The sequence below is a fragment of the Nyctereutes procyonoides genome, unplaced genomic scaffold (genome assembly GCF_905146905.1).
Source record: "Nyctereutes procyonoides isolate TBG_1078 unplaced genomic scaffold, NYPRO_anot_genome, whole genome shotgun sequence".
NCBI classification, from domain to species: domain Eukaryota; kingdom Metazoa; phylum Chordata; class Mammalia; order Carnivora; family Canidae; genus Nyctereutes; species Nyctereutes procyonoides.
In genome coordinates, this window is record NW_026575126.1 from 18,520,110 (window position 1) to 18,573,298 (window position 53,189).

The 53,189-nt window shown below is 39.2% G+C and overlaps 1 protein-coding gene across 1 annotated transcript; it reads right to left on the bottom strand.

The window, feature by feature from the left end:
• Positions 1–2,240: 2,240 nt before the first annotated feature.
• On the bottom strand, positions 2,241–25,223 carry LOC129520239 (guanylate-binding protein 6-like). The gene is made up of 11 exons (XM_055341301.1): positions 25,098–25,223; positions 16,902–17,117; positions 15,930–16,057; positions 14,599–14,708; positions 14,201–14,397; positions 11,882–12,127; positions 10,783–11,063; positions 9,820–10,032; positions 8,262–8,364; positions 7,748–7,941; positions 2,241–6,260 (listed from the first exon to the last, which is right to left on the bottom strand). Exons 2-11 carry the CDS (start codon positions 17,089–17,091, stop codon positions 6,039–6,041), a joined length of 1,884 nt encoding a protein of 627 aa, XP_055197276.1. The 5' UTR covers positions 17,092–17,117; positions 25,098–25,223; the 3' UTR covers positions 2,241–6,038.
• Between the last annotated feature and the right edge of the window lie 27,966 nt (positions 25,224–53,189).

Genomic DNA, 53,189 nt, shown 5'->3' on the forward strand with positions numbered 1-53,189 from the left:
TAGATTTGGCAATGATTTCTTAGATATAACACCAAAGGTATAGTCAACAAATGATAAAATTGATAAATTAGATTTCATGAAAATTAAAAACTTTTGTGCATGAAAGGATACTATCAAGAGGGTAAAAGGCCACTCAGATTGAGAGAACATATTTTCAAATCATGTATTTGGTAAGAGATTAATATTTAGAATAAAAGAATTCCTATGATACAACAGCAACAAAAAACAGCACAATTCAAAAATGAGCAAGGACTTGAATAGCCTTCCTCCAAATAAACCATACAAATGACAAATAAAGCACATAAAAAGATGCTCAACATCATTAATGATTTGGGTAATGCAAATCAAAATCATAATGAAATACTTTTATACCCACTAAAATGGCTACTATTTAAAAACTCAGAAAACAAGTTTTGGTAAGGATGTGGAGAAATTGGAACTCTTGGACATTGCTGTGGGAATGTAAAATGGTACAGAGGCTGTGGAAAACAGTATGGCAGTTTCTCAGAACATTAAATACAAAATTACCATTTGATCTACCAAATCCACTTCCAGTTATATATCCAAAAGAATTGAAAGCAAGAACTTAAACATATACTTCTAGACCGATGTTCATTTCAACATTATTCACAATAGCCAAAAAGTGGAAACTATTCAGTTGTCCTCAACAGATAAATAAAAGATGGCATATATATCCATGGAATAATATTTGGCCTTAAAAGTAATGAAATTCTGACACATACCACAACATAGATGAACCTGAGGATGTTATGCTAAGTGAAATGAGCCGATCACAAAATGTCAAATGCTATATGATACCATATATGGGAGGTATCTAGAATAGTTAAATTCATAGAAGCCAAAAGTTAGCTAGTGATTACCAGGAGACTGGGAAGACAGAAATGTGAACTTGTTTAATGGATACAGTTTGAGTTTCATTTTGGGATGATGAAAAATTGCTAGAGATAGAGAGTGGTGGTTGCACAACAATGCGAATATGCTGAATTCTGCTGAGTTGTACACTTGAAAATAGTTAAAATTATATATTTTATGTTATGTATATTCTACTGTAATAAAAATATGTAAGTATTTCAAGTGGAAGGAAAATAGAATTGGATAGTTTCTGCATTTTATATATTAATGGACAGTCAGTCAATAGCGACAAAGAGATATTGGGGCCTCTCCTAGTCAGATTATTTCAAGGGTTTCCACTCATTCACATTTGATCAGACACTTCCCTGACTGATCAACTGGGTCAAGAGTGGGCACATACGCAGTCCAGCAGGGGACAAGTGGGCACAAAAAAAGTTGTCAGGGGATAAACTTATATTGCCTGAAATGAGAAGGATTCCACTCAAATAACAATGTTGAGTAGGGAAGCCACACTTCCAAGCAAAGTGATACTTGGAAGAACATTCCAGAGTTGATATATCAGTTATGGGACAGTCATGGAAACAGAAACCACTGAAGATATTTTTTAAGATTTATTTTTCTTTATTTGAGAGAGAGAGAGATGGTGGTGGGGAGGGGCAGAGGGAGAGAAGCAGACTCCCTGCTGAGCATGGAGCCTGACATGGGGCACAATCTCATGATCAGGGCTTGAGCTGAAACCAGGAGTCGGGTGCTCAACCAACTGTACCATCCATGCACCCCAGAAACTACTTTAGATTTTTAAACATAATCCATTTGTACTGGTGATAGAAGACCTGAGACCAAAAGCAGGGGCGCATGAAGGAACCCAGGGATAACTGCATGAAGCAGCATCTAAAGCAGGAGAAACAAATGATGGGAAGCCCAGAGGCCTGCGCCTCATTGCAGAAGATAATGCCACACAGGGCCTGTCCTATGAGATTTGGAAAAATTGGGGGTGGGAGGGAATGAGCAAACTTCCAGATACCACCTGAATCATACAAGAAGTGAGGGAAGCCCCACATTGTCCCTTCCCCACTCACATTTCTCATCTAGTGCCTCCTGTATTGACTAAACCCAGCGGAAAGCCAACAGAAGGGAGAAATGGTATATGGTGCTGCAGGTGCCATCTCCACTGCAGGAAAGAGCCCCAGGAGAAGGAATAGGACAGATCTCAGAGCAAACAGGAGAAGACCAGCATGATGTCCACCCCCAGAAATTGGTATTGGAGAGACAGAGAGAAATATCTATGAGAAAAAAAGGCTAAGAAAAACTCATGAGCTCATTTTTTCAAAAAAGATTTTATTTACTTATTTGTGAGAGAGAAACAAGCAAGAGAGGGGCAGAGAGGGAGAGGCAGACTTCCTGCTGAGCAGGGAGCCCAATGCGGGACTGGATCACAGGACCCTGGGATCATGACCTGAGCCAAAGGCTAACCAACTGAGCCACCCAAGCGCCCTTCATGAGCTCATTTTTAACAAGTGTATTCACTTCTGATAATCACTCAAATCTAAGATGGAAAGCCACTTTGAGTGATTAAGGCCAGAAAACTTATGCACGAGGGTCACTCTGGGATTCTGGATCTAGAGCTACAAAACCCAAGCCCTGCTTTGGAAGCATATTATGCTTGGCTTCTGTAACGCAGTTATCAGGAACCTTGCATCAGGCTATTAATGTAATCCTGCTACTTGGGAACCTGTTTGTGGTTTGATTTTATCAGCTCCAAGAACACATTTTCAGACTTAAGTGTTTACTTTTTTGACTAAGCATAATAGGAGAGATATTTATTACCCGTTGAAACAATAAACAGATGTTATCCGTATTTATTCATGCAACCATTCATCTCTGTATTTATTCTTTCAATCACCGTTCACCCTGGGTTTTACTGTGCTTTAACATTATTGATTTGGTCCTTAGGACTCAATAATATTTCCTGAAGAAACAAGCAATTATATTTTCAGGCAATATGAATTGGGTTGAAGCTAAACTTAAAGATAGAATATTGGTTTCTATTCTAATCACTATCCAGAAAATAAATATATATGTGTATATATGTGTGTGTATGTATATGTGTGTGTGTGTGTATATACATTCACAGCATGTGTTGCTAAGTAACTAAATAACATTATGCAAGGTTCCTATAGAGTGTAAGCTGCATGAGGACAAGATCTAATTTTCCTCCCTTCACAGAATCCAAAACAATGGCCAGTAGGGAGGGAATAGGCGTTTAGTAAACTGCAAATTATTAAAATTAAGTATTCTTTAATGAGTATTAGAATACATGTGTGAATAAATGGTTAACTACTGTTTCTTTATAAAATAAAGCCTTTTTCTTTATTTTTAAGTGATCAATGCATGGCTAATTTTTATTGAAAAGACACAAGAACAGTATTTCAAAGAGGTATATGAAGTCCCATATTAATTGCAGTCTTATTCACAATAGCCAAGATACAGAAACAACCTAAATGACTTCAGTGGATGAATAGATTTTAAAAAGACGTGGTATATATTCACAATGGAATATTAATCAGCCATGATAAAAGAGGATATCTTGTCATTTGCCACAACATGGATAGACCTTGAGCATATGATGCTAAGTGAGATAAGTCATACAGAGAAAGCCAAGTACTGTATGCTTTCACTTATATGGGGAATCTAAAAGAGCAAGCTTTCTTTAGTTTTGTTCTTCAGTTTAGAGTGTCTCTATACCCAAGTTGTCTCTGAGGCATTAGAACACCTGTTTGATTCAAGCTTTCAATGAGAACAGATATTTCTATAGAATAGTTTGCCTTTCCATGAAACCATACCATTTATCAGCCACATATTTGTTATTGTGTGTTTCTTTCTTTAAAAGGCGAAGCCATTCTTCCTTCTGAACATTTGAAGCCACAGCCTGATGGATCAGTTTAAAATCTCTAGTGGAGATGTGGTGATAGCCTCACAGAGACAAAGAGATTGTAATACACAAGGTCACAGAGTGGGAGACATCATGTGCTCCTATTTTCATAGGGAGACTGTAATGTCTTTCTGGTGTCTGGGCATCACTATGAACTTGCATCCTGACTATAAGAGTCCTCAAAATGTTTAAGCATTCCTATTTCCCCAGACATAGGTACCAAGAAAATGGCCAGAAATACTCCAGAAGGAGAAATGGGAAAGCCACAATCATCCATCCCTATCCTAGAGTTGCCTGATTTTTCACCTTGGAAGTCTGCCCTCCACTGGAGGGCAGATTTGATTTGTGGTCTGAAATTGGTTCAGATCAAGGCTAGGGATAGTGACATTGCTACCTCTCAGCCTTCTGTTAAACATCCTTGATTCCATTTGATTATTATCTCCCCATACATTTTGACTCTATAGATGTCCTGTTCTATTCACCTTCTTCAAAATTTTCTCTGATCATCCCCACCTGGCTGTCACTCCAACCATGTTATGGATTGAATGTTTGTGTTCTCCCAAAATTCACTTGATGAAATCCTAAGCCCCAATGTCCCAGTGTGAACATTTGAAGTAGAGCTTTTGGGAGGCAATTGGGTAATAAGGGTGGGGCTCTCCTGAAATCTGATTAGTGCCCTTCTAAACAAAGAGTCATGGGAGCACTCTCTCCTCTTCCATCATGTGAGGACACAGCATAAATGGAGCCATCTAAAAGCAGGAAGAGGGCCCTTACTAAGAACCCAACAATGTTGGCCTACTGATATTCAACCTACAGCCTCCAGAACTGTGAGAAATAAACATTTGTTGTCTAAGCCACCCTGCCTCTGATAATTTGTTATAGACCTGATCTAGGACAAACCATGATGCTTGTTACTATTTTATGTACTTAGTTTCTGATGTTTAAGTGCCAACACCTGGCCTCTATGCATCAGGGTTTATCTTCTCTAATACTATCAATGGCACATTGTCCCTTCTGCTCTTGCCTACAGCAAAGAGGCCACTGCGGCACTTTAAGAAATGATAGGGTCCCTCTCACCAGTGCATATTCTTAATGTTTGGTAATCTGCTTCTAACACCTTGAAAGGAAGGTGTAATTCAAATATAGGAAGTAGAGGCTACTCTAGCAGAGATTTAAAAGGGTAACATGAAAGTTTATACCTTAATTTTGAAGTAAATGTAAGATATTAAAAACCAAAGCCAGGGGCACCTGGGTGGCTCAATGGTTGAGCATCTACCTTTGGCTCGGTTTGGATCCCAGGACCCCGGGATCAAGTCCCACATCAAGCTCTTTGCACAGAGCCTGCTTCTCCCTCTGCCTACATCTCTGGCTCTCTATGTGTGTCTCTCATGAATAAATAAATCTTTAAAAAACAAACAAGGCCAAAATTAGAACAAGATTAAGATGTAAATGTTATGCATCCCTAGTACTCTGATCTTAGTCTTAGACCCCTCATTTAGCACGCTGATGTCGTTTCTAGAAATAGTGATTTTATCATCACATAGCCAATTTCACATTCCTTTTATGAATATTATTATATATTAGTATTATACTCTATATTTTCTGTTATTTTTTTATAAAATGGCAATTCAAGATTTCTTTATGAAAGTCAAAAGATAAGAGTATATAATGAAGGCCTGTGTTCCTTCCATCCCTGATGCTATTCAGTTCTTAGGAGGAACCAATGATACTAGTTTCTAACAAATTTTCCAGAGATATCCTAGTATACATAGGTATGCTTGCACGTAATAATTCATTTACAGTGAACACATTTTACACACTGCTTTATACTTTATTTCTTTACTCAAGATTTTTCTGTGTTTCTACAAATAGAGCTCCACTGCAGTTTATTTCCTGGCTACATAGTATTCCAGTGTAGGCACATGTTCAATTTATATTACCAATTTATATAGCTAGATATTTAAGTAATATAATTAAGCAATCTTTTGTCATTTAAAGTGATACCTCAGTGGATTTTATATATATTTACAATTTTGCACATGTATGTTTCCTTAACAACATGCTATATCAAAGTGTACATGCATTTATTCTATCTAATGTGGGCCAAGCATTGATATCCTTTTGTAGACACTTTTTATATTTAAAACTTTGCTGAATAAAAGTGAAAAGCATACACGCCAAAAATAGGCCAGAGTATATATATCTACATTTTTAAATTTCTTTAAAAGAAGAGTTAATTCTTTTTAAATAGTGAGCTCACACCTTTTATAATATTACCAATAATTCTACCAGGAGAAGTAAATATTGAAGCAATCTCACTACCAAATCTCTCCAAGACTTGTAAAAATAAGGGAGTATTTTCAGTAGTTTCAATCCTATATTTCAACTGCCTTATCTCCTCATTCATCTCTTCAGATTTCTTTCTAAATCCTTCATTGAGCAGATCTCGTTGGACCTAAAGAAAAAGTGAGAAATAAAAGTTTTTAAATTATCATTTTTTTCAAGAATTGCACTTCATATATAAAAACTTGGTCAAGCTGTTTTTGTTTTACTCTTAAAATTGTTCTTTCTTACTCCATCTAGAAAGGAGAATTTTGCAGTGAGGCATATCGCTTGGCTTGGACCTAAACACTGAAGGAAGCATAGTTTAAAGCCTTACTAAGGGCAGCCCTGGTGGCCCAGCGGTTTAGCACCACCTTCAGCCCAGGGTGTGATCCTAGAGACCTGGAAACCTGGAGACCTGGGATCAAGTCACACGTTGGGCTCCCTGCATGGAGCCTGCTTCTCCCTCTGCCTGTGTCTTTGCCTCTTTTTCTCTGTGTCTGTCATAAATAATTTAAAAATCTTAAAAAAAATAAAAATAAAAATAAAGCCTTACTAATATTCACACACCGTTAAGGTTTTTCTAGAATGCTAAGCCTGACATGAGGACAAATGTAACACTTTTCAGTGAAAATAAAAAATTAAAAATAAATGAAAGCCAGTTGGAAGATAGCTTTGGTCTGATCACACTCAGTCCCACTTGGGTTGGTACAGTCACCCAAATAGTAGAAATAATGGGAACTTATAAGCTCTTCCAGAAATCTGTTATAAACCTGTCTTGATGGACAATGAGGGAATTCCTTCCTATGCCATTTGATAACCTGAGTAAACTACCCACACCTGGAAACAAGATAGCACATTTAGGAACTGTCACTTCCTTGTGTTTTTGAGTCTCTACATTTCTGATAGTTTTATGTCAGCACAGATCAACTTCAGGGTGTTTGGGTAGCAGCAGGGTTTCTGATAATTGTCAGTGATCTTGGTAAAGCAAACCAGTTGCTGCTCATATTAAATACATATGGTTGGGATACCTGTTTAATCAAGCCTCATAAGATCATTTTAAAATCCCCAAAATAGGATCCCTGGGTGGCTCAGCGGTTTAGTGCCTGCCTTCAGCCCAGGGTGTGATGCTGGAGTCCCGGGATCGAGTCCCACGTTGGGCTCCCTGCATGGAGCCTGCTTCTCCCTCTGCCTGTGTCTCTGCCCCTCTCTTTCTCTATGTCTATAATGAATAAATGAAATATTTTTTAAAAAAATAAAATAAAATCCCCCAAATAGCAACTCAAATGGTATTTATATTCTCCAAGGGCTTAGAGGTGCCATACTCATCCTGAACACTCTAGAGTCTACATATAGAGTGGAATCCAAAGCCTTCTTTAGAAAAGGGGCAGAGAGGAGCAAGAAAAGGAAGAGGAAAAGGAGAGGAGGGAGAAGGGAAGAGGAAGAAGAAAAAGAAGGAGGAGGAGAATTAGAATTATTATTCAAAAGATTCAGGGTTTTAATAAATTACAGGCACGTAAGGTGCTTCCTTCCATGAGCTCACTGTAACCGTCACCCATCCTTTCCTGAGGTATCAGGAGAAGGACCATCAAGCACTACCACGGTCATGGCCAAACTTACCTTCAGCTTATGGTCCAACATCATATTCTGTTCTTTTATTATGTTTTCTCTCTCCCTCTCCAGCTTCTTTTCCAGTTGAGCTATGTTTTCCTGGAGACTCCTCTGTTGTGCCTCTATCTGCTGTTCCTGTTCTAGTAGTTTCTGTTTTAGCAGGTTTTGTTCCCTCTCAGCTGCCTCCTTACTGGCCCGCTCAGCTGCCCCAAGGAAAAGTTCAGAGGGAAGAAAATTAAATGAGAATTGATCCCAACCCTCCAGAGCTCAGAAACAAAACCAAATTGGAAGGGAATGTGGAAAATCTCTACATTCCTTGTGTCCACACCATTGGGAGCACATTTCAGAATATTATGGGAAAGGCCTGTCTGGCTGACAAACAATCACAACTCCTCTTGTTGTTTTTCCAATTTAGTACAGTTGTTCCACGGAAGGAGATGATGATGCTCCTTGTCTCAGGAAGGTTTTGCCCTCACACCTGACAGAGGGACCTACCCATTGTGAGCCACACCTAGCCCCATACCTGCTATGGCCTTCTCCCCATCAGAGAGGGCTTTATCTGCCTGCCAGATAGATTCCTCTATTGAAGCCTGTGACAGCAGAAAGCTCTGGAGGACCTCATTTGCCTGAGGAATCAAGAAAGAGCAAACAACTTAGATTTCCACTATGGAGGTTAGTGCTACAAAAACAAGTATATCCATGTAAGTTTTGCTTCATGCTTAAAATTCTACAGTGGCTCCCTACAAGGTCTCCAAGCTCTTTAGTGTGACTAGAGGGTCTCCATATCTCCTGCTTCCTGTCTACCCCTCCAGGCTCTCCCCTCAGTGCTATTTCCTTCTACCCACCCAAGGTTCTAGCCAGTCAGAACTATGTTCAGTTCTATAAATCCACAATCTTCTCCATGGGAAATGTTACCCCTAATTTGTGCTATTGTTCTTCTCTGTTATTTGCTCTCTTTAACTTTAGGCAAGTTATTTTAACCTATCTGTGCCTCTCAGTTCAGATCTATATAATGTTGACAATAAATAGAGACATTTCTTAATGTTGTTTGAAGGATTAAGCTTAAGAGTCTAGGGAAACAGCTTTACATCATGCCTATAGGAAATGGCAGTCTAATATATATTAGTTGTATTATTATTTAATTATTATTAAGTCTGTTACCATAATCTATTTAGCCCATTTTCTTTTATTTATTTCTTTATTATTATACTTTTCAAATTTGAGTATATTGATGCACAATGTTATATTAGGTTGGGGGCATACAACATAGTGGTTCTTTAAGTTTATACTTTATGCTCTATTCACCACAAGTGTAGCTACCGTCTCCTTACATCACTATCACAGTATTGTTGATTGTATTCCTCATGCTGTGCCTTTCATTCTCATGACTTACTCCATAACTGGAAGCCTGTATCTCCCACTCCCCTTCATTCATTTTTCCCAGCCCCCAGCCCCTCTTCTCTGGCAACCATCAATTTGCTCTATATCTCTAGGTTTGATTCTGCTTTTTGTTTATTCACTTGTGGGTGTTTTTTTAAGATTTCACTTATGAGTGAAGTGATATGGTATTTGTCTTTCTCAGTCTGACTTATTTCACTTAGTGTAATATCCTTTAGGTCCATCTGTGTTGTCTCATATTGCATGATCTCATCCTTTTAATGGTTGCATAATACTGCATCATATGGAGCCCATATTCACAGGTTCATATGTGCTATAGCTTTGTATATAACTATCTGTGTATCTGACTTCATCTCTTACTTTTAATCATACTTAAGTACAAGGCTTCTTATTTAACTTGTAAGTTGTCAGCACTCGGTATATTCAAAGTTGTGTTGTTGGATGAAATGAGTAGTTTCTCTTCTGTCTCTTGTGGATTTCAGAAATCCATACTCTTTTTGGGAATAGGCATTTTCACTCTCCTCAGGAGTAAATAGCAAATAGTGGATCTTAAAAGCTAAAGCTGTCATGATATCCCCATGTGTGTGCGTCTTATCATCCACAACTGGTGCATTGCTCTCAGATTATCTGGAGACCCCATTGATGCTATTCTGTAGGCTCCCCCATGCTCCCCTTTTACTCACCTTCACTCCTTTCCTGGGTACTTGTGAATAGTCACATTCAATACTTTCCTTTGCTTGCCTGTAGAGTTTGTGCCCTCCAGGAGCAGAGAAAGTTCCTGCTGAAATACTTTCCATTAGGGGCTTTGAAATCTGATCGAGGATAGACCGGCAGTATTTAACTGATGCCTCTTCATTCTGCTGCAAGAAATGCTCCTTCTTATCCTTTATTAGTTCCTACAAGGGAAAAATATATTTATTAGGATATCACCACAAGAAAGGAACAGAAAGAATAAGATTCAAAAGAATCTGGTAGAAGGATTGGTCTAACTGTGGTCCTCATGAGAAAAGCATTCTGTTGGAGAAGGACATGGAATAAAACAGGCATCGCAAGACTTTATTTACTCATAACCTTGAATACTCTCTGCAAGACTACAGGAAAGTTTCTTAACTTCCCTGGTTCTCCTGAAATGTTGGAGTTGTATTACCTATGGTTCACTGAATGCAACTGTAGCATTCAGTGATTTTATCTTCAATGATACAGTGATAAAACAAAGAGCAATGTAAGTTAAAAATGGCCTAGAATGAGGGTCTGATAAAAGAAAATTTGATTTTCTTGACAATGAAAATTTGATTTTCTTTGATTCCCACTTGACAATGGGAATGTGTTCCCAAAAAGCATCCATGGTCAGAAATGATTTTGGGGTGTTCTGGGCAGGCTTAGAATTCATAGAAGTATTAAAAGATCAAGAGCATATCTATATTTATTTTGCTTCAGAGATCAGAGAGATTTCTAGGTAAAGTGCCTCAGGTTTGGGAGGGAGAGAAAAAAAGAAGGAAATGTAGTCCTTTGAATCTCTTTTTCTCATGAGAATCCAGATTTCTTTATCCTTGAGTAAGAGATGAGCCATGGTATCAATAAAGGTACTTCTAGGTTTCATTCTTTAAAGGGAAGGGTCTTGAAGAGTAAACTCTAAGACAAATTACCACAAGAGTCTTCTGGAATGTCTGATTTTCATCTTTGAACGAATGATCCATGAACACTGCAATGGCTTCCCTCTCACAGTCTGCATGCACATCCAGCAGCTCCTGGAGCGTGTCTGTGGGGAGCTTCAGTCGCTGGGCCATCTGCTCACTATAGTGGCTGGCTGCCTTCTGCACAGCCTCAGAATTCTCAAGCTGGGCTAGAGTTGTCACTGCATTCTCCAAACAAGGAACTGCTCCAGTATTGATGGTATCCACATAGGTCACCACCAGAGTCCTCAGCCCTAAATGAGCCAGGATATTAAGGGACAAATACCAAATTTATCCATAGGATACCAGATTCTGAGACTACATTTCTGAAATCAAATGCACACACACACACCCATCCCCCTATCCACACTCCTCTACCCCACCCCCCCACCACCACACACCACCCTGCCTCCTCTATCTTCACATTTGTTTTCCTATTGACTCTTAATTTTTATGGTTCTCCAGGCCAGATGGCTAAAAAAATTTTAAATGTACCTTTATCTAATATATTAAAGATTATCTGGAAAAGATAATTTCCCATTAAAAAATTAAAAGCAAAATAGATTATGTAGGTAGACAGATGAAGCAAGATAAATCAGATTATATCTATTCTCATTTTTGAAGCTCCCAATGGATTTTAACTGATTCATGGGCTACTATTTATTTTTGGACTGCTCTAAACTCCCAAAATGGTTTTCTTTATTTTTTTTTTTTTTATCTATTTGTTTTGCAAATAACACTTATCAGATAGGACTTTGCTTGGGGGGAAAAAAAACGGCAGTATATTCTGTTTGTATACCCAGTTAGTGATTTTTTTTTTTTTTTATCAGTAGAGGATCTTTTTCAGATAAGTAGATGCCACAGATATCAGTGACAAAGTGTATGGTTTTGGAGGGGGATTTATAAACCCTCCCAAAGTGAGATAATTATAAAACATATACATCTCTTCGTGGAGTATGAATGTGTATATACATAGAATTCCATATAGAATAAAGCAAAAATGCTGAAAAATACATTATATAATATACTTGACATATATTAGGCCCCACCAAAATGGGAAAAGAAGACTCACGATTCCCGGTGACCATAACTCCCTCTCTGAGAGTCTTGATCCTTGCGTGGGTGAAGATGTAAGAACAAAAATTGTTTGATTGTGTCAGGAAATTGGGATCCAGTTCATTTTCAGGTATATTCTCAATATTGGCTAGAAGTTTTGTGTCATTTGTTGGTCGGTCAAAGACAAAACACTTCCGTTTTGGAAAGAAATGCCTGATGCACTCTCTCGGTTTATTGGATGCTTGGATTCTGGAATTTTCGCCTGAGGGATAAGAATAACAGATTACTGTAGGAATAGTATTGAGGCAAGGAAGCTAAAGGTTTTTATGACAGAGATTTGTATTCTTTGCTGTCTTCTATGCTTATAACACCTTTAACATAAACATTCGATACTCCTTATGAAGCAAACTCATGCCAATGGTAGCATTCTGGAGAGAAATTTGGGGAGACATGTGATTCAGGTAAAGGATCCTATTGCTAGTAACTCCAGACCTGAAAATGGTGGTATAGCTGTCCATTAGATGTTTTCTGAATGAGTGGCTAAAAGAATGAAAGGTCAAATGGAACTTTTTGGTCTCATGTAGAAAGTGAGCTATGGGACCAAGGAGAGCCACGGTCAAGAGATAATGGAGTCATATTAGGAACAACAGTACTAAGCATATAACTCTGGTCATTTAAGGAAAACTGCATGATGCCAAAAATAACTTGTACAATGTTAGCTATTTTGCTTCGCAAAAACCTCAGAAAAGTAAATGTAACTAAAATGTAATTTTAGGATGTCACCACTACTCTACAGCCCTGGAGGTAAAGGACTGTCCTTGTTTTAACAGCACTGATCTTCTGCTAGTTTCTCACTAAATGTATAAGTAGAAAAATGAAAGCAGGCTCCTGGCTGGCTCAGTCACTTAGGCATCTGCTTTTAGCTCAGGTCATGATCCCAGGGTCCTGGGATCAAGCCCCGCATCAGGCTCCCTGCTCAGCAGAGAGTCTGCTTCTCCCTCTATGCCTCCTTGCTGCTTGTGTTCTCTCTCTCTTTCAAATTAAAAAAAAAAAAAATCTTAAAAAAAAATGAAAGCAAGAATGAATAAATTAGAATTGATCTTTTTCTCAAGGTTTAATGAGATATACACCATTTGAAATGTACATTAGAAATGTAATAATAAATTAAAATAATTTATTATTTCAAAATTATAGTAAGGATAAATATGGGGGAATTGAGAGAAAACTATGATATAGAAAATAAAATGAATGTTCTGATAATTATAAATATTAAAAACATAAATTCAGGTTTATTTAAAATACACAGTCATTTGTATGTTATATTTATATGCCCATATATAAGGACATATTCCTTATGTCAGGCATAAGGAAATTATATCCTTCTTTGAGAAAATTAATATATGTGCAAAATAAATTTATTAAAATATATGTGTGTATATATATATATAGTAATATATTGATTTTCCTTGTAATTTCATGCCTTACAAGTATCTGGTCAGGTGTTTTCTTCAACACAGAAAAACAGAAGCCAAAATAAAGAACATGTGTCTGGTCTTTGGAAAGTTTAAGCACACATTGTAACCCAGTAGCTAAATTAGCCTATGTTTAAAAAACAAATTGGTTTTGAATAATTTTACCCTAGCCTAGGCTCTGCATTTTTTTTAAGATTTTATTTATTTATTCATGAGAGACATAGAGAGAAGGCAGAGACATAGGCAGAGGGAGAAGCAGGCTCCAGTAGAGAGCCCGATGTGGGACTTGATCTATGTGGGACTTGATCTATGTGGGACTTGATCCCGGAGTTCCGGGATCACTCCCTGAGCTGGAGGCAGATGCTCAACCGCTGAGCCACCTAGGCACCCCCTAGACTCTGCATTTCTTTTTTTTTTTTTTTAATTTTTATTTATTTTATGATAGTCACACAGAGAGAGAGAAAGAGGCAGAGACATAGGCAGAGGGAGAAGCAGGCTCCATGCACCGGGAGCCCGACGTGGGATTCGATCCGGGGTCTCCAGAATCGCGCCCTGGGCCAAAGGCAGGCGCCAAACCACTGCGCCACCCAGGGATCCCCCCTTTTTTTTTTTAATTTTTATTTATTTTATGATAGTCACACAGAGAGAGAGAAAGAGGCAGAGACATAGGCAGAGGGAGAAGACTCTGCATTTCTTAAGTGAACTTAAACTCCAGTCCCTAGAGCTTTTCAACCTACCTTCATGTCATTTCTACAGACTTCAATCTAGTCTCGAATATAAATGCAATCCCAAGGATAATGGACTGTGTTTAGTAGCTTCCACCCACTGTTGGATCATCCACTGCCCAGGCCATACTCTGATACCTGAAATCAGCTTCAAAGCATTCTCCAGATACTCATCTTCTGTGATAGGATGATCATTTAACCTCAGCTCCAGTGTGAAATCCCGCACAGCCCAGATAAAGTCTGGAAAGAAACTCACAAATTCTGCAGAGTCATCAATTTCATCCCTTTTGGGGGAGGACTTTGCCCTGATTAGTTCTGTGAGCTCTGTCACATAACTAGGGCTCAGTTAAGGAAAACGAAGCTCCTACCCACAATCCCCACATTTCTCTAACAAAAAATTATTATGAACACTTTCTTTTGCCCTGGGTCTCCTCTCCTCCACCAAAGGCAGCTAAGTGACAGGGAAGGGGAAACTAACTTGACATCTATTCCCATAAATTCAATGAAACATGGTGATTTGGTCCCTGGGAGGATACTGCAGCTGCTCCAGTGCTTGGTGGTTGATGGTACCCAAGCTGTTGTAGACAAAGGCGCTGCACAGAAGCACAGCCAGGGCAAAGATCCATGAGTCATTCTTAAGGTCACCCTAGAAAGCACATTAGAGCAAGAATTGTAGGCATTTAGAAATTCATTCAGACACTTCTCTCAGCCTTTCATTTATTATTTCAGTGAATATACTTGCCATGCAAAGAAATAAGTTTGAAGACAGACATAGATAGATTTCAGCTTTGACAATTACAAAGACATTTTTCGTGATTGTGATTTCAGTAAAGGTCCTGCCCTCAAAGTATCTTCAGTCCAGTTGAGAAGACCACACAGATGCAGTCAGATTTAAGAAACTATGGGGAAAAAGCAAGTTGGGAAATAGGAAGAAGTTGCACTGCAGTGCAAACGCTAACTTCTGTTAGGTCCATGGGAGCTCTGTGGCTGGGATGGTTCTCTTTACTTAGCCTGAGTTGGGACAAGGGTGCTGATAAATCACTGAAAGGCTGCTCTGGAAGCCTTTCTAATTAAAAGAACCAATTAAAAGAAGTGGCACTTAAAGGCTGTCTTCCATCAGCACTCCCACTAGGTGGGAAAATTTTTCCTTCAAGTGTATAAGGTGATTTGGGCAGCACACCGTAGTTTGCACTGCATACTATTAAGAATAAGGGTGTGTTGGTAGGAAAGAGAAGAAACATCAACTCCATCCCAGGAGAGGAAATACTTCTGATTTATCTTCCAGATGAACTGTGTATTTGAGCTTTGGAGTGAAGAGTTGGGTTTACATTTCCTTTGGTGAAGTTCATCAACTACCCAAAGGGCATTCTGGAAGGCTTTGAGATACCTCTGTATGTGCTGTATGTAGTTCTATAAAAGCCCATGTTTGCAGGTGCCTGGGTGGCGCAGTCATTTGAGTGTCTAACTCTTGGTTTGGGCTCAGATCATGATCTCAAGGTCATGAGAACAAGCCCTGCATTAGGCTCTGCACTCAGCAGTGAGTCTACTTGAGATTCTCTCTCTCCCTCTTCCTCTGCCCCTACCCCCACTTGTAGTCTTGTACTCTCTCTCTCTCTCTCTCTCAAATAAATAAATAATTTTTAAAAAATTAATCAAATAATTCACTCACCATCAAGAAATAAAATATTTTATCTAATATACCATCTCTTATCTAAAAGTGAGAGTCAAACAAACCAGCAGGCTTCATTACTATAGCTGAATTTCTAGATTTTGCAAATAGATCATAGCAGTTAAATTACAAAATATCATGAAGATGTAAGGAGCAAATCCAGAATAAAAAGAACTTATCTGTGACTATTTACCTTACCTTTTCCACATCACCCAGGCCCTCAGTATCCAGAAGGACCAGGGTGTGGTTTGGCTTGGAGGGGTGAGGCACACACCACATCCAGATGCCCTTGGTTTTAAACTGCACTGTAGATCCCAGAGGGAAACCTGCAAGGGGAAGGATGAAGGCAACATATAGTGACAGGAGAGCATCAAAGCAGCCAAAGGGTTACAAAGTCAGACTTTCTGGAATGTAAGTACCCCAGCATACAAGATGGTTCTTTCTCAATTTCCTCAAATGTGTCCTACTTTCTGTGTCATCTGTTTTAAGGAGGAAAACAATTATGCCAGGTAAGTGTTCAAGATAAAGGCAAAGAGACATTCATGAATCAGAAAAAATATGGAGATTATTGAAAACCATGACATTTTGAAAGAATGGTGAGGCACAAAGCCAGAGAACAATGGGGTAAAGAGAGACAAACTACTTTCACAAGATTTCTCTGGTGCTTCCCATTCAGCTCGATATTAACTATTGGTGAAATACACAGGCAGTGAGGAGACCCTTTAAGAATGTAGCAGCCAGCACATATTTGATCTTTATAGAAACTAAGAAGGCTATATAGGTGAATATTCTGGGCTGAAGGTGAATATTTTTCTGCTTCTATCCCTCCTCAGTAGACTTTCAAAAATCTTTATATGTTGATGAGGATATCCCATAAAAAAGCAAATGTGTTTTGAGAGAGGAGGGAGATACATTTATAAGAGCCCAATACTTGATCAGGTTAAAGAAGGTAGGATCCTGAGCATTAGTAGGAGAGATTTTCCTTAACAACAGTAAAATAGTATGATAACATATTAAAATAAGAGTAGTTTAGTACTGAGAATAAGAATTGGAAGGTTAATTTTTTTGAGAGGTGTTTGGTTCTCCTTTCATGTGACCAGGGAAGAAAAGTAGAGATCTGGGATATAGCTAGAGGTAACTGGTTGGCCCCAGACTGAATACAACACTTACCTCGGTTCTGTCCTCCAAGACGATTCATCAAGTAGGATTTGCCTGTACGATACAGTCCTACAATAGCCACCACCACTACTGGTTGAGAAATCTTTTCAAGAATCTGTATAGCTGTTTGGTTCACTGACAGCTGCATATTGTAGTTTTCCACCAGACAAATGGGGGCCGTCATATTGGGTCCAGATGCCATGACAACCTGCCAACCTAGAAAAGCTCCTTGTAGAAATAAGATTACAAAGTCATTCTCTGACTTAGAGTTATCCAAAGCATCCATCAATTTAGGACTAGGTAATTGGAGAAGGACAAACATTATATGGTCTCATTCATTTGGGGAATATAAAAAATAGTGAAAGGGAATAAAGGGGAAAGGAGAAAAAAAAGTGGTAAATATCAGAAAGGGAGACAGAACATGAAAGACTCCTAACTCTGGGAAACGAACTAGGGGTGGTGGAAGGGGAGGTGGGCAAGGGGTGGGGGTGACTGGGTGGTGGGCACTGAGGTGGGCACTTGACGGGATGAGCACTGGGTGTTATTCTGTATGTTGACAAATTGAACACCAATAAAAAATGAATTTATTTTTTAAAAAATTTAGGACTAGGTGAAACTTCTGTGCTTTCTATGGGACAAAGTGTAACCTAGAATTAGCAGACTGCAGAGGGCTTCCTCTGTTATTCCCTAAATCTCTGATATTAGTGATGAAACATAGGTTATTATTATTCTCCCAAATTTTGCTTCAATAGTGATAATAAAATTCAAACAATTGTTACTACACACCAAGGGCCTCCAACATACCAAGCCCTGTGACACATGCCTTACGTACCCAGCCTCACACTTAATGAGAACCTACAAGTTAGAAATTATTGTACCCACATTGCAAATAAGATAAATGAGTCTCACAAAATCTGAGTAAGACATAGAGTCAGGATTAAACCTAGACAGTTGAGCAAAATGGCAAGCTAGGAAGCTCTAAGCTCTTATTTCTTCAGAGATTTCAAAAATAACCAAAATATTGGCTAGAATAATCTCACAGTAGTTCTGTAAAAACAGTCAAATGTCTAAAGCAACCAAGCAAACACACAATCAAGAAAAAGCCATATTAAAAATGGTAGGAAATTCTATGGTATTTTTGCTTGTCCTTGTCCACATATTCCCCAGTGTGGTATAGTCTTGGTCTGTTGGAGGTGGCAACCTAGTTCCCAGTTTTCTCTAACCCAGAGGGAACAGAGCAGACCTTGTTCACAGTGTCTGAGGGATTCCTCTTCAGGTCTCTGTCTCATCTCACATGGATCTCAGGCAGGGGCAGGGGCTGGGAATGTATTGAGATTACCAGTGAAGACATAAAACAGACCATCTTAGGGGCACCTGGGTGGCTCAGTCAGTTAAGTGTCTTGCCTTCAACTCAGGTCATGATCATAGGGTTCTAGGATCGAGCCCTGCATCAGGCTCCCTGCTCAGTGGGGAGTCTGCTTCTCCCTCTCACCCCCCCCACTCACCCCCTGCTGGTTCTCTCTCTCTCTCTCTCTCTCTCTCTCTCTCTCTCTCAAATAAATAAAAACAAAAAGCAAGAAGCAACAACGACAACAAGAAAAAACCCAGGCCATCTTAGACAATAGTTCTGTTCCCACTTACCTCCTTTAGACTGAATGGAGCAGAGCAGTTTGTGTTCATAATGTTCTAATGTGTTCTGAGCTGCCTGAAGGACTGGTCTTTGTTTCATCTAATTTGGATCTTGAACAGGGAGAAGCAATGAGCATTGCCAGGGAAAGCTGCAGGGAGTCTGACCTGCAGACCCCTCTGGCAAAATAGTATGAGCACGTCATATTGTGATTTATAATAAGAAGCATGTATTTGGTCTTTGTCCCTGCTCCTGACACACAGCTTCCAAGTGATGAAAGTAATGGAAGTATCTTCTGTTATACTATTTGTTCTTTTGTCCTTGGTTCCCAAAATAGTTCCAGAGTGAAGACGGTGAAAGAAGTGTCTTTTGTGATACATAACAAGCACCTTTCAACCACACTTATGTTTATGTGACTGAGGTGATTATAAGATACCCTGGATAACCACAGAATGAAGGCTGATTGCCAAGGGAACCAACCCTGTGATTAGAAAGTTGGAATTTTCAGCCTCATCTCCCAACCTCTGGGAAGGGGAGAAGGGCAGAAGGTTGAGTTAATCACCAATGCCCAATGATTTATTCAATAATGCCTTTTTAATGAAAACTCCATTAAGAACCTTAACTGAAAAAAAAAAAAAAAAAAAAAAAAAGAACCTTAACTGAGGGAGTTTAAAGAGCTTCCAGGTTGACAAACATGTGCAGGTGCTCAGAGGGTGGTGTGCCCAGAAAGAGTATGGAAGCTCTACATGCTTTTCTTTTCTTTTTAAAAGATTTTATTTATTCATGAGAGACCCACAGAGAGAGGCAAAGACATAGGCAGAAGGAGAAGTAGGCTCCCCACAAGGAGCCTGATGTGGGACTCGATCCTGGACCCCAGGATCATGCCCTGAGCCAAAGGCAGACGCTCAGCCGCTGAGCCACCCAGGTATCCTACCACATGCTTTTCTTGATACCTTATTATTATTCTCCAGGTTTTGCTTCAATAGTGATAATAAAATTCAAGCAATTTAACTATGCACTGGACCTATATATACCAAGCCCTGTGACACAAATCTCAGATACTTGATACTTTGCCCTACACAACTCTTTTATCTTACTCTTCGGGGTCTTTCTTTCTTTCTTTCTTTCTTTCTTTCTTTCTTTCTTTCTTTCTATAAACCAGTAATCTAGTGAGTTTTTGCAATCCAGTGAGTAATCTAGAGTATTTTTCCTGAGTTCTGTAAGTGATTCTAGCAAATTACTGACTGGGATAGAGATGACAAATATAGCAAGTCAGAAGTACGGGTGGCACTCTGGACGTGAAGTGGTGCCAGTCTTTGGGACTGAGCTCTTAACCTGTGGGGCACACACTAACTTCAGACTGTTCCTGTCAGGATTGCTTACTGTGACAAATTGCCCATACCTGAGGTGACCAGAAGTAAAGTATTGAGAACAGGGTGTTGAGAGAAGAAACAGAATTTTTTCCCTTTTCAGGGTGGGGACAAACAAGAGACCATTGAAGTCTCCAAAGAGAGATTCTGAGGGAAATTAAGACATTTAAAAGCAACATGTATATGGGAAAACCGAAAAAGCCATGTACAAGCTCAGCGAAAATGCATGCTCAGAAAAGATCTGAAACAACTTTAAGATTTCTCCTTAGCTTAATCCTAAGGATCAAGACTAAGACCCAACTAATTAGCAAAAGACATCCTTGGCATAGAACCAGTATTTCCAAAAAATGGAAAAGGTGGCTATTTCTATATATGACCTATTTTCAGCAGAAACAACAAAAAACACAAAGCATACAGAGAAACAGGAAAATATGGCCCATTCAAAGGAAGTAAACAAATGTGGCAGAAAACATAACTGAAGAAACACAAGCGTTGCATGTTCTAAGCAAAGACTAAAGTAATTTTCTTAAGTGTACTAAAAAAGCTAGAGGAAAACACAAAGAACTAAATAAAGTACATCAGGAAAATGATATGTAAAGAAAGTTAGTTCAGTCACAGCATGGTACTGGCATATAGATATGTATAGACCAGTAGAATAGAACAGAGACCAGAAATAAACCCTCCCATATATGGTCAAATGATTCCTGACAAGCACATCAAGATCATTCAATGAGGAAAGCATAGTCTTTACAGAAAATGGTGCTGGGGAGAAATTTGATATTCACATACAAAAGGATGAAATTGGACCATTACTTAAATACCATATATAAAATTTAACTCAAAATATCAAAGACTTAAACATAAGAGAAAAACTATAAACACTCTTGTTAGAAAACACAGGAGAAAACCTCACAACACTGAACATGACAGTGATTTCTTTGGATCTGACACCAAAGGCATGATCAAAATATGAAAAAAATGGCAAATAGGACTTCATAATTAATAATTTTTGTTACTCAACCGAGTAACAAGGCAACACACAGAGTAAGAGAAGAAATTGCATATCACATATCCGATAAGGGATGAATATATATATTAGAATCTATAAGAACTTTTACAACTCAATAATAAAAACAATGCAGTTCAAAAATCGGACAAAGGACACAAACAACCATTTCTCCAAAAAAGATATACACATAGTCAATAGATACATGAAAAGATGCTCAGCATCACCAATAATTATGGGAATGTAAATCAAAGCCACAATGAGTACAACTTTATACCCATTAGGATGGCTATTATATTTTAAAAAATGAAAACAAAAACAGACAGCAAACAACAAGTGCTGGCCAGGATGTAGAGAAATTGGAACCCTTGTGCATTGCTGGTAGGAATGTAAAATAGTCCACCACTGTGGAAAACACTATGGTGTGTTCCCCCAAAATTTGAACATGGAATTACCATTTGATCCAGCAATTCCGTATCAGGGAATATCAAAAGTATTAAAAACAGGAACTCAAACAGATATCTGTACATCAGTGTTCATAGCAGCAGTATTCACAGTAGCCAAAAGGTGAAAATGCCCATCAGGGGATGGATGAATAAACAAAATGTGTCATAAACATACAATGGAATATTTTTCAGCTGTAGGAAGAATGAAATTCTGATACATGTTACAACAGTGATGAACCTTGAAGGCATCATTCTAAGTGAAATAAGCCAGACATGGAAGACAAGTACTGTATGATTTCACTTATAAAAGGTACCTAAACAAACAAACAAACAAAAAAAAAAGGTACCTAAAATAGTCAAATGCATAGAGATACAAAGTAGAATAGTGTTTACCATGGGCTGAAGTTGGGGGGGGATGGGGAGTTATTGTTTGAAGGGTACTGAGTTTCCCTTTGGGATGATAAAAAAATATCTGGAGATGGATAGTGGTAATAGTTGCACAACAGTGTGAATGTATTTAGTGTCACTGAACTGTACTCTTAAAAATGGTTAAAATGGGGGGCACCTGGGTGGCTCCCTTGGTTAAGTGTCTGCCTTCAGCTCAGGACATGATCTCGTGGTCCTGAAATGGAGCCCCACATCAGGCTTTCTGCTCAGTGGGGAGTCTGCTTCTCCTTTTTCCTCTGTGCTCTCTCTCTCTCTCTCTCAAATAAGTAGAATATTTTTTTAAATGGTTAACATTGTAAATTTTATGTTAAAAATTTTTATCACAATTTTTAAGTTTTTAAAAAACAACAACTGGGCAATCTATCTTTCTGTTTCATGCCACTGCAAGCACATATAGGACAGAATATTCTTCCTCAAAGACATTGATTATCCTGTCAGTTCCTTTATCAGTAGGTTAACCTATGGCAGCTTTCTTGTCATGATCACTTATCAAAATGTGTTCTCTAGTGCTTTAGTGTGACCCATGCACTCATCTTTTGTCTGCAGATTGACAAGTGTTGGGAATAGGAGTGGTAAGTAGAATGAGGTCAATCTAAAGAATGTAGCCTCTCTTTCAACCAGCGAAGGCAGGAAAATGTCTCTGAATCTTAAAAGATATAGGCTGAAGTACTTAGCCGAGGTGGGTCAGGTTTTCTGCAAATTACTCTTATGAATGAGAACAAAAATAAATATGCAAATATCATTTTATATTATATAAGGAGACATACACATATATTTAGAGAGATAAAGCAAACCTAGCAAAATATCACCAGTAGATAAATCTAGGTGAATGGTATATGGGATTCTCTTATACAAAATTAAATATTAAAGATACAGTTTTGGTCTCCTGGCATATTTTGATTGCATTAAATTTAAATGGTTTTCTGTAATATTGTGGGATTGTATAAAATTTCTGGACAAAAGAGACTCCATTTTGAAGTTCCATTTTCTTTTCCAAATAAAGAATTCCTTAACTGGACCAGAGTGGTAATAGTTTTCAAGCAATTACTCATAAAATTTCAACAGAGCAACTGGCATTTGGATCATATGAAGACAGTAAAATTAAATGCACACCAGAGGCAATTTTATTTGATAGGACCAATAACATCATCAATAAGATGGTAATCAGAAGTGGCTCAACTAGTCAGCACCAAATTAGTGGGTTTTTTTCTCCTCTTCTTTACCTAAATCGTGTACTTATCCTTTCCTTCTCTCTCATTAACGCCTTGTGCTAGGGCAGCCCCGGTGGCTTAGTGGTTTAGCTAAGCCTTCGGCCTGAGGTCTGGGATGTGGTCCTGGAAACAGGGCGGGGGGGGTGGGGAGATTGAGTCCCGCGTAGGGCTCCCTGCATGGAGCCTGCTTCTCCCTCTGCCCGTGTCTCTGCCTCTCTCTCTCTCTAATAAATGAATGGATAAATCTTTAAACAACAACAACAACACCTTGTGCTTTTCCCACAACGAGCAGGACACTGGCCACTTCGGAATCTGTGCTCCCAAATTACAATTCTGAGACCCCAAATAAAGGCCTCTGTTCTTTTTTAGTTTTACCTTCTTTCCTCCATTGACAATATCTATATGTATTTTTCATAATCAGAATATGTAAACATGCTCTTATATTCAAATGTCTCAAATATTCAGTTCCAAATTTTATGTCACATGTTCAAAATGCATCTAACATCAGCCCTATCATTTATTGCTTTTTGGTGCCTTAAACAAGGAGCTTCACCTAGCTAAACCTAAGTTTTTAAAGATAATTATACAGGTAATGTGAATAAAATTAAAGGTCCAGCCTGGAGGATATTTCAATAATTAAATTAGATGCTGTAAGCTTTTCCCTTAGTATAGCATGCAACACAAAATAGGATTTCAGTGTATGTTTGTTGAATAAACGGACACTAATCTGCAATAATTGCATTGAGCAATTTGGTCCATTGGGCTGTGGATTTCTTTTTTTTTTTCATCTTTAAGATTTTATTTATTTATTCATGAGAGACACACAGAGAGAGGCAGAGACAGAGGCAGAAGGAGAAGCAGGCTCCCTGCAGGGAGCTGGATGTGGGACTCAATCCCAGGACCCTGGGATCACAACCTGAGCCAAAGGCAGATGCTCAACCACTGAGCCACCCAGGTGCCCCTGGGCTATGCATTTCAACACTGCAAACTGTAGATTACTAAAAAACAAGGTCTACAAGTAAATTTTTTTCAGGTCAGAATGGTAAGTAAGTTCAAATACACTGCTCCTGTCCCACCACCTTTTGTCTGATTCTTCAATGTGGGGAGCAAAGAGCACCAAGGTAAAACAGAAGCCTCTGAGCACTGGGTGTTATACTATATGTTGGCAAATTGAACTTCAATAAAAACAAACAACAAAACAAAGCAAAAGAAGCCTCAAACAGCTACCTTATAGTGACTGGAACTGTAAATCCCTTCTTTGTAGGGAAGATTAAAGGAAGCTGAAGGAGACGTAACAGGAACAACTGAACAACTTTATGAAAACAGGTGGTGGTTTCTTACCTGTGAATGAGCCACAGAGCTTTTAACTTCAAATGTACAAAGTGCAGCCATTCAATCCTATTCAGGACTGGTTTTCAAAATTTAAACTACATTAAGAATCACCCGGTGAAATTGTTAAACCCAGACTCTATACATTTAACAAATGGTACAGGTGACTCTGATGTTCCTATGAAAAATACACCAACAAACACCAGAGAGGGGCAGGGAAAAAGAAACAGACGGATTTGACAAAATAGATATTTTTAACTAATAAAGATCAGCAGTGTGGGAACTAAATTTATTCCTGCATTGAGAGTTCTGTAACTCCCAATCTGAAGCTTTCAGATTCAGTATGTATGAAGTAAGTATGACTAGTAGAAATACTAGAAAGAAACTATCTCTTTAGATTATCATTGCCTATCAGCTCCTTGAGGGGCACAGTCTCATTCTGTGAATTCTAAGTGCCCGTCACAGAGCCTGCTAAGAGTCAATCAGGGAGGCTCCCATGAGATTCTTTGCACTCCAGTTGCTGCTGCCCTGAGCTGACATTGTTCCAGAAACAGCACACCCAGGGAGACCTGGTGTGCTTGGCTATCACTTTGCAGCAGCTCCCATTTCAAATGAAGAAGCTGAGCTTCCCCAAAACTAAAGCCAGCCACAGACTCTGGTGGGCCAGACAAAAGGCAACCTGCCCTTCCTGCCCATTCCTCACTGTCACTTGAAATCAGAAATCAAATCTTGAGCTCAAGACAGTGTTGCCAATAAAAGAAGATGTACTTGCCTTCTCTGCAGCACCAGGGGTCCAAGAACAGTTAGCTCTCAGCAGCTCACTGGTTGCTCTCTTGTTCCTTCCACCTTCTATTCCTTTATAAAAGCTGGAAAAAACTGAGCAAGTTATAAATTTCTACCTTCTAATGTGTTAAAACTGAAATTGAAAGTAAAAGTAACTCATGCACCCTGAATCACCAGACTAGAGCATGAATCTGGATATTCAGTACACAGTAAGAGGGCATTGAGAAACCCCACAGTTGCTCAACAGTCAGATCTTAGTAAATTAAATACATTTCATCAGCTTTCTTCTGTCTTCCCCATCTTGGAAGGCTCTGCCGGCTTCACTTCTTTATATGTCTCTCTCAGCTGGCTTAAGTTTCCTTAGAACACAAGAGACATAGAAAATGCACGGCACAGATGTAAGCAAAGTTGTAGAAAGCAAGATTATTTCAATTATGTTTCTCTTAGAGGGACTTCCTGGGTTCTTTTGTCAGTGGAGAGCTTTTAACATTTTAAATATGTTCCCTATTATGTAGTGTCAATGCAAATTGAACAAACCTTTTAGAATTTCCTTGTTTTTCTTGACTGATACGTTTATTTTTGCTATTTTTATAATTTTTAATTCCAGTGGGGTAAACATACAGTATGATATTAGTGTACAATATAGTGATTGAAAAATTCCATATATTACTCAGTGCTCATCAAGACAAGGGTACTCTTAATCTTCTTCACCTATTTCACCCAATCCCTACTCCCCTCCCCTCTGCTATTAGTTGGTTCTCTATAGTTAAGAGTCTGTTTTTTGGTTTGTCTCTTTTTTTCCCTTTGCTCATTTGTTTTATTTCTTAAATTCCACTTATGAATGAAATCATATGGTATTTGTCATTCTCTGGTTTATTTTACTTAGCATTATACTCTCTAGATGCATATGTGTTGTTGCAAATGGCAAGATTTCACTCTTTTTATGGCTGAATAAGATTCTATTCTATGTATATACCACCTCTTCTTTATCCGTTCATCTGTTGATGGACACTTGGGTTGCTTCCATAATTTGACTATTGTAGATAACACTGCAATAAACATAGAGGTGCGTGTATCCTTTTGAATCAGTATTCCGGTATTCTTTGGTTAAACAGCCAATAGTGCGACTACTGGATCATATAGTAATTCTGTTTTTAACTTTTCAAGAAAGTGTCATTTATTATTTCTGCTATTTCATTTCTGATTTTATGTGAGTCCTCCCTTGATTTTTGTGAGTTCAGCTAAAGGTTTATCATTTTTATTGATCTTTTCAAAGAACCAGCTCCTAGTTTCATTGATCTGTTCTATTGGTTTTTTTTAGTTTCTATTTCATTTATTTCTGCTCTAATCTTTATTATTTATTATGTATTATTTCCTTTCTTCTACTGGTTTTTGTTGTTCTTTTTTTAGTTCCTTTAGGTGTAAAGTTAGGTTGTTCATTTAAGTGTTTGTTGTTTTTTGATTTTGAGGTAGACCTGTATTGCTATAAATTTCCCTCTTTTTTTTTATTTTATTTATTTATTTATTTATGATAGTCACATGAGAGAGAGAGAGAGAGGCAGAGACACAGGCAGAGGGAGAAGCAGGCTCCATGCACCGGGAGCCCGACGTGGGATTCGATCCTGGGTCTCCAGGATCGCGCCCTGGGCCAAAGGCAGGCGCTAAACCGCTGCGCCACCCAGGGATCCCTAAATTTCCCTCTTAAAACCACTTTTGGAAGCACCTGGGTGGCTGAGTCAGTTAGGAGTCTGCCTTTGGCTCAGGTCATGATCCCAGGGTCCTGGGATCAGTCCGGCATCAGGCTTCTTGCTCAGTGGGGAGTCTCTTTTCCCTCTCCCTCTGCCCCTCCTTCCTGTTTATGCATTCTCCCTCCCTCTCTCTCTCAAATAAATAAAATCTTTAAAAATAAAAATTTTTTTTTTGCTGCATCCCAAGGATTTTGGACTGTTGTGTGTTCTCATTTTCATCCATCTCTGTATATTTTTTAAATTTCCCTTTCGATTTCATGCTTGACCCATTCATTATTTAGTAGTCTGTTATTTAACTTCTATGTATTTGTGTTCTTTCTAGACTTTTTTCTTGTGGCTGATTTGTAGTTTCGTAGTGTTGTGGTCAGAAAAAATGCATGGTCTGACTTTGAACTTTTTGAACTTGTTGAGACTTGTTTTGTGGATTAACAGGTGATTGGTTCTGGAGAATGTTCTATGTGCACTTGAAAAGACTATGTATTCTGCTGTTTTAGGATGGATTGTTCCGAATATACCTGTTAATCCATCTCATCCAAAATGTCATTCAAAGTTACTGTTTCCTTGTGACTTTCTTTTTAGATAATCTGTCCATTGTTGTACGTGGGGTGTTAAAATCCCCTACTGTTATTGTATTACTATCAATTACTTCCTTTGTGTTTGTTATTAACTGCTTTATGTACTTGGGTGCTCCCATGTTGGTTGCATAAATTCTTATAATTGTTATATCTTCTTGTTGGAGTGTCCCCTTAATGATTATATAGTGCCCTTCTTTGTCCCTTGTTACAATCTTTGTTTTAAAGTCTTTTTTTCTGGTAGAGGTATTGCTACCTCAGCTTTCTTTTCATACCATTTGCATGATAAATGTTTCTTCATCCTCTCACTTTCAATCTGCATGTGTCTTTAGATCTGAAGTGAATCTTTTGTTGGCAGCCTTTAGGTGGGTCTTGTTTTTTTATACATTCTGTCACCCTGTCTTTTGATCGAAGAGTTTAGTCCACCTACATTCAAAGTAATTATTGAGAAGTATGTATTTATTGGCATTTTGTTGCTTGTCTTATGGTTGTTTTTGTAGTTCTTTCCTGTTCCTTTCATCCCTTGCTCTCTTGTGATAAATTGACTTAAAAATTTTTTTTATTGATTTGAGACAAAGAGAGAGCACGAGAGGAGGGAGGGGCAGAGGGAAAAGGAAAGCAGACTGCCCTGCTGAGCAGAGAGCCCAACATGGGGTTTGATCACAGGACCCTGGATCATGACTTGACCTAAAGTCAAATGCTTAACTGACTGAGCCACTCAGGTGCCCCAAAGGTGACTTTCTTAAATGAGACTCTTAGATTCCTTTCTCTTTATTTTTTGCATGTCTTTTACTGGTTTTTCATTTTTGGTTACTATTAGGTTTGTATATAACATCTTCTGCCTATTGAAGTCTATATTAAAAAAATAAAATAAAAATAAAAAACAAAAAAGTCTATATAAGTTGATGGTTGCTTCAGTTTGAACCAATTCTTTATTCCTCTCCCCTCCCCATCTATGTTTTAGGTTTATGCTGTCATACTTACATCCTATTATTTTATGAGCCCCTAGACTGATTTTTACAGAGGTACTTTTCACTGCTTTTGTGCTTCCTCCTTTTGTTACTCTTATGATCTTTCCTTTCCCCTCAAGGAGTCCCCTTTAATATCTTGTAGGGCTGGTTTAGCATTCATGAATTCACTTTTGTCTGGGAAACTCTTTGTTTCTCCTTCTATCCTGGATGATACCCTGCTAGATAGAGTACTCTTGGTTGTAGATTTTTCCTTTCAGCACTTTAAATATATCATACCACCCCCTTTTGACTTTCAAAGTTTCTACTGAAAAATCTGCCTTATGAAATCCCTTATATGTAACTGTTTTCTTTTCTCTTACCACTTTTAAAATTCTTTCTTTATCACTACTTTGTGCCATTTTTAATTACTCTTTGTGTTGGTGTGGACCTCTTTGGATTGACTTTTTTTGGGAAAATCTCTGTGCCTCTTGGATCTGGATTTCTGTTTCCTTCCCCAGATTTAAGAAGTTTTCAGCTATTATTTCTTTAAATAAAGAGTCTGCCCCCTTTTCTGTCTCTTCTGCTTCGAGATCCCTATAATGTGAATGTTATTACAATTGATGGAATTGCTCAGTTCCCTAAGTCTATTCTTATTTTGCATATTTTTTCCTCTTATCTGCTCAGCTTGATTACTTTCCATTACTCTGTCCTCCAGTCATTGATTGGTTCTTCAGCTTCCTCTAATCTACTGTTTATTCCGTCTAGTGTATGTTTAATTTCATTTATCATATTCTTCATCTCTGATTTGTTCTTTTTCATCTCTTTGTTAGGTCTTGCTGATGTCCTCCATGCTTTCCAAAGTCCAGTGAGTATCATGATACTGCTTTAAATTCTCTATCAGGAATATTGCTTATCTCTGTTTTGCTTAGGTCTCTTGCTGTGATTCTGTCCCGTTCTTTCATTTGGGACATAGTCCACTCTCTCCTCATTTTGTATGACTCTCTGTGTCTGTTTCCATGTGTTAGGAAAGTCAGCTACATCTCCTATTCTTGAAAGTATTGACCTTATGAAGAAAAGGTCCTATAATGCCCTGCAGTGCAATGTCCCCTGTTCTTCAGAACCTGACACTTCAGGGGTATCTCTCTGTATATTGCATTTATTCTGCTATTGTGGCTGAGTCATCTGCATTGCCTATGGTGGGCAGTGTTTGGTCCCTCTGGTGTTAGTGGGCCAGTGTGGGGACACCTGGGGCTTGAGTTGACTCAGACCAGGCATTTGCCAGAAATGGAGTTAGTGCCAAACTGCAAGATACTTTCCCTGAGAAATTTTCACTGGTAGGTGGAGCCTACAATCAAACCAGCTGTCTGCTCCCAGCCTACTGCTGGGGCCTCAGTCTGACTGGTATGGTTATCTTTCCTCTACCCAGGGCAGGAGTCACTTTGGAGTGGTGGTGGCCCCTGTTGAGGCAGTTTGCACACTGCCAGGCTTATGGCCTTGGTTTGGATGGGCTTTGGCTAAGAGCATATTAGAGGAAGCAGATCCACACAGCACACAGGGGCAGGGCACACAGTCTTAATAAGATTTGGGTGGGTGGATACAGTGTTGCCAAGATTTGCACCCATCTTATGGGAGAGGGAAACTGCAGCACCAAGACTGAGGCAGAACTGTCTCTGGAAGGGGCAGATCTACCAAAACATGGGGCAGAGGAAAGAGAGATGGAGACCTGGTTGCTTTGTTATCAATTAGGTAGGAGTATAAGCACTGTGCTGGTTCCCATAGGTACCCACGTATTTATGCTGGGGGATAGGGGAGGGAAATGGCCCCTGCCTGCTCCTTTGTTCCTGGAGGAGTCTCCCAGGGATCTCTGTCCCTCTAGGATGTGCTCTGAGATTAGAAAACACCCCTCTCTCCTGTATGCCCCATGCGTTTTCAAACTGCTGTTTCTGTGCTGTACCTCAGAGGGATTGTTTGTTGTGCTGTCTCTCTAAGGGCCACAACTCAGTTTCCTCTGGCCCTCCCGGCTCTCCCAGAGCTATCTGCTGATTTTTAAAAGTCCCACTGGTTGTAAGAACTCACAAAATTCAGCCCCTCTGGTTTTCAAAGCCTAATGTAATGGGGATTTATCTTCCCCATGTGGGCTCCCTGGTGTGATAGTCTCTTTCTCTCCCTTCCTGTGTCCATGATGTTCCTCCCTCCCACAGACAGACTTGTGGCCCTTTAGCTCCTGACAGTGTCTCCATCTTTCCTACCCTCTTGGATGGGGCCTCTTCTCTACATTTAGTTGTGGAGTTTGTTCTGTCAATCTTCAGCTGGTTTTAGGGTTACTTACATTGATGTGGTTATTACCTAGTTGTATCCATGGGACAAGGTGAGCTTAGAGTCCCTCTTCTCTGCTGTCTTCTAGTAACCTCTAGAATGTCTTTTAACAGGAATTAAGGGTGCCTGGGTGGCTCAGTGGTTGAGCATCTGCTTTCAGCTCAGGTCATGATCCCAGGGTTCTGGGATCGATCTCACATCAGGCTCCCTGCTCAGCGAGGAGTCTGATTCTCCCTCTCCTTCTGCCCCCCCCCCCCATGTATGTACGTTCTCTCTACCTCTCAAATAAATAAATAAAAATCTTTAAAAAAAAAAAGGAGGAAAGTTTCTTTCTAGCCCAATTATGACAGCTGCCTGGGATATACAATCTTCATAAAGAGCAGTACACTGGCAAAGGAACATTTGGTGCCCTTTTTGCATAAAAAATTACAAATTATTAAACAAAAAACAATTCAGAAAATTGCAGACCTTAAGTTCCTAACATATAGAGGGCTGTGTGACTTAAATCTTTTTTTTTATTTATTTATGATAGTCACACAGAGAAAGAGAGAGAGGCAGAGACACAGGCAGAGAGAGAAGCAGGCTCCATGCACCGAGAGCCCGACGTGGGATTTGATCCTGGGTCTCCAGGATCGCGCCCTGGGCCAAAGGCAGGCGCCAAACCGCTGCGCCACCCAGGGATCCCTGTGTGACTTAAATCTAATGAGAACTAGGGAAGTTTCTTACGTTTTCTTACCTTTTGTGTTCAGAATGTTCCTTTTTGGTTATTTTCCTTAATGAAACAGATGTACAACTTGTGCTGGGGGCAGAAATAGAACCCATGCTTTGAGGTTTTGCCAAGTCATTTGACCTTGCTAAATGTTAAGTACAGCTTCCCCGGGAGCCAAGGAACAGGGCTTACAAACATTAAAGTTGAAAATTACTTTATCAGTAGATAAGGAAAGAAATGGAACAAGTGTGTGACAGGAAAATGAGAGGCAATGGGACATTCCTGTGGAAGCCAGGCTGTGTGAGGATAGGGGAGCTCTTAGCCTTCCTCCTCTACTTCCCTCACCATTCTCCTTGTCTGTGGAAACTTTCTCATAAGTGACCAGCTAGTAAATATTTTAGAATTTGTCAGCCATTGAGTCTTTGTCACAACTATTCAGTGAAAATATCCATAGACAGTAGGTAAACAAATGAGTGTGACTATCTTCCATTAAGACATTATTTACAAAAGTGGGCAATGGGCAGGTTTGACCTATGGGCTGTGGTTCATTTGCTCACCCTTGGTTTAGATAAATGTGGTGCTACTATATGTTGGGGGTTATCATGAAGTGATCATCCTGTGTATCATTGTCTTATAAACAAGTTATAGTTCCAGAATCCAAATTTGAGTGTCTCCTTCTATAGACGTTTGGGTCAAATGGTATATAAAAATTCTTATTGTTTTGGATCAGCGATACAGAAAGGGGGTGTATTTACTCCATTTGTCTCAGCATCATCCAAGCGAGTGCCTGCCTGGGTGCTTAGGCCATGCATCCCTATGTCTGCACAACTAGTTATCTAACTCCCAACAAATAGCACTGCCGGTAGCTCCTAGATATGTCAAAGAGGAAAAAAGTGGTGATGGAATATAGTCACTGGTAATAAGGAAGAGGCTGGTTTGGTTGGGGAGGTGGGGGGATTTGCCCAGATCTACAGACCTCTGTGAGTTAGCGAGGAAGCCTAACCGTTGAGTATATATCAAGGTGATTTCAGCTAGCTGAGGGAGTTGGGGCATTGGTGAAGGTTATACAGATATTTCAGGGGTTTTCTGCTCACATTTGCTAAGCATGGCATGCTCATCCCAAGCACGGATTAAGAAACAGAGTTCCCATGAATGCAGCACAAGGGCATACCTAAGATATAAAAGCTTGCAGGCACTGCCATCATGTGGTTACTCAGAATCATAATCTGTCCAGTAAAATGTGAATGGGTGAATTTTCCTATGAAAAGTGCTTTATTGATATTATTATAGAATTTATAGAAATTTGATTATAATAAAGTAGAAATACACATGTACAAATATATCATGTGAATGCAATGATAATATTTCTGTATGTTTCCTAACATAAATATTGGCTATAATGTAGGTTCTTGAAAGGTTAATTGAAATGAGTGAAGTGGTAAGGTCTAAAGCGCCTATGGAAAGAATGTGTTTCTTTTCTTTTCTTTTTTTAAGATTTTATTTATTTATTCATGAGAAGCAGAGAGAGAGAGAGAGAGAGAGAGAGATAGGCAGAGGGAGAAGCAGGCTCCATGCAGAGGCCCCAGTGTAGGATTAGATCCCTGGTCTCCAGGACCACGTCCTGGGCTGAAGATGGTACCAAACCGCCGAGCCACCCAGGCTGCCCAAGAATGTGTTTCTACCTCGGTTCCCCCTCCTGGAAAGAGACTTAGATGCATGTAGTTTATTTGGGAAGTGATAACAGGAAGCTAGAGGATGGGAGGAGAAAAGGGAGACTAAGATAGGAAATGAGAAAGTAAAAAAGGTGAATTATAGAGCTGATTCCTAGTGTGGGAGACTAGACATCAGTCCCAATATGAATATTCTGAAGAACCACATAAAATGTATTTCAGAATTGTCCCTTTAAAGGACACCTTGGGGAATTATCCAACAACCCATTTCCCATTGACTGGGTGCTGCCATTAACTGCTTTAAACTTACAGGCTGTACTTGCACAAAATGGGCTGTTTTTTACAGCTTGAAGAAAAGCCTGAGAGAGAAGAGGAGAAAGATGCTTGAGGTAAGACATATCAGGATACTGACAGGTACCATGACTGCACTGCTACCTTGGGTGTGAGCATAAAGGCAAGAGACAGAATGGATGGACAATGGATATTGGAAATAGCTAAAGCCTAGGAATTGGGAAATATGGTGATCTAACCTGAATAATGTTTTCAAACAAAGCCTTGTGCTAAAAACAACTTAAAATTCTAGACTAGGAAAAAGTTTCACCTTTTCAAAAGCAATACAAAATTTGGCAAACTGATAGTGAATCACATTACTAGGCCAGATTCCCAGGGAAAGTGGGAACCTAAAGAATGAGGTGGAGCTTTGAAGCAGCTTTTTTCCTGGTGGCACTTGCTGAATGAGGAAATGTGCCATCAGTTTTAAAGGTATTATGAGATAAGGGGCCAGAGGTCAAAAGCCAGCACTTGCTTGAAACATCTATGGGAATGTAATATAAGTATGATGACTGTAGTCAACAGTACTGTTTTGTGTATTTTTAAAAAAGATTTTATTTATTTATTCATGAGAGACACACACAGAGAGAGAGGCAGAGATGCAGGCAGAGGGAGAAGCAGGCTCCCTGCAGGGAGCCCGATGCGGGGTTCGATCTCAGGACCCTGGGATCATGACCTGAGCCAAAGGCAGATGCTCAACCACTGAGCCACTCAGGTGCCCCTGTTTTGTGTATTTGAAAGTTGCTAGGATACTAGATCTTAAGGCTCTCATCACAAGAAATAACAATAACTATGTGTGGTGATAGATGTTAACTAGACTTATTGCGAGGAACATTTTGCAATATATATGTCTATCAAATGATTATATTGTACACCAAAAACTGATATAATGTTATATATCATTTGTGTATATATATATAAATATATATAAATAATATCTCAATTTTTAAAAAATAGCATAAAAATCCATGTACGAAATTAACAAAATATTATGATTCAGTATCAAAAATTGCGAGTCTGTTGCTAGCAATAAGGAATGTCATGAAGGAAATGCCAAATGTCAGAGGAGGCTCCCCAGGTTGAAGAGTTAGGGAAGGCCACATGGCTAAGGCAGTATTTGAGCCTTGAATGACAACAAGGAGCCGAGCAGGGGGGGCACCTTCCCAATCTTCCCGACTTCATAAAGGCAAGCCGGGTGCAAAGACACTAATGTGAGCAGGACAGTCTCCACAACTTGGAGAGGATGGTGGAAACTGTGTATCAGAGCGTAGAAGGTGTTTGGGAAATGTTGTGTAAAAAGAGTGATATAAAAGCACTTCTATTATAGGATACATTTTGAGGGGGACACCTGGGTGGTTCAGTGGTTGAGCATCTGCCTTCAGCTCAGGTCGTGATCCCAGGTCCTGGGATCGAGTCCCGCTGAGCAGGGAGACTGCTTCTCCCATTGCCTATGTCTCTGCCTCTCTCTGTGTGTCTCTCATGAATAAATACATAAAATATTTTTTAAAAAATACTTGTTTGGGAGATATGTAGGCATATAGGATGATACAGTGCAAACTATCAACAGCGGAGCAGTCTGCTGACATTCAGAGGTGACTTTTATTGTCTTTCTTTCACTATCCGACTTACCTAAAGCACATACAAGTACATGCTTTATTTTATAATAATAATTAAAGGGAGGATATATGCCTCACCCTGGGGCCAAAAACAAAAAAGCAGCAGCAGAAGTAGCCCACAGCCACTCCCAGGTGCTCAGGATGGCCAGTGTGCTGCACACCGGAGAGTGACCATCCTGATTCCACCTGTGACAAGCCACCAGGTGGCAGCCCGCCTGTCCCAAAGTGAGGTGGCTACTCTCTGCAGGGAGTGGCTTGATACATTTTTAATGAAGAAATGCTTTTGCTTTGTTCCTTGCCTCCAAACCTTGGCACTGAGACAGGAAAACAGAAACTGCTAATATGCTCCCAGTGACCGGGGTCAGGCTGAGTCTATCAAATGAAATCCAAGAACTAGTGTAGCTGCGACTGCAGGCCACTGACCTGCTGCCAGGCAGGGAAGCAGCTCCCACCGGTGGGAGCCAGGCGATCATCCCACCAATTTCCTTAAGCATTTTTACCAAAAGCTTTCTTTAGTTTTGAGGAGCATGCCTGCTGACCAGCAGATATCCACAAGAGGGCAGCAGAGGGTCATTTGGGTTTTGTTTTTTGATTTTTTTTTTTTTTTTAATTTTTGATTTTGGTTTTGTTTTGTTTTGTTTTGTTAAGAGCTGCAGTCAGTCCTTTATAGAACTCGAGAGAGGAAGGCAGAGGGAAGAGGGAGAAGGAGAGATTTTTAAAGGAATTTTATGAACAAGCAAGTGTGTAAGAAATTTACAAATTTTGTTAAGGTTTGTAAAAGTTTGTAAGAAGAGATTCAGGGCCAGCAAGCCAAAGACGGTGGAAGAAAGCGGTCAGGAAATCGGATTCACCAGAACCTGCTATTAGTAAAACATAAAAGGGATGGAAGGAAGTCAAGAATAAAGAAAGAGCAACTTTTTGGGAGATGGCAGGAAATATTAGTCAGCAAAGCAAATATTCCAGGATGCTATACTCAGGCAGGGCTTGTTTTAGTATAGTAGCATCTGAGGAGTCCTGTAAGTCCTATCTATCTATAAGTATCTCCCCTTCAAGTACCCAAAGTTTTATGCCTTTATGTTTTTATGGTTATTTGGGATTAGAGCACCTACAAATACATATCTACTTGAAAAATATATATTTCTTAAGCCTTTAATTTATGAAGGTTTTTTCCTCCCTATATTTTTTCCTTTCCTCTCTATCTTTCAAACAAGTGGCTGGCTCTGTTTCACTGCTTTCAGAGGTCTGTAGCAGAGTCCAAAGCAACAATCTCCAGATTTTATTTCACAAAACCGAAGCCCGTGGGAAAATTTAAATGTGTGGAGGAGAGAAAATGGAAAAGAGAATTTACAGAGTGTCTTGGATGAAGTAAGCAGGACAGAGGGGCTTTTCCCAGCCCAGAAAAGGATTTTCTTGAGAACAGCAGGGGAAACACAAAAAAAAATGATATGGGGCTCCGGGGGTCAGGGGAGAGCCAAGACCCCAGAAAGCAATGACTATGCCATTTCAGACAAAGGAGATCAAGCATAATTTGCAAGGGGCCTTGTGGTAGAGCCCTGAGAGACCCACATACATCTTTGTAAGGCCCAGGACTGCATTCCTGGCTGAAATGTGAGAAGGCAAAGCTGTCCTTAAAGTGCTCAGGTGGGGCTCATTCAAACACAGTTCCCCCACTGGTCAGGATCACACCCTCCTCCCACCCCACCCCCACCCCGTTGCATAACTACAGAGTGGTCTTACAGACCCTCACCACCTGGAGGATGGGAAGAACAAGTAAGGAAGGAGATAGAGAATCTCATCTTTCCCCCATCATATGTGATTCTGTTGTTATCCACTCCACCCCCCCCCCCCAGGGCTTTATTACCTAGGGAAGAGCCTCCTAGACCCTTGGCATTCCACTTAAAACCCCTTCCATCCATTTCCTGATCACAGAAACCGAAGTGGTAGCAAAATAGGGCAAGAACTCTCAAAACGAGCTTCCTGGTCAACACCTAGTGGGGAAAATGTTGAATTATTATCACAGAGAAAGTAAATTTGATGTCTTGTCTCTGGGTTTCATTTTTTTTCCATACTGTTCCTCTTGCTTCATGCCAGTAAGATACTGAAGGTCTGCCTGCTTTATATTAAATGTTTGAATAAAAACAAGACCATTTGCATATGCTCTCTAACCTAATGTAAGTCTTCAAAGCCTACCTGTTCTCATAGTCCAGCCAGCTCTGAAGTCTGAATATCCACTGGGATACAGTCCTCCCCTTTGACCTGTTAAGCATTCTAATCCCTTTTTCCTTTAAAGCGCCTTCTTCTCTTTTCTCTGCCCTTAGGCCCCAGACGCTTTCCCTCCAGCTGATCTTGGCTTTCCACTCTGTCCTAAACAATGGCATTCCTTTGGATCCAATGCAATAGGAGATAGCTATCTTGTCTGATAAATATGTGGCTCTGTGTGGTTTGCATTCTGGTTTCTAAACACAGAAGCAATTGGCTATAAGTTAGAGGGCTTCTCTTCCAGTGAACTCCCATCTGCACATCCTTCTACACTGAGGAGCCTCATAGCTTAGCCAGATTATGAAGTTGCTCCCTTGCTTTAGTCTGCTGATGTTATCACATCATTTGACAACTAATAATTAAGCATTTACTGTGGGCTGGGCATTGTGCTGCCCTTAGGGAATCAAAGCAAATAAGCCATTGTCTTTATCTTTAAGGGTTTGCAGGTAACTAGGAAGGGAGAGAATCAAAGTGATTCAGCTCCACAGTTAATTTTCTGGGACTTCCACCAAAAGCATGCAGTACTTGTCCAAAATCTGCTATGAAGTGTGATCATTTTCCTCTTGATCCATGGTTGAGAAATGCATTCTTGTCGGTCAGGGCATTTTTGAAATGGTTGACTGTGTCTCCAATACACATACATGCGTACACTTTTGTTAATCATTTTGCCCAGCTTAATCCGTGGGCAGCATGGAATGGCAGAGTTTTGGAAAGCACTCCCCAAATCCTGGGCTGAACTCAGCATGACCCCTTGCTTCCTTTTTCCCATTGGCTATTTCCAACCCCAACTTGGCTTTGGAAAGTTTAGTCCACACTTGGCAGAAACTAAGGTGCTGACTAATTGTTGACCTAAGCTTTTTTTTCAAAGCTTAAGTTGAATCATATTGAGTGAAATTCAACCAAAACAACCATCATATTCCTTACAGTTGAACTAGTATAGTAGTGAAGGGATATTTCTTCCAAATTCACTAATTTGACTGGAAAGAGCCTCTTCTGTGACTGGTGGTGACTTTTCAGAAAAGCTGACTAAAACCAACTTTTCCTTTGAGAATGTCAGATACCTTCCAGATGGAGTACTTTTATAGACAGTTATAATTACCTAGGACAGATCCAAGGGTATGACCCTCGGAGTTCCCATGTCTCAGAAGGGCTTTGAGCCAGTAAGGCCAGGGTGCATTTGGGTGGGTCACACAGCCTTCCTGGAACTCTGTGCTGGGGCCTCCTCACTCTCCTACAGGAGGCCCCGAGGAGGGTAGAGGAGGGACAGTCCATACCATTCACCGACAGACTCCTAGGATCACGCAAGGCTCACCTGTTGGGGCTGGCAGAAAGGCACAGCGGCTACAGTAAGTTTATAGTCATTACAGGCAACCTGGGAACAGTACAATTTTTAAATTACTGGCAAGTCTAGCCAGCCGTGTGTTTTTGCTGGCATCCTTTCTTTCGTTCTAAAACTGAGATTAGATTAGACATAAAAGGAATGTGAATCACGATTGTAGGGGCTTCAGAAGAAATCACTGCCCACCTTGCAGAGCCACATCTTTAGTTTGAGACTGGGATTTCTGTTTTAAGGCAAATATCGTGGAGAGAGACTGCCATTATACCTTATGGATCCTTTACATCTTGATCTGGATGCATTTCGTATTACTTCCTGAGACGCAGCCGACCAGGGCAGGTGAAATCAAGAATATGAGGAGTAGGGGCACCTGAACAGCTCAGTTGGTTAAGCCTCTGCCTTTGGCTTGGTCCATGATCTCAGGGTCCTGGATTGAGTCCACTGGTGGGCTCCCTGCTCAGCGGGGAGTCTGCTTCTCCCACTCCCTCTGCCCCTCCTCCACTCCCTTGTGCTTGCACGAGTTCTCTCTCTCTCAAATAAATAAATGAAATCTTAAAAAAATATATATGAGGAGTGGGCGAGTGAGCCCCTGAACGGGAAATGGACACAGATCTATACAGAAGATTGGTACTTAAGGTAGATGCGGCTGCTGAAAATTTTATGCCAGGCCAATTCTAATTAGAGCAAAGTATCTCCTGGCTGATACCTCTCTATGGTCATATTTTTCAGAATAATTGTTCCTCGAGATAGAAATCTGCTTTGTGAGATAGCCAGAGAACTTGTATACATGGTCCTTTTTAAATAACTGTGCCTCCAGAGTAAAATAAATGTTTAGATAAATGTAGATACACAACCAAAAAAATGTATGTTCAATCCCTTGCTCCAGAATTAAAGCTTTGGACATATTGGAAAGAACTTGATAGCTGATAGGACTCCCAGTGTGTAGAAAGGATCAGTGGCCGCAGAGTCTCTGAAGTTGGGAGCTCCTGTTTGCAATCATGTCTGTACATGAAAGGACTTCATATAGTGGTATTCTAATGCTATAATTTTATGATGATAGAAACATTCTCATAACCCTGCACCTTTTGCTGTAATTGTAGGTTAAGCAAAAAGCCTGTTTATGTTCCAAAGATAATTCCCAGTCTTATGCATAAAGGCACTATTTATCCCTCAATAATTTGTAGTAAAATGCTAGAAATAGTTCTCCAGTACTATAAAACATTAGCCTTCATGTCTCATCCAGTGCCAAGAATCAAAAATTATACTTGTCATTTTCATTAAATTCCAATAAAAATTATACCAGAAAGTTTAGGGGACCTCAGCAAATTTAACATATGGAAGAATAAAACTTCACGAGTGCCAAAAGTTATTTCCTTATGTATAGAAGAGAGGACTCTGCCTGTTAGAAATTAAGATGTACTATATATTTTTAAAACACATGGTACTCATATAGGGATAGACAAATAGGCCAATGGACCTAAATATCAAGTTCAGAAATAAGTCCATGTGCATATGGAAACTTGCCTTTAATGGACATGGCCCCACAAATAAGAAAGGATGTGTGGCTTGTGAGATGGTATTTAAAAAACTAGTTATTAGATAGGACATAAATAAGTTGGATCTCTACCTCATCTCATTCACAAAGGTGAGCTTGGAAGCTTTAAGGAACTAAAAGAAGAAAAGAATGTTTAACAATAATAGAAGAAAACATAGGAGAGTGTATTTGTTATCTTGGGGTAGGGAGGAAATTTTTTAGTAAGACCCCAAAGTCATATGCCATAAGGAGGAAAATTATTGAGTTTGTTTTCATCAAAAGAACCTATGAAAATACAGATGACTGTGCAAAGATAGTTATAGCATCAATAACTGATCTATCTATGTCTGAGTATTTCTAGAATATAGGTCAAAGGTAAAGTTTACAAAAGGATGAAGATTTGGACAAGAAATTTGAAATATCTAACCCCAGCAAAGAAATAGCTTTTAGAACATTCAAGGATACCGGTACATTAACAAATAACAACAAAATGCTAGTTAAGCCAAAAAGAAATGAGCAAAAAATTTATATCCATATAAATTTATGTGTGTATATGTATGTATATATAATTTATAATTTTATATATAGATGGGAGAAACCTGAAAACCAGCAAGTGTATAAACTTATCCTCAACTCCACTAGTGCTCAAAGAAATTCAGAAAAAAATGGTAGGGCACCTAGGGGGCTTAGTCAGTTAAGTATCTGCCTGTGGCTCAGGTCATGATCTTAGGGTCAAGGAAACTAGTGAAGGAAATGGATTCTCCTGTGACCCTCCAGAGAACCATCACCTAGATTTTAGCACCATAAGACCTATTTTAGACTTCTGACTTCCAGAACCATAAGAAAATATGTTTGTGTGGTTTAAAGCCACTAAGTTTGCAGTGATTTGTTACAGCAGCAATAGAAAACTAATACAGTTAGGAATAGTTCAGACTCAGTTTAGGATCTTTAGAGCTGTCAGAAAGGTAGTAGATATGTTTCCAACATGATTTAGCAATGAGTTAATGCCATAGGTGGAACTAGTATCTGGGTCTCTTGATGCCTCAGTGCTAGGCTATTTCCACTGCGTATTTCAACTGACACACCTAAATGTCTGGGGTAATAGCAGCATGGAATTTGAAGTCAAATTGAATATAGACATTAAAAGTGTGTGACTCTCTCTTTCCAAGAGAGCGTAAGTTTAAACATAATGCATAGAGACAAAATAATCCCTGTGGTTTTGATACGGAGAATAGCCCAAGATACAAAAAGAAATATTTCTACACTTAAAGTCCTATCCTTGGCTATAGCACAATTCAGGTTGGGTTCAACTGCTCTAGCAATGCTATCTGCACATCCCTACGGGTTCTTTTTTGTTTGTTTGTTTGTTTATTTATTTATTTATGATAGGCACACAGTGAGAGAGAGAGAGAGAGGCAGAGACATAGGCAGAGGAAGAAGCAGGCTCCATGCACCGGGAGCCCGACGTGGGATTCGATCCCGGGTCTCCAGGATCGCGCCCTGGGCCAAAGGCAGGCACTAAAGCGCTGCGCCACCCAGGGATCCCTCCCTACGGGTTCTTAATGAAAACCACCTTTAGCAGGTGAGGACAGGTACAAATCATGCTACATGGAGATTACTGTAATATTGTAAAAAGAAAGAAAAAGACTCTTGGAGTTGAAATCAGAATTAGGTTCAAATTCCAACTCTGCCACTAGCTCTGTGACCTGGGTAAATCAGTTTACCTCATTCGGTCTCAGATTTGTTTTTTGTTTTTTTTTTTTTCCATGCAAGGACCCACATAGTCCCTTACAGATCTTCCATGCTAGATTATTCAGTGCTTTCTTAGGAGACTGAACCAGGCTGGGGCCAGAAAGAGGACCCTAACATTCACGCGGTACCTCCTAAGAGCCTGGTGTTGTGCTCTGCGTCCTACTTCTATTGTGCTGGTCCATACACATAGCTCCACAATGTCATATTATGATACACATTTCACAACAGAGGACACAGAGACCCAGAGAGTTCAAGTAACATACTCAAATTCTTACAACAAGGTTAGTTAGAACCGAGTCTGTCTGATTTGAAATGGGGTGGGCTGCAACACCGTGCCATCTCCCATCTCCTCCCCAAACTTAAATAATGAAAGTAACACTCACATGTTTTTCAGGGTAGAGATATTTCCACACCCATTTGTGCATTCACTCCTCCCTGCAACTTTGTGACAGAGGCAAGGCAGATGAGGAAACCAGGTCAGATAGTTTGAAGAAACCTGTCCAAGGTTACAGAGCTCGGAAATGGCAGGCATGGCCGACCTTGGATTTGAGTCTTATACCTTGCTCCTTTTACGATGCCCTACTACCCTTCTCTGCCACCACTAAAGGGGCCTCGAGTAAGTCACTTAACATCTCTAAACCTCAATTCCTACTAATACTGTAAGATCTCAATTATGATACCTGCCTTCAGAAGTCATCCGGAGGATTACAGAAGCCTGAGAAAGTATTTTACAAGCTTCTAAGAATATACAAAGGACAGGAGTGTTTTAGCTTCCTCTGAATAGTGTCCATTTGTGTCATCTATTTTAGCTTCTTTTTTGAAAGTTTAGACAGAATGGTCATGACCCATCAAGAGCTAAATACCTCTATGAAATATAATTCTATAATGCCTAGCACAGGCTGCAGGCTCACTAAACATGTGTTTGCTAAGAGAAGAACCATTAATCAGTAGCTGTCCAGAAAGACGATCCTAGCAAATGCTCAGATCATCAATAACAGCATCTAGGGTAATAGTCCATTAACTGGTATTGAAAACACAATTTCATGTCACTGCATTTCCAAGCCAAGGAAGAACCCATTCGCCAAGAATGAACGAATGTTCAGTCCAAAACCAAATTAACATAACATAACATAACATAACATAAATGAATGAATGTTCAGTCCAAAACCAAATTAACATAAAAGTTGTTTTGTAGGACAGATCACACAAAGTGTTTTTTTCCTGCCATCTTGGTAAATGAAGACACCATGTGGTTAGTGGACATATCGGTCACAAAGAAGGAGCCGTGTTGTCATGGCAAACCAGTTCTATCTGCAAGTTCCTATACACGAATGTGCCCATCCTATGGGCTCACTTGAGAGGTAGCTGGATTTTTTCATGAGATTGACTTGGTTCTTGTCAACCATTACATCTTTTATCAGGGTAATTGTATTAATTTTTTTGTAAATAAAGAGGCACTTTCTTATGCTTTGTCTTAAGCAATATACGTATAGTCTGTGGAAGGAGAAGAAGGTGGGCCAGAGAAAAGAAAGAAAATAAAGAGAGTTCTTCATAATGATAAATGTTTATTTCATGAAAAAGTTACAATTTTTCCATGATTTTATTAATAACAGAGCCTCAAGCCAATGCTCAAACAAATGTCAAATTGTTGAAATCACAGACTATATATTTGGCCACAATAAATTAAGCTAGTAATAAAAAGTAAAAGGAAACTAGAAAAAATTTTCATGTATTTTAAATAACCTGTAGGTCAAAAAGAAATAACAGTAAGAATGAGAAAGTATTCTGAACACTTCTTTCTAATGACAAACGGTGTATATGTTCTTAATTTGAGTGACAGTCTCAGGGGTTATTTTGTGCTATCTAAAATGCAGGGCAGGGCAACCCGGGTGGCTCAGTGGTTTAGCGCTGCCTTTGGTCCAGGGCCTGATCCTGGAGACCCGGGATTGAGTCTCATGTCGGGCTCCCTGTGGGGAGCCTGCTTCTCCCTCTGCCTGTGTCTCTGCCTCTCTCTGTGTGTGTGTCTCTCATGAGTAAATAAATATAATATTTTTTAAAAAAAATTCAGGGCGTATTTCTATTTAGTTGGAAAAATACACCATGCTACTTTCACATCAAATATAATTCCCTGCCTTGTGAAAACACGTTTTGAGGACCAGGATTGAATCTTCATTGGCTTAATATTAATAACATCTCATAATGTCTCAAGTTAGTTCTTGTTGGCTAGAAGCTGGGTGTTTATGTATATGTGTATATGTATGTATGTTTGTATGTACGTATATCTTTTTGAGAGAGAGTTTGCACATACGTGGGGGAAGGAGAAAAGAGGGAGAGAGAGGAAGGGGCAAAGAATCTCAAGCAAACTTCTTGCTGTGGGGGGAAGGATGCTTCTGTCTCACACCCCTGAGATCATGATCTGAGCCAAAGTTGAGTCAGTCATTTAATCAACTGAGCCACCCAGGTGCCCCTAGGTTTATATTTTTAAACAACAATGGAAGATAAAATAGATCCAATCACTTTATTCTAGTTTTGTATCATGTGTGTCAATCCCTGAAGGGGAAGAAGGTCTTTTTAATGTGATTTTCTGTATGCCTAATTACATGAGTTTATGAGTAAAGACAATATGCTAGTCAAAATAATTTCTCAGCCTGGTATAAGCATCAGCTTGCTATAATGGGAATAAGTTTAATTTAAAAAAAATCTTAAAATGAACTAGCCAAAAGAACACTTTTAAAAATCCTTTCTTTTTTTTTAATTACATAAATTAACCCATTTATTATAGACTAGCAATGTTTCAAATGGTAGAGCTTCTACTGGTCTTTCATCTCCTCCAGCCTTCTGATGGCAGACTTCAATGTGAGGGCAGAAATGGTGTTGTAGTTGCAGGTATGTAACCATTGCAGGTTGTGGATATGTAACCATAGCAGGTGCCACCGGCTATGGTTTTCATGCCAGATGCCGACAGCTCATCTTTTCATTCTTGGTTTTGCCACAGAAGGAGCAAGTGTACTTGTCACGCTGGCTTATTTCAATCTTCATCACCATTTCCTGAGGGAGGCACCATACCAGGTCCTGTATTTACCGGTGATTCCGACCTTCTTGGTGCATTTTGCCTGTTGTCCCAAGCAAGGTCTGAGCCTAGAGACAAAGAGACTTCAATCACAAACCTAAAAGTCCTTTCTTTAATGGAAGATTTACCTGTTGATGAGTTTCTTTGACTAGCATTGTAGCTCACTTTGATTATGAATTAGTAACTTCTACAATTGAAAATAAGCCACTGAGCCACCATGAAAAGTTCCTGAAGAATCACAGATGGTACATTTTAAAAGGACATTATCAAAATATTTTAGTTAGGAATTTTGAAATATGAAGAATTATTTCAAAATATTCCTGGTAATAGGAGTCAGGAATGACTTCAATTTATATACATCCCCAAAACTGCTGCTCCTATCAAACCTTAGATTCTGGAAGTAGAAGACGTGTGCTTGAGTCCTAGCTCCTCTGCACACTAGCTGCACGCTTAAGTTCTCTGAGCGTGTTTCCTCCTTTGTCATATGGGCATAATGATGATACCTCAAAGGTTTATCTTTATCAAATTCTGTAACGACTGTGAAAATGTTTTATAAATTATATATATTAATTAGCATGAAATGCTATTAAGTAATAAAACATATATTTGTTCAAATTCTACTATCAGTTATTGGCCTTAGAGATAAAGAAAATACATTTAAGTTCTTCCCTATTCTATTACAATATTCAAAAAAGCAAAGAAAAGTATTCAAAACTCTTGGCAAATGAAAGGCATGAGTTGCCCTGGGTATAATTGAATCTGTGGAATACTAAGGAGCTCTAAAAATTGTCTCCAGATTATTTGCCAAACTAACTCTACAGGAAATATGCCAGCACAATTTAGTAAAAAATTATATAAATACTCTATCACATGGAGGTGATAGTGGCATTTGTTATGGAGACTAGAAAAATAAGGTAAAATCTCTTGTCTTCAAGAGCAAAGAGTAATGAATAGCTCTTAGTTATCCATCATCAGTTGGGATAATTGTTTTAAAAATTATCCCTGCCCCCACGTCTCTTTCTCTCTCTCTGGGTCTGCATGTCTTGCTATGTAGCTGTATTCACTTAAATGTATTCATGTGTATATGAATATATATGCACAATTGACTATATATTCATATATCATCTCAATAGCCTCTGGGATCATTTCTTACCCACAAAATTACTTATCCCAAAACAAATTCTTATCTCAGTCTTTCCCAGCTCAGGAAATGGCACCACCATTCAGCTGGTTGCTCGAACTATAAGGAGCCTTGAAAAGTAAGAGTGAAAATAAACACTGTTTTATAAATGAACTTGAAATTGTAAGAGAAAATATAATACTTAATAATGATTAAAGGTTTATATACCAGATACTGCTCATCTCATTTAAACCTCAGAACTATGCTATCAATAGATAATTCTTTCAATCCAATTTGCAGTTTAGGAAACTGAAAATCATGGTTTTAATAGCTTGCCCAAAGCCATAAAGGTAATGTATTATAAAATCTGGAATTAGGGACGCCCCGGGGGGCTCAGCGGTTGAGCACCTGCCTTTGGCCCAGGGCGTGATCCTGGAGACCCGAGATGAAGTCACACATCGGGCTCCCTGCATGGAGCCTGCTTCTCCCTCTGCCTGTGTCTCTGCCTCTCTCTCTCTGTCTCTCTCTGTCTATGAATAAATAAATAAATAAAATCTTTAAAAAAAAAATCTGGAATTAAACCCTAGATCTGTCTTATTATAGAAACGATTGTGTGTGTGTGTGTGTGTGTGTGTGTGTGTGTGTGTGTGTGGTGTGTGGTGTTCATGAAAGTATGTGTAGGGCAGCCCACATAGCTTAGCGATTTACCGCAGCCTGCGGCCCAGGGCGTGATCCTGGAGACCCCGGATCGAGTCCCATGTCAGGCTCTCTGTATGGTGCCTGCTTCTCCCTCTGCCTGTGCCTCTGCCTCTCTCTCTCTGTCTCTGTCTCTATGAATAAAAAAAAAAAAAAATTTAAAAGGCCAAAGTCATAAAAGGACACATTTTAGGGGAATGTGCTGATCCCTTTTTAAGAACTCAGGGGCATCTGGGTGGCTCAGTCAGTTAAGCATCTGTTGATTTTAGCTCAGGTCATGATCTCGGGGTCATGAGATTGCACCCCACATTGGGCTCTGGGCTGGGCATGGAGCCTGCTTGGGATTCTCTCTCCCTCTCCCTTTGTCTCTCCCCTCCTCCATTCACATGCTCTTTCTCTCTCTAAAAATACAGACATACAAATAAAGAAACTCATCAAGATATGTTAGTGGACCATGTTGCTGTCTTGATCTGGTAAATTGTTTCCAACAATGGCCAAAATCCTCTTGTCTCTGGATACCCAGGCTACTTCATCCTGAAGAAATGGAGTCATTTCTCTTCTCTTCGAATCTAGATTGTACTTGTGACTTTTTTTGTCAAAAATTATATGACAGAAGTGACTCTTTGACAGTTCAAGGCCTAGGTCTTAAAAAAAAATCATGATAGTTCCTGTTTTTACTCTTTTCGAAGGTAGCAGCCATATAAAAAAGCTCAGCTACCATGTTAGAGAGGAGCAGCCACTTGAATGGATAGGTGGGTTCATGGAAGAATAGATGGATGAATAGATAGATGATAGATTAGATAGTTAGACCAATAAAAAATATATAGACACCATGTATATATGGAGAAGCCCTAAGTAATAAGAGATTTTGAGGGAAAAGACAGAAGCCCAGACAATCTCCAACTGATCCAGCCACCCCAGGTGAGGCACTAGACTTGGCAAGTTAATCTTGTAAATGTTCTGTCTTCAATCGAATCACCTTAGGCAACATCATATGAACAAAGTCAAGCCATCCCCACTGAGTCCTGCCCAAAATGCAGAATCATGAGAAAAAGAATAGTTGTTACTGCCTGTTGTTTTAGTTATTTACTGCCATGTAACAAACCACCCCAAATTATAATACATAACTGAAACAGCTAGAAAATTGGTTCATATTATATTTTACATTGAGCAACAGAACCAAAAGTCATGAATGTATAATGACTTGCTCAGTTTTTTTAATCAAGCTGAAGCTAAATAACAAGTTCTTATTACTTGCAGCTTAGTAGAGACTATGAATCTTTTGTCAATATAATGCCTGTAGTGACTTATTTTTGATGTTCAAATTTGGAAGTAACAGGGCTCTGGCAAACATCCCATTTACCTCTCAAGCGTAATATAACAGATTTTGAAAGGTTAAGACAAAAAAAAAAAAAACCTGAGTCTTTTGAGAGATGTGATTAAGAAACTGGGATATCTAAACAAATTATAAATAGAAAATATTCTTCCCAAAGTCTTTCTCAGTTTATTTAGTTTAAAACAGCATAAATTAAATTTAGGGAAGCTTCAGTGTTTGAAAAGGAGAATAAAAGAAGTTTAAAAAGTCAGAAATCATTTTACAATAGCTGGAGACAAAGTCAAGTTCATTTTTTTTTTTAATTCCTGCCAACCTGGGAAAGACACAGACGAATGAGCTCCAGAGCCCACTTCCATCCTCAAACTAGGCATTGGTCTCAGTCCCTTGTGCACTAAATTTCAACAAGAACTATTTAAAGAGAGCAATATTTTTTTGGATTGGATTTCAGATCCCAATCTGTTTTCATTGGTCATCTCATGAAATTGGAAATGGCTAGAACACAGACAAAACCAAAGACTAGGAAAGGTTTCTGGAGATTAAGAAATACAGTAAATGATTGAAAAGTGGACTCAGAAAACCTCTATAGAAATTCTGGAGGAAACGACCATCTGTCTGGCACATGTGTCACTGCATTTATCACCAAATTTGATGATTGAATAAGGTGATTGAGGACCTATCCTCTCTCAGTAAGTCATAGGCATCTCTATCAATGCTGCAAGACCAGCGCAGGAAGACAGTATTCCTCACCGAGAGTATATGGTTATCTGCCCTTCCCTGCTGGATGCCCCCTTCCACCCAAATCTCTCTATTTGTAGAAGGGTATTTGGGAAACCTTTCCAAATATGTATTAAGTGACGAGGAAGTTTACATGCCAGAAATCTCTAGCTTTTTGACCCTTTTTGATCCCAAGATTTGATCCTAGATTTGACCCCAAATCTAGATTACACTAACAAACCTAAACTGTACCACGAATTTAAGAAATAATCAATATATGCTCCAGGCTCTGTGCTAGAATATACACATTAAAAGTAAGAACTCTTGAAAAAGTAAATAATCCAAGTAACTAATTCACAAATTATTGAAACTTCTATCTATAAAACTAATTGTTTAGATAAGACTCCCAATCACTGCAATCAGCACAACAAATGTTTTTGCTGAGCCAACTACTCTGATACAAAACAGAGTAATGGTACATTATATTTTTTCTTAAATTCTATTCATTTTGTTTTTAATAGTTAAAATATCCATAGGGTTCAAAATTCAAATGGGTGTAGTGATAAAAGTCAAATTCCTATCCTGTCTACCCACCACCTTGTTCCCTTGCCTTGAGTTTCTTGTATAGTCATATATTTTCCCCTTCCCACATTTCTTTTTTTTTTTTTTAAGATTGTATTTACTTATTCATGAGAGACACAGGGGAGAGAGAGAGAGAGAGAGAGAGAGAGAGAGAGGCAGAGACACAGGCAGAGGGAGAAGCAGGCTCCATGCAGGAAGCCTGGGATCTGGGTCTCCAGGATCACGCCCTGGACCAAAGGTGGCGCTAAACCGCTGAGCCACTGGGGCTGCCCCCTTCCCACATTTCAAAATTGTAAGTGGCCACCTTATATTTGTATCTTGTTTTGCAGGCACATATAGATAAATTATGTTTTTAAACCCCAAAACTCCCTGAGGTGGCATTTATTCTGATATTACAAGTGAAGATACTGAGAAAACATTTAAAACACTTAGCCAAGGCAGTGATGGCACATAAACCTAGCTCTTCTTATTCCAGTCAACATTCCCCTAACTGCACTTCAACATCCTTATTTATTCATTCATCCCTCCATTTATTAGTGCATAGATATGTTATTTTTTTTAAGTAGACTCCACGCCCAACATGAGGCTTGAACTCATGACCCTGATATCAAGAGTCACATGCTCTACTGACTGAGCCAGCCAGGTGCCACATTTAGCAAATATATATTAAGCTTCCGTTATATGCAAAATAGTATGTTAGATGTTTTGGCGTGTATATATTTTGGTGAGACACAATTTCTTCTTCCCAAGAGCTTAAATTGTACAGTGAAAATAAAAGATAGATTGTTACAGTGCAGTTTTACAGCCATTACAATATGGAAGTCCTAAAGAGGAAGCAACTATTTTGCCTTGAGATATCTAGAAAGGTTTCATGGTAGAAATGAAATTGAGTCAATTCTTGAACTACAAGGAGAACAGAAATAACATAAACATATCTGTACAATTAAAATGCATATATTTACAAAGTGGTGTAAGCATGGCAAAGGCATTTAGTTAAGTAAATAAAGAATTTTCCGTGGGAACAAAATGTGAAACCTTCCAAAATTCGTTGATTTGTTCACATAGTCTTCTCCTTCTCAAAATCAGAATTGCACATTTAGTCATAAAGATGTTACTTTATGCAAAGCATAGAATATTTTGGACATTGAATAAAAGAGTAAAGCACACTAGTCTTAACCTCCACTTCTTGCAATGACAAAGTAATCAGGTCAGCCCTCCCACATACAACAACTAAAAGAAGTGGAAAAAATATGCAAACATATGTTTTAAGGCATCAGAGCATTAAAAAGGTAAAGAAAAATTAGGTGGCCAAATTCTGGAAAAAGAAACCCATAGGGTTAAACCAGGCAGTGGGGCTGCTTGTCTCCAAGGGATATCCACCAATCCCAGTAGCAACAAGTGAGAGGCCAAGAAGCTGAGCCATGATGTAAACAAATTCACATGGTTAGCAGGACAAAATGAGCTTTCAGGACCTGCCAAGGATTGAAGATCCTGATGGTTCATTAGCGTCTTATTGGAATCCCAAAGGACCCTACAATACAAATAAGGTATTATCTGGAAGGGGCAGGCCCTTCAAGGACTGATGTTCAGCTTTGAATACATCAATTCCTGATTAGATATCTGGGTTTGCAAACATAAATCCTCTCTAGAAGAATATGACATCATCCTAAAGATCTAACAATCTCTATAATATTCTAACATAATTTTCAGTGTTCAATACTCCATCAAAAGTAACAAGCCATAGGATGAGGCAGGTCAAAGAAACACCAAATAAGAAAAATAAGTACACAAGAGATACAAATAATGAATGACCAACTATGTACTTTTTAAAAGTTATGATTAACATGGTCAAAGAAATTTTTTTAAAGATTGAGTTTTCCAAGAACCAGAAATCTTTTTTTTTTTTTAAGGATCTCAAAAGAGGAAGGAAATTCTGCCAAAGGATACAACGTGGATGAACCCTGAAGTCACAAAAAGATAAATATTGTGTGATTCCACTTATATGAGGTAACTACAGTAATCAAAACCAGAGACAAAGTGGAATGGTGGTTGTCTGGGGCTAAGGAAGGGGGAATAAGGAGTCACAGTCTAATGGGTATGAAGTTTCCATTTGGAAACATGAAAAAGTTCTGGAGATGGATGGTGGTGATGGTAGCACAACAATGTGAATGTACTTAATACCACTGAACTGTACACATAAATAATTATTAAAATGGTAAATTATATGTTATGTATATTTTGCCACAATAGAAAATTATTATAAGGATATAAGAGAATCACATGGAGATTGTAGAATTAAAAAAATAAAACCACTGGAATTAAGAACTCAGTGGATAAATTAGGGGCCGATTAGACTGCCTTCTATTACTGCTGAAGAGGGGTTTGGGGGAATGACAATAGAGCATAAGAAAAAAGCCAAAATAAATCACAGAGACAAAAGATGAAAAATATAGTAAATTATATAAGAGAGGGGATACAGTGACACTTAACATATACTTGAGTTTCAGGGAGAAAAAGATATGAGAAAATGAGGCAGAAGTAATATTTGCAGAGTTAATGAATGAAAAATTCCCACCTGATACCACTAACCTGTATACTTAAAAGTGAGTGAGATGGGGGCACCTGAGTGGCTCAGTGGTTTAGCATCTGCATTTGGCTCAGGGTGTGATCCCTGAGATCCTTGTATCAAGTCCTGCATTGTGCTCCCCACGGGAAGCCTGCTTCTCCCTCTGCCTATGTCTCTGCCTCTCTCTGTGGGTCTCTCATGAATAAATAAATAATATCTTTAAAAAACAAAAAAAAAGTGAATGATATGTGGGGCACCTGGATGACTCAGTTGGCCAAGCAACCATGCCTTGGTGTCACTCAGGTGATGATTTCAAGGTTGTGAGATGGAGCCCCATCTCATCTGCTTGAGATTCTTTCTCCCACCCCCCACCACACACTCACTCTCTCTCTCAAATGAATAAATAAAATCTTCAAAATAAAAAAAAATGTTTAAGAAGTGAGATGTGAGTTTTACGTTATCTATATTTTACGACAATAAAAATGTAAAAAATTGAAATAGTATCCGAGTCTTAATTATAAAGAAAATTAAAATCACTGCAAAAAACATTTAAATAGGGAGAGAATATAAATGAAGTTCAAATGTTCTGTTCTTCAGCTCTAAAATATAAGAATAAAGAATTGAAATTAAAATGATGGAAAAATGATATACCATAGAAACTCTAACCTGGAGACCCGGGAATCGAGTTCCCACATCGGGCTCCCTGCATGGAGCCTGCTTCTCCCTCCGCTGTGTCTCTGCCTCTCTCTCTCTGTCTCTAATAAATAAATAATCTTTTTTTTTTTTTAAAGGAGTCAGATGCTTCACCAACTGAGCCACCCAGTAGCCCCTGTATGATGCCAGTTTTAAGCACAAATATAAGGGCATTTAACTCATATGTGGAATGACCAAAATTTCACAACTTGTATTTTATAACCCATCCACGCATATTGTTTTATTCTACCGAAGCAGTGGAAACTGCACAAAACTAACTGCTGTTTCTATTCACTTCCCCGTATGTTCACATTCTCTACCTGTGGCCTACTTGTGACTAAGAAAAGACTAAGAGAAGAGCAACTAGAGTTTGTCCCATCTTTCCTTTTCCTACCCTGTCAGCATTTTCAGAATGAAGTGGTTAGCTACTAAAGGGAAGTTGTGTTTCTTAGAAACCATTGCCTCTTTCTCCATCTGATGCAAGTTCTCACTGAAAGAAAGCACAGCCTGGC

What these genes read in the sequence shown, in the direction of transcription:
- LOC129520239 (XM_055341301.1), bottom strand. Translation starts at nt 17,091, where the DNA reads ATGGCATCTGGACCCAATATGACGGCCCCCATTTGTCTGGTGGAAAAC. An exon ending in CAAGCACTGGAGCAGCTGCA is followed by an intron (nt 14,398 to 14,598) that starts GTATCCTCCCAG and finishes ACTGAGCCCTAG; the next exon opens with TTATGTGACAGAGCTCACAG. An exon ending in TACCCAGGAAAGGAGTGAAG is followed by an intron (nt 8,365 to 9,819) that starts GTGAGTAAAAGG and finishes TTGATTCCTCAG; the next exon opens with GCAAATGAGGTCCTCCAGAG.